The sequence below is a fragment of the Trifolium pratense genome, linkage group LG6 (genome assembly GCF_020283565.1).
Source record: "Trifolium pratense cultivar HEN17-A07 linkage group LG6, ARS_RC_1.1, whole genome shotgun sequence".
NCBI classification, from domain to species: Eukaryota; Viridiplantae; Streptophyta; class Magnoliopsida; order Fabales; family Fabaceae; genus Trifolium; species Trifolium pratense.
The window spans coordinates 23,198,726-23,270,814 of NC_060064.1; the positions used below are offsets into that span (position 1 = coordinate 23,198,726).

The window sequence follows — 72,089 nt, forward strand, 5'->3', positions numbered from 1 at the left end:
TTGTCATTAGTCAAAAAATTCGGAACGCGTTTTCCGAATTTTTTTTGCCTTTAAAAACAACTTTGGAATGTGTTTTCCAAATTTTTTTCAAATTTGAACTAAAAAAATTCGGAAAACGCGTTCCGAATTTTTTGACCAAGGGCAAAAATGGAAAAACAGGGGGTGGGTGAGAAAGTAGGTAGGTGGGATTAGAAATTTTCCTTAAACCCCTATATATAACTATCTATTACCTAAATATTTTTTTTTGAAGGCCCCAATTTTTTGAAGTTCTTCAACTGAAGATTCTTTAATTACTCCAAAGAGCATTAAGCACAGTGCATTAAACATAGTGAATGGGGATATTTTCCTGCTAACTTAAGAAATGCATATAAATAAAGTAAAATTGAAAAATAACTTGATCGATTCATTCATGGCTAATGTTACGGTGGACCACCTTTACAAGTGGTCCATCGTGGACAAGTAATCTATCGAATATGAATTTTACGAAATTCACTGTTGGATCGATTCATTATATATGACGTAAACTTGAGGACAACTTTGATATTTAAAGCAAATACTAACCCTATTGGCTATAAATTTGTGGCCTATAGAGTTTTGCCTCATTTGGCTATCTTATCTTTACAGTAAGTAAGTGCGTAAAATTTTCCCTTCATGGGTGATCATGACTCCTCACGTTCGGTTGAAATTCTTCCATTTTACGGTATGATCCGCGGTGCACAATTTTCCTACAAAGTGGTGTCCACAATTCTCACCCTCTAAGGACTAAGCCTAATGGTGTTATAACTTATAAACGATGGAGCCTGGACAAAACGTCTAATTGTTGAGTCCTATTGCCTTCCGACCAAGGCTAAGGTCTTTGCAACTATATGATTGACCTCGGTAAACTTGAGAAAGACCTATTGTACTTCAGTCCATGCTCATTTGGCTACCATCTTAATCGTATGTCTTGCCGATTTAATTTGATGTGTATTAATTTTTTTTTTTGAACAAGCCAATATGTATTAATTTTTTTTAAGTGTAAACAAATGTACCTTGTGATATGGGACTGCTAAGGATCGTCTTGAAAACAGGTAAAGGAACTTGACCCTAACCGCGATCTGCCGGTAGAATCAAAGTTATCAAGAAAAGTGTGACTCTAACCGTGACCTGCTGGTAGAACCAACACTATCAAGTTCTTATCTTAAAGAACAAAGAAAAAGTTCTCACAATAGAAAACTCTCAAATTGATAATATTCAAGTTATGTTTTGAGAAGTACATGAGACCCTTATTTATAGTCTATCCTTACATAGTAGGATTTATTGTCCACTACCATACATTCATCATAGACCTTAGAAAATGAACACTAACATGCTTATAAATTCCCACTAGCAACTATAATGACTTAGTGCACCACTAGGAAGCATCTAGAGAGGCTTGAAGGAAGCTAAAGGTCTGTTTGGTTCGGGGATTTTGGAGAGGAGGGGAGGGGGGGTGCGGGGATATTATAAATTAATTGTGTTTGGTTCAATTTTTAGGAGGGGAGAGGAGGTGAGAGGAGGTGAGCAAAATCCCTCCAAATCCCAATTTTTACTTCCCCCCAAATTTGGGGGATTTGGAGGAAAGGGGAGGGAAGGAGAAAGATATCATTAAAATTTTAATTATTTTGACATAATTATCCTCATAATTATTTTAAAATGTCAAAATTATTCATTTTAGTTCTAATTTATTTTAAAATGTCCTCATAATAATCCTCCTAATTCCAAAAATGAAAATTGCAATCAAAATAAAGAAAATTGGACTTAATTGTTTTCTAGTTAGCCCAATATTATTAGACTACAAATCAGCTCATGGATTCTTCTTATCATGTGAATTGAACTTCAAGTTGGGCTCAATACATCTTCATCCAAAATATGAATTTAGTTATTTTTAATTATATATAATCAACGCTAGAAGGAGTAAATATGATTTTTATTTTTTCGACATGGGACCCACTTATTCTCCCTTTAATATTAAAATTACTAAAAAATACTAATACTAAAAAATTGTTGAAGTAATAAATTTATTTGAAATGTGTATTATTGTTACTAAATTATTCTTTGTACGTATTAATTGTATTTAATGTTGATTTTTTATATTTTAATATAAATTAGTAGTCTTTGTAAGAGATATATTTGAAAAAGATGTAATAAATGTGTCTAGTAATTTATAGAGAGGATATTATATTTAGAGAAAAACAATTTCATAAAAGGGTCATATATGATTAGGAGTATAGTTTATGCACTCTTCTGTAACATGCATTCAAGGACTTGTAACATGCATTCAAGGACTTGTTTCGTTAATACAATGATATTATTTTTTTTGTTTGCGTAAATTGAGTATCATCTACGTGCAATTGTAGAAATTAATCTTTTAAATTTTGTGGGACTCAAACGGGTGATAAACTCTTCCTAAGAGTTTTACCAATTACCACTACTGCATGCCAGCATGCCAAAGCCAGAGGTCCAACCCAAAACTTTGGTTAAAAAAAACCTAACATAGTAACAATTTACCATTCAAAAATAAAAGAGTAACTAAACCCTTTTTGAAGAAACTGGTCAAAACCAAATATATTCCATTGATGAAAATGTTGATACAATAATAGGTATACTATACATTCAAAAACCAAATATATTCCATTTAAATAGTAATAATAATAAGTTTGTTTTTAAGCACCGGAGCATCATACAACTTGAAGCCATCAAGTTGCTAATACACGCTGCAACACAAGTAAAAATTAACAAGTGAATGTGAGATTAACAATCTTGGATTTCTAATTTAAATTTAAACATGTATGCATCTTCACATAGTAGGATATAATAAGAATAAAGGAAATAAGAAAAATATAAGTGAATAAATAATTGAAAATTTTATAATTATTAAAAATTAGTTCAGTAAGTGTAATTTTATTAACATATATAAGGTCATCATATAAATTTTAGCCATTAGCTAAACTAATAGAATAAATAATTGGATACCTAGTAGTACAGGGGAAACAGATTTACTGCTCTTACAGCAGGACGCTGTAATCAATCTCAGTTGTCCGATCTAAAATTAACCGTTGAGATTATTTTAATACACAAAAACACAATTTTCAATCTTACCCAACCAATTTGATATCAACGGTCCAGATCGAATATTGCGTATATCTTTGTTGATATTTTACTGTAGGCAATCTATATCCGGTAGTATAGGTTTAATTGAAATTGCAAAATAGACCCCGAAGATATTAAGCATTGTGAAAAGCTATTAGCAGAGCTTCCACAATTGCTACAAGACATGTATGAACCATTAAGAATGAAGGGCTATTCATCCCGCTGCTTGAACTTTGTGTTGTGTTGGAACTATCATCGAAACTTGATCTTCTTCTCTTTAGAATTCTCCTTTTCTTAAAGTTTTTCCCGTCGAACAAGAACGGTTCCAATCCTCCCGTTTTTCTCTGACCCGCTGTTTCAAATAGCGTTTTATTGTCCGTTGCCACCCTGAGCCACAAAGGAGGCTCACCGTTGCAATTTCAATCGCTTTTTATATTATTTTATATTTATTACCTATTATAACCGTTAAGTTTATCGAAAACTTTGAACAATATCAACTAGTTTATTTATTATCGAAACTAAATTTATCCTCTATCAGCTAACTTATTTGTCGTCAACTCATTTTTATCGTATCAAAACGCATGTTAAAGTTACGTTAATTTGATTATGTGATGCACTTTATTAATGTTTACTAATGAATTCGACAACTAATAACGTAATAATTAGTAAAGATATTGTACCTTTGGCAATTCATGCCGATATGGAAATTGAAGGGCAAGTGAATTCCGCAACCTTCAGGAATATGTGCAAAAGCGGTACCATTGATATTAGGGAGTTTACTGGCAGCATCGAGAATACAATGGCAAGCATCGACGGTATCTTTATGATTACTCATGATCATGTTTCTAACGTTCAAAGCTTCGAAACAACAATCTTTTGGTACACAAGTTCCACCATTTATTGAATACTCTCTGCATGCATCAAAAGCACGTTTCAAATCACAACAAGTAAGTGCCGTAGATAGCAATGGTGCACACATTAATGCTATGCATATTATGAGTGCAATGTTATTGTATTTCATAACCTTTGAGCTAGCCATCATTTACAATTAAAAAATTATTAAGATCTTGAAGGGATGATGATGGCTAGCAAATTTAATTGAAAATTGGTATGCAATGAATCAATTAATTAAAGATGTTTATGGATATTTTGATGTTATTTTGATGTCTTTTGTAGTTGTTGTTTTGGTTCATGAAAATCGGTAAACCATAGATATTGATGGTCAATATGATTCATTAGGTGTTTCTTTTGTCTATATTTTGAGGTGTGACAAATATGCTATAGAGATCATGCCTTCACATCTGGTATCCCAAATTAACCATGGTGCTGTCATACCATAATAAGACTATTTCAAAAATATATGTGTGTGTAATACTAAGTTTTGATGAAACTTTTTTATTTAATTTTCTTTTATTTAAACAATTATACTTTATAGAGGTGGGATGGGTAGTTCAATTGGTTTAAATTAAGGGTTAAAAGTGTTAAGGTATAAAAGGATACAAGTTCAAGTTCCGGTAAAGGACATAAATACTAACGATTAATTAATGATTTTGGCTGATTAAAAAACAATTTTATTTATAACTTTATTATTTTTTAACTATCTAATCATTGCATTTTATATTTTTTTTTCTGACAATGACGCTTAATTCATTTCATTAATAAAATAGTTTTCAATATAATGAAATCGACTCGAAAATACGCCAACTATTCATAGAGTTATTAGGATTCAACATATTCGCTCGTCGCTTTACAAATTTGACCTCAAAGGATTCAACAATAATAATGACTTAATGTGGAAAAATAGCATACTAAACTAAGATATTCTGTTTTGCACTAAGATATTCTCTCGGAAACCAGAGTTAATAAAAGAATGGCATGTTTTGCACTATTATAGGGATTCGACTCCTTAAACGGACTGGAAAACAATTTACAATATCATCCTCCAGCCATAGAACTCAGGTATCCTATCATAATATTCTGTTTTTTTGATGAAATCCTATCATAATATTCTTGATAAAATGCTACGAGAACTCAAATATAGCACTCACTTAATAAAATATAGAATAATCAATAAATAAAATATGAAGTATAAGTGACCAAGTTGCCACAAAAGGACAAGATAATAAGATAAGATTAGAAATTAAAAGTGGTGAATATAAAATTTGGAGTGTCACTATTTGCAACAACATAATAATAGTGAAATCTGAGAACAAAAGGTTAAATCTGACCTTAGGTATCAAGACCGCACTATTGTCCAAAAAAGATGCATATTTTGTCTTGATGTTTCTTTTCTTTTTGTCTTTGATGTTTCTTTTCAAAAGATAACGTGGATAATTAGAAGCCACGACTTTTACAACAAAAAAATAGAAGCCACAAAAATAGAAGCCAAATTTTGTTTGTCAATATTTCTTTTAATTGCTAAAGGAATATGCTAACATTCTATTAGCAATTGAGCATAACATTAACAATGGGACCAAGTTTACTCAATTGAAAAATTATGGAAACAAGAAACCGAAAGTCTGAAACTAACTATATAAAGATAAAAACCATCTAATACCCCGTGAGCATGACTCAGTTGGGAGAGACGTCGTAATATATAGGGACTGAGATTCGAATCCACCGAACGCAGCAGTAGCGCAAATATACGTTGCTGTCATTTTTTAACTAATGAAACCAATCAAGCATAAGCTAACCTTTCAATACCCTTTGCATACACCAACTTTACAACGAATTACTCGACACATTAAAAATAACATTTAATTCTCGACACATGAAATGCTAAACCAATGTGTTCCTTTACAACAAGTTCAATTAGATAGTGTAATGTAAACAATCCTTTTTGTTTTACCTTGCTTTTTCAAAAAGTCTATAAACAACATTCTATTCTTTTGTGGAAATTGTTACAACTTTCTGCTTAGAGGTTACTCAATGAATGTACTAAAATTTATATACTGTAGCAAAATGGAATGGTAAACGGTTTAGCACTTACTGTTAGTTTTTTATCCTTTTTGAAGTAAACAACTGGCGAAGAAAAGCAAACTTTCCTTTGTTCCGGGCAGAAAACTCGGTAATGGTCCCATTACTCGTTGTTGCCGCCTCAGGCTCATTGTCGGGTTCTGGCAAGGGAGGAGATACTGGTGAGAGTGTGAAGAGAAACGCGTTGAGCATTCGGATGATCTGACTAAAGCTTGGTCTCATGTTTGGATCTTCAACCCAGCATGATTGTATGATAAAAGCAAGATCAGGTGATATATCATCTGGAATTTTTGGCCTCTCTTGCTGCAATCTCAAATGCAAACCATTTCATGATTAACAAATAGAAACATTCTAATAACATCCAAAAAAACAGCTTTGAAAGTGTGCATACTAATGTATTAAATTTAATCCTTCAACATGTATAACATGTTTAAGGTAAGTGTTGGGTCCGATTCATGGTTAATCTTGTAAACTAAACAATAGTAGTATTTAAACGCAAGTTTCAAGCTAGACTTGGTAGGTAGGACCACGGTTCGATCCCCGCAACTGCAATCAGGAGGGGGCTGGAACCAATCGATGCCGGAACTGACCCCCGAACCAGATTGACCGGTCAAGTGGGCCGGATACTGGTGGTGAAAACCCAAAAAATAAACACAAGTTGCAAAGTATAACCCAATCTTGATTTGTAGAAAGGCACTGCAGCTACTCTGCAGTCAGAGACGTAGGCAAAATTGGTTGAACTATATGCTCTATTTGGTGTTTTTCGTATCTGTTTTCTTTTGAACCAGAGTTGCTGATCAAACATTAAGGTAATAAGGTCTATTACAACTACCTTAGATCATGGTAGAGAAATTTGTATCAACATTTCTAACTTAAAGCAAAAATATAACCAGCTGACTGATGACTGATGAATAAGCAATCGGTAATTTCGAATTGAATACCTTGAAGGCAGCAGCATAAGCAGCCTGTAAATTAGACATTCCTTCAAAAGGCATCCGATTTGTTAGTAGCTCCCACAAAACAATTCCGAAGCTATACACATCAACCTTGTTGTTATAGTGCTTTTTCTCTCCTTGACGCAATGTTACAGTACTGTACAACTGCAAAAACATGAACTGTCAATAGAAATTCTACAGATACAAAGTATTGTCAAGAAATCTAAAATTCATTTTTAATGCAAAGAAGTCAGTGGCCTAGAGTGTCCTAAATTTGTATTGCATAAATTACAGGATACAAGAATTTACTAATGATACATTATAAGGTGCGATCATCATTGAACCCTCCGGAGCACATTTTTGGATAGTTGTCAATGAAAAATTAAAATCGCGTTCCAAAAAGACGGCATACCTCTGGTGCCATCCATCGGTATGTTCCTGTTTCTGCAGTCATCATTTCGGTCACCGATTCTTCTCTTGCAAGACCAAAATCTGCAAGTTTTACAGACTTCTGATTTGCTGTAAGCAACAGATTGTCTGCATTGTGACAGTTTCAAAAACATATCACTTATTAAGTTTAGAACTCCTCGGTATATACCTTAAATTAATATTCTACCATTAATGCAAAAAGCTAATGCCATGAAATCAATAACAAAACATTTACATAAAATTTATCTCGTGTTCATAATAAATTTCTACTACATATCATAGGAATACCAGGTTTTAGATCTCTATGGATGATCCCGTTAGCATGAAGCCAATCCATCGCTCGAGCAATATCAAGGGCAAAGTTTATAGCCACGTGAATGTCTAATGGATTAGGACGGATACTCGTCAAGTATTTTCGCAGTGACATCCCAGGTAATAGCTCTGTAACTATCACCATTAGAGGATCCTTACATGCTCCGATAAACTGCAAAATAATAACCAGAAGAAAATAAAAATCAACTTAATGATATCATTATCTTCTATCAGAGGAAACCAACAATCACATGCTAGCACAAAGGACAATACAGTGAATACACTATAGCATACTTCACATATATACATATGCTTTGATGGCATTTACTACCTTTACAAGATTGTCATGGTGGACACGAGACATCATATTAACTTCCCGTGCAAAACGATTTTCAAGCGAAGCTCTTTCTTCTGAGGTGCTCCCACGCTGCAGAACTTTGATAGCAACAATTTGATCTACATATCTGGTAAATCATTAAGTCAGTTATAATCAATCAACAGCATATAAATGACCTTATTATTGTAGAACCAAGACATGTCAAATCAGTAGAAAACAGAAACCCCACACTCAAATAGTGAAACTTGTGACATCTTTTTTTTGTTTTTAACCCATTGGATCTCAGGGTAAAAAGGGCCCTAGTAAGGTAAGTAAAGTCTGGCCAAGGATAACCAAGACATTGGATTCAAGTGGTTAATGAGCTCCCCCTAAGACGAATCGTTCGGGAGAACCCGAGTTCGATTCGTGGTAAGAACAATTCTTGGTCAGGCTTTACTTACCTCGCGGCTGAACTCTGGATTACCGGAGCCCATTTCCCTTGGGAACCAAAGGGTTAACGCCAAAAAAAAGTCTGGCCAAGGATTGTTCCAGCCAAGACTCAAACTCGGGTTTTCTCGAACTATTCGTCCTTAGCTAGAGCTCATTAACCACTTAAGCTCATGCCCCTTGGTTGAAATTTGTGACATCTAGTTATTCACGTCTTGAACAAACAACCACTCACTCACACAGTCATTACACAACACAACAACAAAACAGAACCGATTTTTAACTGAAATATTAACCATAATAACAAACATTGACTTCTAATTTAGCATTCATCCAAAACACCAAAATAGAGAAATTTCTCTAACTAATGAGGCAAATATTAACATCATTATGAAAACTATATTATATAAAAATATTCCCATAAAAAAAAATCCAAAATATGATATCATACATCCAAGGCTTTACCACTAACCTTCCTTGATAAACTTTTCCATGAGCTCCTTCACCAATTTTGGAACCAATAAAGAGCAATTTAGGGTCAACTAGAAGATTCTCATCAATTGTAAACTGTGTAGTACTTGTTAATGACCCATTTGTCCCCAACACTGATTTTTCACATTCCCTCTCTTCCACTTCAATGTTCCTGTTTCTGAAACTCATTCTGCAACAACCTTAAACTATACCCCAATTCCTCATTTCAATTGTTACCCACAAAATTTTTGACAAAACAAAAACAAAACTTGTTTTCTACAAATGAAACCCCAAAAGCATCTTAGAGCTATAACTTGTTCAAAATTCAAACTTTACCAACCAAAGACAATAATAATAAATAAATAAAATAAAAACGCAAACTTTATTATTAATAAATATTATTACATCATCATAGATAAACATTAAAATAATCCATAATAAATTTCTTCTTTCTCCTACCCTGAAAAGTAGCTTGCATATGTCCCTTGTTTCAAACTCTTCAGTTACAAGCACAAAGACCTTTCGGTGCAGTTCATCTAAAGAAACAAAACAATAATATTATAAAAAATAAAAAAAGTATCTTACTAAAGAATATTAATTAATAAATATATAAATAAATAAATAAATTTCCTAGAAATTTGGCAGTTGAAAAATGAAAAGAAAAAAAAAATACAAACCATAGAGTTAGTTACATAAGTTTCTTGAAGGTGATGAATTTGTAACATAGAAGATATGAAATTTGAAGAATAAATTTGGATGGAGAAGATTGATTGAAGAAGAAAAAGAAGATATTCTATGGAGTATAATATAATGTTCTTTTATGTTATGGGTGCGTGCGTGTGGACTAATAATGGTAATGTGCGTGAGGGAAAAAAAGAAAAAGAAAAAGAAAAAAGAAAGTGAAAGCGAATGAAAAGGAGACACGTGGAGAACATTGAAAAAAGAAAAGAGATGGTTTTTGGCGGACGCGGCAGCCTCAGATATTGGGTTTGGGTTTTTGTTTGGTTGATGTTTTTGGATATGTATGATTTGATTTTGGGGCACTATGTACGGACATGTATCACCGTTTTCTCTCTCTCTTCTCTTTCTATTTTTCCTCGTGACAAATATGTAGTAAATTATTATATTTTTTTATATAATAAATTAATAATAAATAAATTAGAATTATATTCAAATAAAATTACTATATTTTTTTATATAATAAATTAATAATAAATAAATTTAGAATTATATTCAAATAACAAATATAATTTTTGCCCAAAATATGATTTTGGTATTTCGACATCAAGTCCACAATATTGCATTTTTGTAGATATTGTCTGAGCGGTTAAAAATCTATTGAGATTTGTATGATTCTTTTTTGAGTCTCTGAAGATTTTCAAATCTGCTGAGATTTGCAAGTTTCTTTGAATCTGGTATGTTGGAACAAAATTGGTTCTAAAGCCCCAAGTTTTAAATCTATAAGTTTTGATGATAACAATAAGTATTAAATGAACAATCGGAAGCACTAACATTTTAAACTAGTGTGCAGGATTATTATAAGCAAATTATGATAACCTTAAGTTCTGAAGAAAAAAAAATGCTCTAAGAAAGGATTCAGAAAGCAAGGATGATTTGAGAGACATTTGGCTCTGAAGCAATAGTACTTCAGAAGCTAGAAGTCTTCAGAATGTTTAGTTCTCTGTGCAATGATAAGTTGCTTTCATGACAGTCAAATTCAGAGAACGTTGGAGCCAAGTTAAAAGGATCTTACTCGGATATGGTATAAGGAATTCAAAATGGATAATCAAGCTTATCAACCTTATTCCAATGATGGTTGAGCGTGGAGTCAAACTGTGAAAGTTTCTCTGTTTAGTATAAACACTTCATGGAGTGACAAAGTAGAGGAAACTCACTACCACTTTGGTATGACATGTTTTCATCTTCAGACTGCTCAGTCAAACTTAGCTGGCTACCTGATCCTTGCACAACGATCATCTTCACATGAAGCGTACTACTTGACTATATAAACAACACTCCATTGAAAAGATCCCTTGACGAATACGTTATCTATCCTTTGAACACTCACTTCGATATTACAAGCACTTAACCTCTGAACCTTTGAATCTCATTCATATCAAAAATACTTTTAAGTCTGTATCTACTCATTGTATTTTAGCTCTAAGGTTTCATTAGTGCTTTGTATTATCACAACAAACTTTATTTATTCTTAAGTTTGAGAAGTCTCTTGCTGTGTGCTTGAGCATTGTGTAGAAGTCTCTTGCTGTGTGCTTGAGCATTTGTAATCTTGTCTAATTATAGTGGAAATCCCTTGGAAGTGCAAGGGGACTGGACTACTCTCGATTTGTGAGAGGAACTAGTGTAAAATTGCTTGTGTCTTTTCTCTCTCTCTGATCTCTTTAATATTGTGTTTATCTTGTGTTATCCGCTGCTATCTTGAACAAAGCTTAAACTTCGAAAAAAAATTAGTTTACCTCAAAACACAATTCAACCACCCTTCTTGTGTTTTCACACCTTCATGGTAGACCGCTTCCGCATTGGTGTTGACTGTTTGGAGACGAATTGCGAGCTGTGACTTATCGGCCTAGATTTTCACTCTACCATTGCTCCATCAATTTTTGGATTCTGATGGGCCGTTCACTTTTGATTCGAGACTATGGGTCTCTGAGTTGTACGGGCTGGGTAAAAAACCGAGGCCCGTCCGAACCCAACAAAAGAACGCCCAAAAATTAGAGATTTGGGCGGTTTATAATGGGTCGTGGGTTAGCGGGTTTAGACTGTGTTGTTACGGGTGAGTTCGGGTAGAGAAAATTGGACCGACGATGCCCGAAAATCCGCCCGCATGAGTAAATCAAAACGCCGAATCTCAGCTCTTATCACGTCTCCTCTTCACACTTTCTCACTTCACCTCAAACCCACGGAGACAAAATATTTTGAAACCCAAAACTTGATCATTTTTCATCTTGTTTGTTTAACTTCATTGAAATCAAAGGTTATATTTTAATTTTATTTGAGATTTTAATTTTTTTTTCTTACTTTTTACGTCGATTTAGGGTTTTTAAGACTTTCCTTTTGTGTTTGTTTCATAATTCTCTCATGTCTGGTTGCATATTTTCTGGATATAAACTCCAAATTTTAGGTTTGTTATTGTTTTTATTTTTTTTTATTTTTATTTTTTTATGTCTAACCACTTCAAACCGCCCGACAACCCCGCTTAAACCGCAAACTCAAACCCGTGAAAACCGTTCTTCGTTTTACGGGTGCATTTGGCCTTATTTTTCAACTTTGCAGTTTAAACCGGGTGACAACTTTGGGCCTGAACCCGTCCATATCCGCCCAATGTCCACCCCTACTGGCAACAATTTTCCTTTCAATATCAACTGACATGCTATCTGCTAGAAAATCAGCTTTCATCTTGTTTTTCAACTTACTCTTGATAAATTTCATTGCTAAAAAAGATCTATCAGTGGTTGCTAGAAAAATCGGAAGAGACATGATAAGACGGAGTAAATTTCAGACTTCTTAGTTATAACTAAGCCTGAGCATAGTTCTTGAATAGTTGTTAAATTCTTCAATTCTTAGAACGCTAACAAATATAGTAGAAGTTGTCATTTCTTCAACTTCAATTCTTGGAGTGTTACATGTTAAAATGTAGGAATTATCATTTCTTCATCTCTTTCATTCTAATAAACTTTTCCTCTTGAAACAATGTCAATTTTTCTAATCTTCATCTTCATTTTTTTTATGCGATGGTGACAAGTTCAATAAATCAATACTAACACAATCAAGAAATCAAGGAAATACACAGCAACACAATCAACAACAATAAGAAATAATATTGAGAATCTTGTCTAAGAAGATAGAAACTGGGAGACGATAGAGAGAGAGACTCTAACCAACCGGCAAAAGCAATGCGAGATCTTCCAGAGACGAGTGAGATGTGGTCATCAATTTACATAAATAACAATTTCTACAGTAATGATTTGTAGTGAATCACTTAGGCTGAGTTAAAATCCGCTCCATTTTCTATTATTTCCATTTTCTCCACACTTGGCCGCCAGTCCATAACCATCTCAAGACGAGCAAAATTCAATAATGAAATTAAGTTCAATGATAAAAGAGTTTAAACTTAATATGCTATGTTTTGATTTGTTTTTGTATAGCCTTTCAAGCATTTTAACCTAATACAATGTTACAAATCCAGCCTTCCATATGAATTGTAATATATTGAATATCAACATTTTCTGTTACTTACAACACATCCCTTGTCCTTGATAAAATCAACCCACTCCATTTCGCACCCACCTCCATCAAGAAAAGAAACGACTGGTTCTTAGTTGTGTATGCATAATGCAAGAACAACTTCCCACTTCCAACTGACCTTGTTAATGACATTAGGTAAGCATCATTCAACTTTTGCTATCTCTCCAACAGGGATGCTGCTTTCTACAACCGTTTCCCTTACGAATCTGGATATTCAAGACCAAGAAATTATGGTTGTTAATAGACCAACAAAAAAGTTGTTTTCTACAACCTTGAACAAAGAATAAAATACCTTTCCAATTTGTCACGCGAAGATTGCAATGTATAGATTGAGAGGATGAAAGACAGCAAGAGCCCTGGATACATCCAATGGACATTATTAATAAACAGTAGCAACAAAAATGTATTCTATAGGTAAAATGCAACTAGTTCATTTAGAATGTGATCAAGCCTCCTTGCTTTGAAATATAATGTATCAATATCTAAAATCACCTTAAAATCATATCAGTCAAATTAATAGTAAAAACAAAGTTGTGCTGCAGGTATATCTGTAATCACCAAACTGATGTGTCCGGGCCAGACGTTGAATATATTGAAATTTAAGCAGTTTATTTAAAAGAATAAGATATAGAATGGTGGTGACTGGTGAGTGATAATTTTTCATGGTTTGCTTTAGAAGCGCCCTTACAAAACATAAAACAAACGAATTACCAAAATACCCACTCGTCCATGAAAGCTAACACTAAAAGCTAACATATTGCAAGAACAAAATGAAAGCTAACAAGATACCCTATCTTTATAAATATATCAATAAAAGTAAGAATGATATTTATTTACCTGAACCAAACAGAACAAAAAATCCTGAAGTTACATCTATCTCGGAATGTTCCTTCCTGAAATATTTCAGAATGCATACTTAGCAATTTTTCTACAAGCTATAATATACAAAGTTTAAATGAGAATGCTGAATATCTATAGCGTATCATTCAAAGTTCAAATGCTAATAGTCAAAGAAAGTTCATACTTCCATCACTAACTGATCCAAAACATTTGAGTGTGTGATAATTCTGATGCTTAAAAAGCACTCCAATTTTAGGAACTGAGAATGTTATTAAGGTCTTCAGGAAAAGTGTTGTTGAAAATTTAGATGCATTTAGAGCCTACATGTAAATAAATGGAAGACAATTGACAGTATCATCAAGATTTGTACATTGCAACTGTGCCACAAGAACTACCCCTTACTTTCCAACATGTTTGCTAAGACATTAAGAAAAAAGGTTTTAAGATGTTATTTTGACTTGTGAAAATTGTTAACTGATTTTGCAAAAAAAATGTTGACCACTACTCTTTAAGATTTGACCAGAACTCATGTACTAGTGCATCATAACGCAAAAACAACAATGAAAACCTTTTCCAATGAGGTTTCCGCCTACTCAAACAATACCGGTGTTCTTATCATAAATCACGTCTAAGGACAAACAAATTATATCTAAATATTCTTAATGAGTTTCCTATTAGGTTTCTTTGGTCTCTCTTTATATTTAACTAGTGAAACATCTTTAATCTATTATACCCTCCTTAATGATAAGTCCTCTCCACATATGTCCAAACCATCTAAGGAGACTCTACCACTCTAATACTTTCACTCCTAAATTCCTAATCCTATCTTGCCTTGCATATTCGCATGTCGATCACAGCATTACGGTCATGTACTAGTGTAACACAACTCAAATAAAAATCCAGTTGAATAACACTACTGGCAAAACAAGATTGCAAATATAATCAAAAGTCTGGGCATTATAATCCCCACCAAATGGCAGATGCTTCATAGCAATAAATTGAGTTCAAAATAAATAAAATCAAATAACACCAACCATGTGTATCGGGCAAGTATATGTTTTGGCCAATGCTGAGCATCCCAAAAGTGTTTACGGATCTCAGGATGAACTTCAACATCTGTAAATCCAACACAAATGTTTTAGAACAATAAAAGCTTAAAAATAAAAGTATGTTATAATAGCATAGCTTAGGTAAATACTGCCTAAAGTTTCTCTTAAATGTATATGACTAATGGTATATTGGTATTTACCAAAGTGTAAGGTATATGACTAAATAAAAAAGCTTTAAGATCCACAAGCAGTATACAAGCACAGATTTTGACATTTCCAGCACATATCAAGAGAACATCGGCAGAATGTCATTGAAGATAGAATCTAAATTTCAACAGAAATTTACTTAAAGATAAAGTAGCTCAGTTCCACACACCAAAAATGTTCTACTGAATATTAACCTATGTTGACAATCGTGCAGCTTTCACGGAGTGGGGTGAATAGCTCAACAGGTTTGTGTTAAGGGTTTATGGAGTTGGAGATCCTGGGTTCAAATCCGGACAAAGGAGAAAAAAAACTCTAACCCAACAAATAAATACTAACATTGTCCGTTTAAAAAAAATCGCACAGTTTTCACACACGATCATGAAACGACGGCAAGGTGCCGGGATTTCCCCTGGTGGGGCATCCAGGAATCTAACTTCGGAGTTTCGGTTGAATTGAAAAACTCCACTATAATAAACAAAATGTCTCTTATTTGTTTTCATCGGCTAATGGGCTCTTGTTATTAACCAGAACAAGACTTGGCTTATACATTTTGCAAAGGAAAAACAAAGCTAGCAATTCTAGGGCCAAAAAGGGGAGCTCCACTGCAACACAATCAGCTGGATAACTGCGTTCAAGAGGTGCAGCTCACAGCCGGGAATTGCGTCTAAATCGCAGGTTAGAATCTGCCTTTAATCTTTGCTTGCAAAATCTCCCATATATACCATTTTAAACCGTTATGTTTATTTTTTTAAGGGTTTATTGGTCATTTTGTATTATTTTAAGTGACCTATTTAATTCTTCTTCATGAGCGTGAGCCTGTTCTGCTACTGTTTTTCTGCAAAGCACTGTTTCTCCTTTTTCTTCGGCGGGCCAACAGACATGCCCTACATTTCTACTTCTGTGTGTCAAGCCCACTGTTCTTCTCTGTTCTATTGGTTTCCATTACTGCTGTTCTTCTCTATTCATTTGTCATTTTGATAACTTTTAGAACTTTAATTAGTAGTTAAGTTATATCGGGTTTTGATTTTTAATGTAAATGAAAAATAGCAAAAGTTAATTATAATTACTAAGATTACCCCTTTTATTTTTTGTATTTTGCTATATTTGAGTATTTACATATCCTGTTCGAATTTATGTTTAGTTTGTATATTGAATTTAGTCTTTGCAATAGCGGCTATCCCGCTATCTGTTATACCTCTATAGCTGTTTCGGAGTCCGGCTGCTATCCGATATTAACAACATAGATATTAACTCCAATGGAGACTTCAAAGCCTGTATACCAACAAAACAAAGGAACAGAAGAAAACAGGGCTTTAAAACGCAAACACTGTCCTAACCCCTTTCCTCGCAAAAGGTCTCCTAGTCTTTCTCTGATCCAGCAATGTCCCTTTCCCTCTCAGCTCATACCATGTATCCTCTACTAATACTGTAACAGGCCTTCTCTACTGATAGGCACATCATTTTGATTAATTCCTCTCCTATAAACATAGGTCGGTGGCCCATCACTCACATGCAAAAGCTAATAATAATATTGTTGCAGCATGTCATTACCCAGTAAAGAGTACATAAAGAACTTAATTACATTTTTATAAATTGAGAAGAACAACGTACAGTGATGTGGCATATCAACAACTTTTGCAGTAACACCAAGCAAATCACTTCCTGAATATTTCTGCACGACATTAAAATTCCAGTTAATCCCTTTCCAAATGTCTATTTTACTGTTTAGCACTTGCTAACTCATATAATCCAGTGCAATAATTGGCTGAATTGCACTACTAGATGTAAATGACCTATCTTTAACATGTCATTACCAGTTCTATATCAATCATTGGAACCTCTGTACTTTTCCGATTTACCACTAGAAGCCATGGGATATAAAACTTCTCCCTTCCAACTTGAAATGATCTGCATATAAATTTATTTAAAATAAAAAATCATAACCAAAATTTCTTCTTCAATTTAAGAGAAGAGACAAGAAAGTCACAAAAAATCAGAAAATAACAAAATTCTCCCCCATATTGCATAATTTGGTACATAGCCGAAAATTTCATTTCATCGATTAGTTATTCCTTTAATTTCCTACTACGAGCATTCTATTTTTACCGACATGTCTCTCACCAATCCACACTACAAGGAAAACACCATCTCTTACTAGCAAATCACTCAACTAATTAATTAAGAAGCTCTACAGCCTCTGATTTGACACACATTTTCACCATACTTTATTTTATCTATTTTTCCATCCTAATTACAGTCCAATCGAAAACCCAAACAGTCAATCGACATTCATAAGTTAGAACTATAACAAAACATTCATTTATAGAGAACCACAGCAAACACAGTCTTAGACGACCTAGTACATATCCATATTATATAGATCCTTAATTAGAATCTCAAGTTGATGCATCTGAATCAAATACCTTTTTTCTCAAACTACTACTTTTTTTTTTTGTTGTAAACTGGGTATTCTCCGTGCGCAACTGCAGAGACTAACCCCTCGGGTCTTATGGGACCCAAATGGGTGGCAAACTCTCCCAAAGAGTTTTAACTACTACTTCTTGCGTAGTGCATTTTGAACCAAAACAATTTTCAGTTTAATTAAAATGAATATTAATATAAATCAAGCAAATTCAAACATTTTATTGAAACAAATTTCTCACAATTTATACGGATCAGCTCCAGTGTAACCAGTTGGCTTAGGTATAGGTATCAAAACCTGCAAAATCCAATTCAAATAGAAAATTAATTAAAATCACAATAATTATACAACAAAAAATAAATAAAATTAGATAAATTAAGAAATAAGAAATAACAAAAACAAAACCCTAATTTGACAAAACTAGAAGACGCGCACCTCACGATTCACTGCGAAGATGGGACAATGGCGACCAATGAGATCCTGCCACACGGTTCTCGACTGCAATTTGAAAGAAAAGATAGATGAAACGGTGTCGTGTGAGAATGAAGAGAACAAGAGAGTATTGTAGAATAGCGAAAAAAATGATTGAAGAGACGAACGGAGTGGTATTGACCCATGCGGCTCATAGGGACTATGTCACCGGGTTTGTAAGCGATAGAGATCGAAAGTAGTGACGAAAATAGAAGTAGTAGTAGTAGCGACGGTGGCGAAAGAAGCGGTTTGACGGTGGTTGTAGCCATAGCTGACTAATAGAAGCTACCAATTGAACTATGAACTCAGAAGCTTCGGTTCCGAAGTTGAGTTCTGTGTCGTATTATTGTTCATTTTGCGTCGTTTTGGAGTGTGATGTTTTCTATGTTTGTTGGGCCTTTGAATTGGGCCTAGCTATGACCAGCATATAGAATTTTTCGTTGTATAAAAACTTTGGAATAAGTTTTCCGAAGTTATTCTAGTTCAAATTCGGAAAACATATTCCGCAGTTTTTTCCAAGTAAAAAAATTTGGAAAACGCATTCCGAAATATTTATCCAAAAACAAAAATAAATAATTGGGGTAAAAAAGAAACAGGGATGGAATGAGAAAAATTTCAGCATATATATCTGGTTTTGACCAGGGTGATTGCTCTTCTGCTTCTGCAAAATATCTCTGAAATAAAATTTACACTACTGAAAAATATTACTTGAGTAAGAATGGGAGATTCATAACAATGTGGGGGAGAAAAATAATTACCTTTGATGAGAAATCTCGTTTCTTAAGTCTAGAAAAATGATGAATATCTTATTTCTCTATCGACCTTTTTTGGTTATTTTTGTGCTGCAATGTTGAATTAAAAAAATCTCCAATGAAGTACATAAGTGAGTTTTACAAAAATTATGAATTTGTTACTTAATTATTTTCTCTATGGACCTTTTTTGTTTATTTTTGTGTTGCAATATTCAATTACAAAATCTCCAATGAAATATATATAAGCGAGATGTACATAAAGATGTGAGTTCCTTACCTTTTTTTATTGAAGGAATCCAACGTGACAAAGTAACCGACATAAAAATTGTAATAATTTAAATAAGGTACCATGTTTTTGTCAACATAAGGCACTTATCTAGCTTATTTTTCTACAAATTAAAACAAAATGTGTATGAATTGCAGAAGTATGGCGTAATATCGTAAGGTAACCTAGCCATGTAATAAATATTTTGAGGCTCTCAAAAGTGGAGGCTCACATCATAGAGCTGGTTGCACTTCTCAAAGATCGGCCATGGTACGATGTATTTATCGACTTTGCTAATAATTACTCCCTCCGTCCCATTTTATAAGAGTCAGGTTGACTAAATGACATTATTCAGTATTCACTTATCATGTTTTGATCAATTTTTTTTAATAGTATATAGATTTAAATATCAGCATATAAGATCTTATTTGATTTGTTTTGATGAGTATTTTCAAAATATAAAGTTTTTATATTTTTACTAATAGAGAATTAAAGATATTAGTAATCAAAATTGTGCGTTGACATATGTGCAATAGTCAAAATAGTTCTTTTATTTTGGGACGGAGGAAGTAATCTCTATCGAAGATCCTGATTGATCAGCTTTAATCATCTTTACTCTTTAGTAGAGTCTTCCCTCTCAATCACTTTTTATTCATCCACAAGACTCCAACCCGATAACTTATTTAAAAGATCCAAATCCAAATTTAGTTCTATTGGACCATTGGTAAAAGATTATTTTTTCCAATTAAAACAACTAAAAAATTCTTACATTTTGAATTATTTTTCATGCTCTTTCTCGCATTTTCATTCAAAGTGTATATTGATGTGAAATTAAAAATTCTGAATAATTGGTTAGAGTTTTGACTGCTCTGTTTTTGTGTATCTCTACTCTACCTGCAGTGAGTAGTCTACTTTACGATTTACAGTACTTCTCCAATCTCTACCATAGAACAGCAACCGTTGTCTCCGCTTTTAGAAGAAATAGCCAAGAGCAATTCAAAGTTGGTGTTGATTACATTGACAGCTACAAAGCAAAGGCAAAGGTTATGCATGCATGGACAATTGGCCATTAATTGTTGTCGTTGCAATATGTCGACAAAAGCATCATCATTAACTTCATTATTGCCACAAAGTGAGCAAATCAGAAATTCATAGTACACCACTTGGGATCCAAAGTGGGAGATAGACAGAAGTCACACAATTCATTGACTATGACAATCATATATTCCCTTTCAAGTTCTCTTCATCTCTTAAAAGAGTTGCATGAGTCTATTTGAAGAGAAATATAATAGTACATGCAAATTATCAATTGGTCCGGTGGTAATTGGCGTTGGATTTGGTAGAGAGGATCACAATTCTATTCGCTGCAACTGCGATCGGAATGAGGCTGAAACCACTTGATGTCAGAACTGACCTCAAACCAGATTAGGCGATCCAGATTGCCAAATGCGAGTGGTGAAAAAAATAAATAATAATACATGAAAATTTAATATTTTTGTGGTGGTAAGATTAGATCTATAATAAAGAAATGTAATTTTAGGTATTTAACCAAGTCTCATCCGCATATATCACTTATTTATAATTTTTTTAATAAAAAATGTTAACTCATGTTTTCGGGGTAAATAAGTCTCAACCAAATATAGTAATATTATATTATTTTAGAATTTGTATAATCAAGTCAATATTTTTCAAATATTAAAAACAATGTTATTTTCAATTTAAATTTACCGCGTTTGTTTTCTTAATTAGTGTACAGGAATATTAGTTAGCATGATCCTATTTTAATAATAGTATCTAATAAACTCGGCATCTAAAAAAATAATACTAAAAAAATATAAGCAAAAGTAAGTCAACAAATGTAAATGTATTTGGTCCAAATTTTGAACCAAATACATCAAGTTTGTTTGACTCACTTTTATTTATATTTTGGGATGGATGATTCACTAAAGTATGAGAAGAAAGCATTTACTTATAATTAAAGTTGAAAAGAGAACTTGTACAAAAAAAATTGAAAAGACGACATTTCAATTTTTAAATATTAAAAAGTGTGGATCCAACAAATAGTGAGGGAACTTACTTGAGTCTGTAAGTTACATTTTCTTTCTCCTCATAGTACCCAATAAATGTCTCTTCGACTATATTGAAGTTTCGAAATATCCATTCAACTGGATCTGTATTATTGATGACATCAAAGTCATTGATTGGATTTCCACTAGATTGACTTAACTCTTCAACCTAAAACAAATGAACACCGCACCAAGACGAAAAAAATCACCTTACCAAGACGGAAAAGTAAAATACATTGCACTATGACATAAAATCAAAACAAACGACATCGAACTAAAACGACAAAAAATAAAATAAAAAAAAAAGAAGGAAAAGTCCAATATGATGATCATCCAAACTCCTTAATAACCCAACATCACTATCTTTCTTCAAGTCACCCACCAACTTTCTTACACAATCCACAATTCATACAAATTAAAGTCCTCATTATTTCCTTTCTTTTTTCCCTACCACCATGAAAAGTATATGTGCAATCCATTCTCTCTTATTTGCCCTACCATCATATTTCCCATACATCAAAACCTTGCCTAATATCCACAAATATTTTCATCAAACCATGTCCATCTTTTCTTCAAATTTATAAGCCATGTTACTTTCCTATAACTTTATGTAGTCTTTTCATTTTCTGAAGAGACTCTTCACTCTCTTCAAACACACTTTGTCTACAATCATCTTATATTACACCAAAGCACCACCTATATACATACACAATTAATTAAACCCTCTTACTCATAATTCAAATTATGTAGTGTGGTCACATTCTAGATCATAATAACTCATAAAACATTATTTGTTTTATAACTTTAATTACTCACATGTATGATTTATACAAAACGATTTCTTTGTCCTCCAATATATGTGTTATCTCTCTCTCTCTCTGTCTCTCTTTTCTCCCTTGTAGTTTCTTCTTGACACTCTTACACCAATGCTAACAACCCACATCTACAAATTTTCACGTGGAATTGTTGAAATGATGACAATGACAATGACAATGTTTAGTGTTAGTGTTGTTGTCTACTCAAGGCTATTATTACTTGGTGTCTTCTCCCTTGAGATTATATATAACTATATTATTTTGTTACTAAACCTCTTAGTTCTATTATCTACATTATTCTACAATCATAATTGTGTGATATAGTCACTAAAAGTCTAAAACTATGTACAAGGGGAGATTTTGCACTTCAGGTGAGATTAAGGCTCCCCTTGGATATGCTGAAACTGACCCAACTGGTCGATACGGTCGAGTAAGTTCTCTCATCATACTCATTTTTATATATGGAGCTATGATTATTTTTTTTTTTCTTTTTACTGTTTGATGTGATATGCAAAACGGTAACTAATTTGTTGAGTACAAAAAGTTTGTGAGTGTAACTTCGACAATTGTATTAGGGTTTTTCTATGTCTCCACAACTTTAAACCAATCGCAATTGAGATCGCATAACTATAACCGTATTTTAAAACATTGATTTCTACTATTAGCTAATTTAAGCAGTTAAATAGCATATGTTTGATTCTCATTTGAGTTTGGTCCATAGGCTTGGGAAGTTGGGACATAAGGACTTAACTCTTTTTATTTATTTACAATGAAGTCAATGAGAATCGAACATAGAACCTCATGTATACTACCCAAACCCATTACCACTAGACAAATCTACTAGCTGGGGACTTTACTATATACATGTAATTTGATACACTAGCTTTTTTTACACTGATAATTTTGATTAAAAGTGTATCCAGTATTCAATATTAGTATGTTTTTGGTGCTTGTAGTTCAAGGACATTCTTGGCAGGGGAGCTATGAAAACTGTATACAGAGCATTTGATGAGTTCCTTGGGATTGAAGTGGCTTGGAACCAAGTCAAACTTGGTGATGTTTCTCATTCACCGGATCAACTTCAACGCCTTTATTCCGAAGTTCATCTTCTTAAGAACCTCAACCATAAGTCCATGATGATCTTCTATGGTTCTTGGATCGATATCAATGGAAAAACCTTCAACTTCATCACTGAATTGTTCACCTCCGGCACTCTTAGAGAGTAATCAACTAACCAACCATTCAATATTTCTTAATCCATCTTATATGTTATTGTAGACTTAGTATATATAAGTTGTGTTTGCCAGAATTACGTTGAATCACCGTAATTCTGACAAGCCTATTGTAATACTAAACATGCACTTAATTTGTCATCTAGATTTTTCGATAACATTTTCGCCTATACAGATATAGGCAAAGGTATAACAAAGTAGATATTCGAGCATTGAAGAATTGGGCGCGCCAGATTCTAAGTGGTTTGGAGTATTTACATAACAATAATCCTCCCGTGATACATCGAGACCTCAAATGTGATAATATATTTGTCAATGGCCATAAAGGAGAGGTCAAGATTGGTGACTTAGGTCTTGCAGCTATACTTTCTAGATCCCAAGTTGCTCAAAGTGTCATAGGTAAAAGCCTCTTGCTCGTTTTTTTGTTTTGGTAATTATGCAATTAGTAAAGGGTAAAGCCTCTCGCCGCATCAACACATCTTGACCATTGGTCTGAGATCGAACAATTTGTATTGGAAAATTGATATGGTGAAAGCAAAGTATTGGCTGTTAGATCTATACCATACAGTCAAGATGTACCGATTATAGTGACCGGTGACCGTGAGATATTTATAAATTAAAAAATTATGTTTGATGTGACCAATAATCAGGTACTCCGGAGTTCATGGCACCAGAACTATACGAAGAGAAATACAATGAACTTGTAGATATATATTCTTTTGGGATGTGTATGATAGAGATGTTTACACTTGATTTTCCATACAGCGAGTGCTCAAATCCAGCTCAAATATACAAGAAAGTAACCGCGGTAAGATTAATTTAAAAAAAGCACACTTTGACTTAACTATATTTTCAAAAGCATTAATTTGATCCAAGTTCATTCACAAACTTTGTCTAATTTGATGTACTAGGGGAAGCTACCAAATGCATTTTTCAGAATCAAAGATTTAGAAGCACAAAGGTTTGTGGGAAGATGTTTATCACATGTCTCAAAGAGACCATCAGCAAAAGAACTATTGTTGGACCCATTTTTTGCCAAGGAACAACTTGAATTGTCATTGCCAAGCACAACATTATCTACAAATCAAACATTTAAGCATCTTTCTATAGGTGATCGAACAAGTAGAAATATGACAATCACTGGGTCCATAAATGAAGAGGATAACACAATTTTCCTTAAAGTGCGGATATGTGATGAAATAGGTGTGCAAAATTTCCTCCCAACACTTGAAATTAATTTGGATATATAGTCTTTAGGGAGAAAATATGACATTTCAAAATTAAAAAGACGGATTTAACCGCAATCGTTGTCACTCAGATATTAGAAACTTTGGTTCCTCACTTTCACAATTTTCACGCTTTAACGAAGTTAGTGCAACAGTGACCGTTGGATCGAGATTGAACAATCTAAATTTCAGGCTCAGTATTAATTTCATTGTTTTTAAGAACTCAATCTACATTGACTTTTAGACACCGTCTGATCTCGATCCAATAATAATCGATGTACTAACTACGTGAGTGGATGAAAATTGTGATAGTGCGATCCAAATTCGGATTTAAATGCCTTAATTTTTCTTATAGTAAAATCCTAAAATTTGAAGTGATTTTCAAATACAGGGCAAACAAGGCATATATTCTTTCCATTTGACACAAAAAATGACACTGCTATTAAGGTGGCAATGGAGATGGTAGAAGAACTTGAAATTAGTCACTTGGATCCATTAGAGATAGCTGCAATGATAGATAATGAGATATCAACATTATTTCCAACTTGGATGGATACTCATGGTAAGTGTGAGAATCAACTACAACATAGCTTTAACTATGAAGAAGATGATGATGATGATGATGTTAATAACCAAAATCCTTTTGTCTTGTCATCATCTTGTCCTTCTTCACCTCATGATTCTCTCACCAAGTCTATCTCTAAGACCCACTTTTGTGGGAAGCATGGCATGTTTCCTCAAGAATGGAATCAAGGTACATGTACACTAAATAGTAAATATTGCTTCATTTGTTGCACAAGAATTAGTAACTAATAACAAGATTTATTTTTTATTTTTTTCACTAAAGTAACGAGAATTAGTGATGAGTTAATTTTATTTTTATATTTTTTGATAAATAATGAGTTAATTTTTTAAATTAATATTTGTCATTGATTATAAAATAATTGATTAGGTCAGTTAAATAATTACCAGCTAAGATAATTGAGTTTGAAATAAGTATTTATATTTTCAGAGTAAGGAAGTCAATCGGGTCGGACGATGGTGGTGAGTACTCCACCACCACCACTCAAAGTGCCTCTGTTCATGTCTCTGTTCCTAATCTTAAGGATTTTTTTCCTTGTACCTACAGATCTTGGTCGAGAGGCAACTCATAAATATAAAAAATAATTAATTTTTTATTATTTTTAAGAGATATCTCCGCATCTATACTCTTCGAGTCGTATATTTGAGAATTTTTCTCAAAAAAAAAGTCTTATCTTTGAGAAAATCTTAAATAAAAAAAAAATAAACTAAGAATCAAAATACTAATTTTAATTTTTGAATTTTACAGCTCATAATTTTAGTACTATGATCTAAAATATATTTGCTCATACTATATTGTGTCACCTATGATCTATAATATTTGCAGATCTATTTATTAATGATGATGGAAGCTCTCCAAGCTCAATGAATTCCTACAAGTGTTCAAATATCCAATATCATGAAGATGAGCATTGTCCAACAATAGTTGAAGAAGCCATATTCAAGCATAACAATCAAAATTGCACAAGATCATGCCAAATAGAAGAGGGAAAAACAAGTAATTTCACTAAACAATTTTTGTACCCGAAAATGGACTCCTGTGGTGGTTGTAGATGTGGTGGTGGGCATGGGTCGAGCCACCACAAATTGTCGAGGATAACAAAGAATCGTTTAAACATCGACGAACATAGGAGCTTGCAACTTCAACGATCACAATTATTGGAGGTGTACAAGAGACGGATGATCAACACAATTGCCACCATGGAGGGAATTGGATTTCAATATCCGGATGGACGTCGTACACGTTGAAAATTTATACAATATTGAAATTTGGAAGGAAAAAAAAGTTGGTTTTTATGTGTTTGTTGTTGTCTTGAATTGCTTCGCTTTATGATGTGTGAAAGTATTTATTAGAAAAGTAATAAAATTAAGCATTTTTACCATTTGATGAGATGTATTGAACGCTGTGATTAAAATTTAAAATGCAATAGTGATTTCTACTTATATCTCATATGAAATATTTGGTACGTAAAATATGTATTATGTCAAAAATTAAGAAGATACAAGCTATTTACTTTCTTTAAAAAAAAAAAACTCTTATTTTTTAGTTTAAGCTCAACGAATTAAAATGTAAGCAAAATAAAAGAGTGATTATCTTCAATGTATTTATTCTTTTTTTTTTTTTTGACACAATGTATTTATTCTTTAAAAAGCTTATAAAGTGTTCTTCTTTTCTTTTTCTCATGTAATAACCAAAAAGACAAAAACATCACTACTTTATTTTTTTTCTTCTTTTTCTACACATTTTTGCCCTGAGTGGCCCATATGGGGAAATTAATTAGATTAAATTAAATGTATAAAAAAAATACTAACAATCAAGCTTTTTGTGTGAGTGAGGGTTTTTTTTTGGTGAGTGTTAGTGAGAGTTTCTGTGTGCACAATTTGTTTTAACAATTTGTGCACAATTTTATGTGAATAAAAAAGAGCATGCCTCATACGGTAATAAGAATAACTTTTTTACGGTCAACTAATAACAATAATAATTTTTGCTGTCACTCCATTTAACCCTGTTTTTCTGAAATGATATAGAAAATGAAGCATTCTTATTAGAATTTAATTTATATGCACCGTCGGTGTAAAGATATTTTGCACATGCGTTCAATAATATACAGACACATCATGTATGGTCATTAAAAACACATGATGTGTCACATTCATTAAATGATGTGGCAACGCGTCATTGGATGTATGTGTAAAAAAAAATTACACCGACGGTGCACAGCAATTAAACTCTTCTTATTAATTGTTTGTGAAAAATTAATTTACATTTACGGTGTATATCTTTTGAATTTATTGTATGTATATACTTTTTTTAATTCAAAATTGTATGTGTATCTAATCTTTCAACTCGAATATATATACAATGAACGATAAAATTTTCTCTAAATGGAATAGAACTAGATGAATCTGATGGTGAGGCTCGAAGTAGTTATGGTGGTGCTAGGCTTCTAATACGGCGGTTCACGGTGGGGAAAGAGCAAAACAAGTTAGCACTTCATCGCTTAAGTCAATATGTGATCAAGGAAGAGTTAAGTGAAAGGTGTTTGAATTGTGTACCTTGGCGCCAAAGTCTTATATATAGAGGAATACAATTATAACAGTCGGTGACAATTGGCAACAACCGGCATAGGGCGAGGGCCGGGCCCAAGGGTCAAGCGACCCAAGCAAAGCTTTTAGGCCAAAAAACAAAAACAAAATTTTTTGCAAGGAAAAAATAAAGTTTCATATTAGTGACAATAGTCCAAAGGTCAAAAAAGAAGTTTACGGTGAGAAAAAATGTATCCTATCAAGAGTCAACCATAAAAAAAAGAGTTAATAATTCATGATTTTTTGTTTTATCGGATTCTCTATATATAAGAACTCCATCACCCATCCCTTTTCTTTTAACTAAAATATAATTACTAGAATATGTAAATTTCTCTTTTTGAAGTTCGTTTTAGATCTCATATTATGTTTGGCCGACACTGAGCGAAGGGATCCGTTGAGATGAATTTGACGGTCCTAATGGCGTTGTAAAGAGGGTATTAACTACAGGGGGGACACATGAACATTGATGTTCGTGGCACATAGCTTACATAGGAAGCCACCAAAATGAAGTGGTTTTGGACTAGACTTAGAGTACATATATAGGCCGTTGGTATTGGGCCTTGACCTAGTCCCGAACAGTTCCCCCCACCCCACACTCGAAATTACATATAGAATATTATAATAATAGTGGAATCGCTGGTACAAAGTCAAAAAATATCCCCCAATTACTTTTTGTCTAAAGATTAGCCGACCAATGGCCCATCTAGATTGTCCACTCTAGACGTGCTTTGTTAGTGTAGTGTTGTCTCTTCCTATTTTTGAGAAATATGGCGCATTATATGCATTTCAAGATCGAGGAGGCGACATGGAGTATTGAAAGGATGCTTGAGGCTTGATAATGACCAACATGGAGTATTGAAAGGACGTTTGAGACATGATTTATATGAATTTGATAACCCTGAGAATGAGAAGAACACTAGGGTGAATAGGATCGTTCTCACCTGAGAGTCGGATTATACCAGGTGTGCAGGGGTTTCACTTATGGTGAAGTGTCAACCGAGCCTTCTACCGTCATGGTGCGTAATGTTTTCGATGATCCGCTTTTCCGTAGGAGGAAAACCTTTTTTGAAACTACCGATAAACATCCTTTTCTGATGAAGTGTTGCGTTTATCAGAAGAAATCACTAGGAGGAAATTTCATAATCCTTCTTGATTTCCTTCGTGCACAGAAAAAATTGCAATTTAAGTCAAGTTTAAGAAAAAAAAATAATATTTGATAGATATGCATCGACAATTTTAAATAATTTTACATTGTCATTCAATAAAAAGCTATCAATTTATAATATCATAAAATTAATATGCTTGATGATTTTTGATTTGCATCATGTGAACGTAAAATTATTTTATACTAGTATTTTCTAAAAAAAAATACTGTATACAATCTCAAGATTCTAAAAACAAATACTGTATACAACAATCTCATGAATTAACATTTTCTTTTTCTTCAAAAAAATAAAATAAATAATAATCGCAAAGGCAGGTGGCAAAAGAACAGTGAATGTCCATGAGACACAATAGTGTTCTCCACAGCAGAGAAGCACGTAACTCAAAAGTCGTGCGACCCACGTGAAATCATGTACAGGGTCCCTCTCCTTCCCATTTTTCAGCCTTCCAAAAAAGCTTCTTTCTAACTCCAACAACAACAATCATCATCATCACCATTGCAATTTTTTCTTTCTTCCAACGACGTCGTATACGATCATCCTTATCATCAACATTTCCTCTTTTAATAACCTCTTTTCATAATCATCATCGACGATCGATTCATCAAAACACACCATTAGTTTCACACCACCACAAAACGACGTCGTCGCTGATCAAATCGCTTTTGAAATTTCGAGTCGGTGATTCTCGTTACGGTAACATTTGCAACGAAAACAAAGACGTTATAACGACGTCGTTTTCGTCGCAATGCCGTTCACACGATGTAACAGCCAGATTCCGGTGCCACTTCCGTCGCCGATTCCTACCGCAAGAGGATCGCGCTCCGCCGCTAACGAGATCTTCAGCCAGTTTCTTGAAAAGCAGCTTCAGTTACCGGAACTTATACTGCCGGAATGTCAAATCCAGACTGCACCGGCGGAAATTGACCTCCGGTTTCTTCCATATGCATCCGCTGGTCTGCTTCTGCGCTCCGCTAAAGAGTTCGGCGCGTTCCGAATACGGTGCCATGGAATCTCCAACTACGAACTCGAAGCTATAACCGAAGAAGTTGAGTGTGTTTTCAAAGAATCTAAAAAGGTTTACGTTGAGCGTAACGGACGGTGCGGTGGGATGATTCCGTGTGTTCGATCCAGCAATGGAGCACTGGAATTCACCGCTCACAACCAAACGCATCGGAAATTTTGGTATTGAATTTTCACTTGTTTGAATTTTGAATCAATGTAGTAGCTATTGCATGTAAATCACTTTCCTTTCTTACTTTGAAATTTCCATAAGTGGAGTGTACGGGTTAGAACCGTCACGGGGAGTTTTTACTTTGAAATTTCTATGCTTAAGAAATGGTAGTACCACTTTACAATTTTTAGAGTATTTTGGTCCATGTGTCGGGCGCCGTCACACAAGTCCTTGAATTTGAATCAACGAAAATTATTAAAAACTCTTCGAGTGTTAATTCTGTTAGTTAAATTAGTACAAAATGTTAAATTGATGTTAACCATCATCATGTGTCATATACTTGTCCTCATGTTATGTTAAGCTGACTAGTATATACTTATTGATTTGTTGGATATTTTTTTTATGCCAACTTAGTTTTTATTTTAATTAAACAAACACAAGAAATCCAACCTTCATCCAAATCTTGGGAAACTAAGATTGCTAGTCTTTTTAAAGATTCATTAATCATTACTCACATAGTAAAACAAAATCATACTTTAATAATACTACTAGCCTATAATTAGGGACGGAGGTAGTAATAAAAAGATAAACGGGAACCCATATCTTGCTAGCCTTTTTACAGTCCAACATAGGAAATATTAATGAAAGCAACCCCATCTTTTTGTTGAGTTTATGTTTCAACAATATCCATGAATATTGCATCTTTCACCTTCCTTGACTCACTTCTCTGTGTTCACCCCAGGATTGCAACGAGTCAATGACCTTCTTTAACTCATCTTTCACCCTTTTACTCTTCTCCAATTCTCTTCCATCTCCAAAACACATTTCTAAATACTCCCAAAAACACTCATTTCTAAATCAAGATGTTAGAGAGAAATGTATTCTCAGAAAATACAAACAAAATAAGATCTACAAAATACCAGATGGGAAGAAGGAAGACATATTCCCATCTCTTTAATTTCTTTGATAGACTTTATCTCAACAAAATAAAAATGTAATAGGTGTCAAGGGGTTTCGTCCAAGGAGGGATAGCTTCCATCAATATCATTGCAGGGTGTTACATCCTCATTGATCTCGTCAAGGTTCAAATGCAGCTTCAAGAAGAAATTGTTAACTCCAAGTGTCTAGGGTTTTGAATTTAGGAGAAAGTAGAACATTGAAATTTGAAGTGTAATTTGCGGGAAAGAAGTTTTTTTAGGGAAAAGAAGTTGTTGTGTTTTGTTTGTCGTGTGTGTAATTTTATGATTTATTGCATTTTGATGATTTTGATTTTTTCGGTATTATTGATTTTTCTGAGTTTTGTTGATGCTGATGGATTGTTGGGTGGTTAAGTTGTAATGTTGTGAGAGAAGAAAATGAGTTTGTTACTATGACTAACGGAAGTTAAAATTCAGGGAGTTTAAAATCTTTTTTTGATGATTCAGGGACTTCTATGACAGCTAGTGACATTTTTAGGGATCAAAATGGTTGATTACTCACAATTTTTATACTATACTATATGATCAATTGATTAATCACTTAGTATAAGTTATGATACATTTGTATGTATCAATTTTAGCAATCAATAGTAATTTACACAAATCACAACTATGCACTTTTTTACTTGATGATGGTTGCTCTTTGCCTCCTGGATTGCTCACACCGGAAAAAACACTACCGAATATTTGCCGGAAGATAGAGGGACATGGGGGGATTCCGATCAATTTAGGGGGCAAAGAGCAACCATCTTACTTGATTGGCACCCATTATTTAATGCACAGCTGTTTAGTTAAATTTAAAAATAAATAAAAAATCAGACAGTATTCCAAAACAGAACTAATATTCTAAATCTTAAACTTATTATGTTGGAGAATTTTAGTAGAGGTAATGTTTTTCTTTGGTATACTGTTGATGAAAATTAATTATTTTTAATTTTTTTGCGTATTGCTCTACATGAAAGAATAAAAAAAATGATTTATAATAAATCATCAGAAAATATGTTACTTTATATTCTATAACTAAAAATAATGAATAACCGTTAATAAATGGTCAACTACATTGTCATTCATCTCCAATGGAGACAAAACAAGGTGCTAACTTGTTTTTATGTAACACAAGCAGGGTTCATATGGGAAAAGTAGCAAGTTGTTTGGATAGTATAGTGGAGCAAGTCATAGTAGCTCTACAACAGAACACATCTCAAGATTTTAAGGAGAGGATTCAAGAGACAGAGTCTGTGATTTGCCTTTGTAGGTATCCCCACAACAATACCCCCAAACGAAATGAACGCGTCTCGGATAACACAAAGGGCGTATTATGTGAACATGCTTTGCGCTTCTACCTTCCATTGGAGCATTGCATATTTTACGTTCAAACTGAAAGAGGTCCTCTGTCATTTGATGCAGGTCCAGAGCACATAGTTGTCACCGTTGGCAAGCAATTACAGGTAATTATTATCATCTTTTGTTAGCAAGTTTAGTATTGTATTGGGTATTTTTATATTTGGAACTTAAATTATAGTATATGCAGTAAGTTTTGTATGATTGGGTAAGATTCATGTGGTTCTCAGTTCTCACCACTTTTAAAATGAGTGCCTCTAGATGGAAAAGAGTATTAGAGTAGAGGGTTCTATCATTAACATTTACACATTCTTTACAGCTGGAACACCATGTATTATAGTTTTAGATTGATCAAAATTTTATATCAATTTAACGGTCATAACATATGGATGAATGGTGCATCCACTTTTAATTTGTAAACGAGCTATCCTATATTTTTTTGACAGAACGTGTTGTCCTATATAAATACTACCCCTGTTCCTTAATATAAGAGAAAATTTACTTTTTAGATGCATTAGTTACTCAATGTAGCTAAAAAGTAAATTTTCTCTTACATTAAAAATAAGAGGGAGTATGTGATAACAGAGAATAGAAGAGTCAGACTGGACTGGGCTGGGTATATGAATATGTGACAATCAAAACATATTCTTAAACCAGGATGATATTGTAATTTGAGATTTACTTTTGCCACCCTATTGGTTTCCTCGCGCGCCCTACCAATTACCAAAATACCCCTGTCCGCTACTTAAGTAGCGGACACCCCAAAAACACCCTACGTTTATAACGTCAGCTACTTAAGTAACGGATGACATTTTTCAAAAAATTTTCATTTTTATAACGTCCGCTACTTAAGTAGCGGAAGGGTAAAATAGGAAACACGTAGGGCGCGCGAGTAACCGGTAGGATGACAAAAGTAAAAACCTTGTAATTTTAGAATTAACCACTACATGAAGATTAAATCCTTATATTTAACTATAAGGTAGTGGGACACCAAAGGAGTATTTTGTACGAGGTTCAGGTTCAATATCTACTACTAACATATCCTCCTCCCCCAAACAAACTAACCACTAACATTTGTCTATTAAAAAAAAACTACTGAATAAAACCAGGCGAAAAGAACTTTCTGTCATAGCAACAAGTAGTTGATAAGTTTATTGGGGGTTTATTGTCCAACATAAGATAGATTGGTATTTTTTGAAGAGTTACTGAAATTTAAGATGATGTACTGGTTATGTACGACTTGGCAAAATTGGTTTCCTACTTATGCCTAAAAAATATGTACTAATAGATTGCAAAGGGAAAGAGATTGGAGGAAATAAATCAAAGTAATACATACAAACTCAAAGATCCAATTACTAGTGGAGTTTTGTTTTTTAGGTCTAGAATTAGAGGTTCTTTTATTTGATCGACGAGAAACTAACAAAGAATTTGAATTTATGAATGTATAGGAGTGGAGTCACGGTGTATTTAAATGTGTTCCTGGGGAAATGATCTTCATGCCGAGTTTACAGAGTAGCAATGCATCTTTCTCCATAGAGCTTACATGCTTGGTCTCTTCAAATCTAAATCAAATAACAAACAATTTTGACAAGATAATATCCTTAAACGATCAAATCCTTATTGTATTTTGTCTTGTATTTTTATACAAATTTATATACTACATCTTCTCCTGATCCTCAGAACATGGTTGCACCATTTTCTTTTCCTTGGATGCCTTTTGTGTGCAGTGTGGTCATGATGTTGCGCTACCTAGTTACGTATTTTTCTCCCTACTTTATTTACAAAGGCCATTTTTATGTACAGTTTGATTGAGTGTAAAGGTTGTGGGTTTTAGTTTAAAACATACCAGTTATGAGATATTGACATGATTTTCTATGGTGAAATTAGCAAAATTGATGTATAATGCCATACAATATTGAACTTCACAAAACCCAGAAAGCAGAGATTTGTATATTGGCAATTTAAACATGCGGCTCATAATTTGTTTGTATTATTATTATTGTAATTGCGGAATGAGATATAGGAAAGAGTTTGAGAAGGATGTTCAAATTTTCAATATATGCTCTACTAACATAACATGCTAACAATTAACACTTGTTTATTAAGAAAATTATTGGATTTCTTGCTTGTCAATGTTTTATTAGATATATGAAGGAGTTTCAGAAGGATGCTCAAAATTTTATTAAGATTGCATTTCTTGCTTACAAAGAAAGAAAGCCATATTATAATTATGCACCTATAAATGAATATTGGGTTAAGATTGAGAAAGTTTGTAAGCCATTAGAAGTATTTTAGCTTAGCTACTCATGTATTTTAGTTTTGCCACATTATTGGATTTCTGTTAATTTGTATCTTGCAGAAGTTTGGAGGGGTAAATTAAGTAAAAGATAATGTGACAGGATACAAATATCTATGAGATAAATGGAAGCGATAATGAATATATAGTTTGATAAATCTGGGTTGAAATGTAATATTTTAATGGCCATTAGTTGTAAATTTCATATTGTGCAAATATGTTTCCCTTAATATACAAGTCTGAAGAAGCTGCTAATGAGAATGTAGGGAGTTATCTTTGGAAGAACTTGAAGTGAGAGTGTTTATCATAAGAGAGAAAGTTTGAATTGTGATTTTTTTTTTTAGGGTCTGCTTGGTTCAACATAGGGGGAGGGGAGGGGAGGTATTTTAATGAAGGGGAAGGGAAGTGAGGGGAGGGGAGGTGAAATTTGTACTTACACATATGTTTGGTTCAAAAGAAGGAAGGGGAGGGGAGGTGAGGGATTTTAATTAGATATATGTTTGGTTCAAGAGGGGGAGGTGAGAGATTTTAAAACTAATTTACTTTTTTATCCTTATAATTTTCATGTAGTCTGACAATTTTATAGCTACTTGGTACGAATTAACCTAGATATCCACAATATTTTCTCAATTTTTATGATTGATCTAACCCAAAAATAATATTTATAAGTTTAAATTACCTATAAATATATTTAAAAGAATTTTTTGATAATTATTAACAAAAAAACCTTGTACTGATACTAATATTGTACAAAAAAAGTAATATTTATTTATAAGTATAAAGATCTTGTACTAATACTAATATTGTAAAAAAAAATAAAAATCTTGTATTATAAGTTATAACGTTACAAAGTTAATGATATTTTAAAAAATATAATAGTGCATATAAATACTAACTAATATGATGGAGGTACAAAGTAAGTAATAACATTGATTTTTTATAAAAAAATATAACAACGTTGATTCAAAAAATTATATGAACTTTACAAGATAACAATGTAATACAAAAAAAATTAGCACAACAGTTTATGAATATAAAAAGACATGCGTAACAATAAAAAAAAGTTTGAAAAAAAAATAGAACTAAAAAATGGATAATTTTGGCATTTTAAAATAATTATGAGGACAATTATGTCAAAATAATTAAAATGGTAATGATATCTTTCTCCTCCCCTCCCCTCCTCTCCAAATCCCCCCAATTTGGGGGAATCAAAAATTGGGATTTGGAGGTATTTTGCTCACCTCCTCTCACCTCCCCTCCCCTCCTAAAATTTGAACCAAACATAATTAATTTAAAATATCCCCTCACCTCCCCTCCCCTCCCCTCTAAAACCCCCGAACCAAACACACCCTTAAGATTTTAAAATATGCACATAACAAAATTAATCTCCGGTGTATACTTGGATAAAAAATTTGTTAGTGAATTTTCTCTTGATTAGAATGTTCTCAACTACAAAAACCACTTTGATTTTAAGCTCAATAAGATATGAGAGTTGTGTGATTTGCTTAAACATAAAAATGTAAAGAATGAAGGAATGAGAATCACACTATTTATTTTGGTTCACTTTCAACTTGGTCTACATTTAGTTCTCACTATCTTGTTGAGATGAAAACGTTCTCAGTTTTTACATTTTCAATCTTAGATCACCACCGGTTCTATCCAACATGTATTATACAAACTTATCTTAATAGGTCTAACACAAAACAAACACTCAATCTATCTATAAAAAAAGACTTAAGAAAAAGTTACAAGTAATGATGTTGTAATTGGGATCTAAATGGCGCTAAAAGCTAGTTTGAGGTAAAATGATAAAATCAACACACTCAAAATTTGTAATTGATAAAAAGAACCTCCGGTAGCGCTTACAGGGCCGTCTCGACACATTTTGAGGCCCCGGGGGATTTCTCTTATCAACTTTTATAATTTCGTAAAAAAATTTCTATTAATTCATCGATAATTAAAAAACGGACTCTTAATAAAAAAAAATGAAAACACATGGGGCACTTTATAAAATTAAATACAAAAAATGCAGATAGTAGGAATCAAACCCATAAACACACAAAATATTTAACACAAATGACACAACAACTAAACTACATTGTTTTATAATTTACGGTTAACTAATAACTAATTATTTCTAACAAATATTTTAAAAATATACAACAAATTAAAATTTTGAGACCGTCTATTTTGTGAGGCCCTGGGCAAAGGGCCGTGATGCTCTTTCTCAGGAAAATTTCTCATCCCACCTACCTACTTTCTCACCACACCCCTGGAAATTCCAAAAATTCGGAAAACGCGTTACGAATTTTTTGACCAAGAGCAAAAATGGAATTTCCAGGGGTGTGGTGAAAAAGTGAGTAGTGGAATGAGAAATTTTCCTTTCTCATAGCCACCCGTGAGTGCTTAGAAAGATAAGTGAGTTGATCATTCAAGTTTTTGGGCTTCTTCTATTTATAGATGAAGAAGACTTCTTCATGAGATTTGAAATGAAGATATAGTTGTTGGACACAATTTTTTAGAATTTGAATTTGCTCTATTTACTATTTTTTCATTTGTTTTCCATTTAGAAGAGAAATAAACAAAATGGAAACTAGTAGTAGTGAGACTCATTAAAAGTTGATCCCATTAATTAATGGGTCCCACAAATCTTTATGTTTAGTCAATCTTTTTCTTTTCTTAATTGGACAATAAATGGATTAATAATAAATGGAGTAAACTCAAACTCATTTCTTAAAACACCAAGTGATCACCGATAAACAAATTTTCTCAATAAGAGGTCCTTTTTTTATGGTAAGAGAGAGGTCCTTGTATGTTGTGAAAGAAGATATCCTAAGCACAAGACAACTCACCCTCACCCCAAGCTAAGGTGTATCCGCTATGGTACAATATCCATAGCCGATAAAAGACCTTTGTCAAGACAACTCACCCTCACCCCAAGCTAAGGTGTATCCACTATGGTACAATATCCACAGGGGATAACTATCAATAGGACGCTGAAGAAGATTCTTCCCACTATCTCCTATATATGTGCGATCATACTCATCCTCAAGGTACACACACTACTAAAAATAGTGGAATTAGTGGCGAAAAATCATATTTTGCTTATAATAATGATCGGAGGAAATATAAGACCAGAAGTAGGGGTGACAATTTGACTCATCCTAGTAAGCACCCGCAAAAAGTACCCACGACTGGTAGGGTAAAAACCCGCATTTTGGGTACGGGCACGAGTATGGATAGTTACCCATAAAAATGAGCGGGTATGAGTGCGGGTATGGTTCCTTAGTACCCTTCCCGCCACATATACCACATAATATATATTTATTTATTTTATTTATATTATTATATAGTAATATATGTATATCAATTTTTAAAAATAAAACTCTATTTAAACTCTTAATACATTCTTAATAAAAATCCTCATTTATAAGATAATGCAAACACAATGTGAATATGTCAACAAAGATATGAAATTTAGCATGAGGTCAGTAATGATTTTGTTTATAATTTTCATTAGTCAACATTAAAATATTTGATTTTTTTGAATTCTATTAAAATGATACGATGTTTCATAATTGATCAATTTATTTTTCGTAAAAATGCGGGTATGGATATGGGTACTTAAGTACTCATAGGGTATGGACACGAGTACAAAGGTTGTTATCCACGCGGGTATGAGGATGGGTATGAGTATTTTTTTTTTCAAATTGCGGGTATGGGGATGAGTACTATAGTATCCTACTCATACCTACCCATTGTCATCCCTAACCGGAAGGGGTAATTAAAAAGGATTCAAAAATGTTTGAAAAAAAAAAGGCCAAATTATATATTTAGGCTCTGTTTGGAAAGAAAAATAAGCTAATTTATAGCTTATAGCTTATAATTTAAAATCTCTAATTGGTAAAAATTTTTAATAAAGAAGTTATAGCCTATTTTTCAAATGTTGTTTCAAGTAGCTTATGAGCTTATAAGTTATTTCTTCCAATTTTACACCTATCATCTTACTTGAAAAAATTAAATATTAATTAAGCAAATTTTTTTATGTCATTTTTATACTTATAAGCCAGTTTAACTATTAATTTTACAAAACACTATAAATTCAATCATATAGCTTATTCATCCTAAGTTAAAATTCAGCTCATGAGCTATCGGTTACTTTATACTGAATAGAGGCGTGGTGTCTTACGTATTGTTTTGGTGCTAACCTGAGTACCAGTATTAATGTTTTACTCCATGCATGATCCTTTACAGCAATTTTGTTTTTGTGTGGCATGATCAAATGAAAGTTTTTAGAAAATGTTCGTTACGTAACGTACTAATCTCAATCTATTTTTATTGGGGGAAGGTGAAGTTTCGTTAATCGTGCGAATAAAAAAAAGGTTTATATGGCGGTTACGATGTCGTATTAGAAACAGAGAGAGAGACCCCGTGCATGAGAATCTAATTCTAATTTGAAGGTAACTCAAGTTTTCTTAATCCTTCCAAAATATCTTGTATTATGGGCTGGTCGGTCATATTAGAAAATCCCAACATAATCTTACAGAAAGATTACGATAGGAACATCTTGATTATTGCCTAATCAATGATAGCTCAGCAAAGGATCACATCAGACAAAATGCAAAGGTCATAATTTAGAATTAGAGGTAAATTAAGCGGTTATTATATATTTTTTTTACTATGATATTGATACGAAGTTTTTACTATCGTTAGCGATAACTAATCTTTATCGGGAAACTTGTGGGACAAGTAAGGTAGGTTCTCCTCTTCCAAACGAAATTTCTCCATATACAAGAGCCATAAATCAAACCCCCTAACTACATACTTAAGAGGACCAAAATCCTTATCACTTAAACTAATTACATTTTTTTTTTTCTATTTTTGACTAAATTACGCTTTTGATGCACTTGCCACCTGCATTTGTGAATATTAATATAATTAAATGAAGATTAAACTACTTGCATATCTTTTTTGTTAAAGTTCCGGTGAATTTGTTAAAGTTAAACTACTTGCATTGTATTATATATATTAATAATAATTTATAATGAAAATTTAATAATAGTAGTATTATTTAGTGATTGAGATTTAATTGATTAATGCTAAAAATACCAAAGTCATGTCCTTGAAAGAACTTTACAAAATTAGCTGGCTGGATAATTCTTGTTTATATGCACGGATGCCTTTGGATTTTTGTTAAAATTATTTAATGGGTGGCTAATGACAAATATTGATGTAATTTTTTTTCTTTTTAATTGTTGGCGTGAAAGAATGAGTATATATGTATATATGCGCAGAAACATGGACCATTCACATTGATTCATTCATAGATACATAAGTTGATAATGACATGCTAGGCTATACTATAGGGTAAGGTATGAGCTAGAAATATAGCTAGTGAGCTGGATTTGACATCGACACAAGGCAAAGATCTTGGCAGAGGTGGGTTTGGTTACCAATTTCAACAAAGTGTGAATGAATTAGATACTCATAGATAGTCATAGAAGTGTAGTACTACTTCTACTACACTACTACTAGTATTATGAACATGTTACATGCATGATGATTATAAAGTAAACAAGAACCGTTATCTATTACAAACAAAGCATGCACAAAGATTGTGCTTTTTACCGATACCTTAACCCAAATTTTCGGATTCGGACGGATGGTATGCGGTCAAAACTGCATACTGTTATATAGTTAGGGAAGATTTGACCGTCGGTTCAGACTCAGTTATAATTTGATTAAATGTTTCTTATATTTGAACCGTTTTATTTTAATCGGGCGGTCAAATCCTTCATAACTGCATGACTGCATGCAATTTTAACTGTATACAATTTGGGTCCCCATTTTCACTTTGACACAAGTAAAAAAGTACTCCCAAGGATACCTTAATCTCATTTTCACTTAGATACTAGTGAAAAACTACTTACTCTTTTATCCAAAAATAAATGACACAGCTGACCGATTCACATTTGTTAATGTACAATTTTGATCATTAATAACTTTAGTTTTTTTTTTACAAAAATAAATTCAACTTATTTCATTAATAATAACGTTTTGAATACAATGAGGAACATAAACATTGCAACTAGCCACGACATGACCGCCTTAGCTAAAGAGTGAGCTTTCATGTTTGCCTGTCGCTTAATAAGCTTGAACTCAAAGCTAGAATTGACTTCTAATAACAACCTAAGAGAAGAAACAATGGAGCTAAATTCTGATATACCACTGATAAAGCATCAACAACTATTTTAGAACCACTTTCAAACATCACATTGGTCCATCCTTGTGTAACCACTTCACGGTTATGCCATAGCTTCACGTACAACATATATGGAATAATATTTCTTGTAGAGTGGTAAAGATTTGCACACGCGATTCAATTATTCTCCAAAGGCCTACTTTAGCCCACACATTTTTACTCACCTCACATCCAAAAAATATATGTCAATCATCCTCCTCCTCCTCTTCCATACACATAGGACATTATCCAAATCTTTCATCACTAGATTAAATATAGTGACTTAAAGATAAATTTTTAATCATCAAGCTACGGGTACTTAACAAAAGAAATCTTCAGTTTTTTTTTTTTTTTTTTTACCAAAATAAAAAGAAAAAACTTTAATTTTGTCTTAATGCTGTGTGGCCAAACCCCCGCCAGCAATTTGAACCGTGCAACAAAAGTAAAAGGTTTTTGTGTCTTTAGCAATTAGCAATAATTGAATAACATTTAGTCAAAAAAAAGTAAAAAACCAATAATTGAAAAACATACTCCCTCTTGTCGTTTTTCAATCAACCATTTGAAAAAATCACATAGATTAAAAAGCTAATTTTTTTATTAACAATTATAAAATTTTATATTTTTTTATTTTTTTTTCACCATCAATATTTGATCTATTGGATCGTCTAATTTGGTTGGGGTCAGTTTTGGCACTAAGTAGTTACAACTTCCTCCCAATCGCAGTTAAGGAGGATCGAATCGTGGTTCTCCCTACCAAATTCAGAAAACTAACCCTGGACTAGCATGAGAAATATGTCTCACTAATTAATGCATTAGCATTGAAATTGATTAATTTATTTATTAAGGTTACAAATAAAATTGTATATTTAATAAAGAATAAGTTTAAAAAATGTTTCTTATAAAAATGATCAATTTTTTTTAAGTATTTCTTATAAAAAGAACAGGAAGAAGTATTTTGCAGCCTGTAGCAGGGAAGAATCTACAATCTTGCTATAAGCCAGATATGTCGGTTCCTTTTCTATTTTTGTTTGTTGTGATTGCTTTCTACGTATATTTTCATGCTATTTGGTGTGGTTCATTTTCACTGTTGAAGTAACAACAAAATTCTAAAACAGGACCTAAAGAGCGACGTGACACTATCCCTTTCCGAAATTTAAGCAAAACCTTATAATCTTGTCATCTTAGAATAGTGGTATTGCTTTGTCATTCGTTTTTTATTTGTCGTTTTAAAGTTATTTGTACACACCAGTTTTTTTTTTCCTCATTCAATTACCAGAGATTTGATTGAAGATATTGTTCTGGATACACCAAAATAATCTCATATCGTTTGGTAATCGAGACTAAAAGTAATTTATATAGTACAACATTCACACATTTCAAACCATCGAGACGCCTTTTATACAAAGGATAAAACCGTGACGGGTTAACCAAAGCGAACAATCTCTCGGTGTTGGTATTTCAAGCGTGAGTTGAGTCCCACATCGGATGTAACAATGAATGTTGAATGGTTTATAAGTGAGAGGACCCATAAATCTAATGTCTTAAGGTTTTTGGGTTAAAGTATGGTGTCCAACTCACTTGTGTAGTTGTTCAAAGCTCGATGTGATGATCCCCCAGACCCCCTCATGACCCAACAGTGGTATCAGAGCCGATGGTTGTTGATCCGACTCCTTGTGTCGAAAGTCTTCCTAACAAGGTGTCTAGGAGGCGTGTCCCGTTGAGAGACCAGGCACAAGTGGATGAAAAAACTTCCGTTCGAGGGGGAAACATTTACCCTTAAAATAATGGATTGACTCACACTTGAGGGGGGAGATGTTGGTATTTCAAGTGTGAGTTGAGTCTCACATCGGATGAAACAGTGAATGTTAAATGGTTTATAAGTGAGCCCGTAAACCTAATGCCTTAAAGCTTTTGAGTTAAAGTGTGGTGTCCAAATCACTTGTGTAGTTGTTCAAGGTCCGATGTGATGATCGCCCAGACCCCCTCATGACCCAACACTCAGAGATATGGACTTGAGGTTAGATCAGGACTTTGGCATCGTTTGCGGGGAACGAAGCCACGCATGCTCGTGGGTCGACACCCTTTAGCCCCTTAGCCTCGACTAGGGACTACTGTTATGGATACACCAAAATAGTCCCACATCGCTTTGTAGTCGAGACTAAGAGTAGTTTATATGCAACACTTACACCTTTCAAACCACCGAGGCGTCTTTTCTACAAAGGACAAAACCGTGACGGATTAACCCAAAACGAAAAATCTCTTAGGAATGTGAATTTGAGGTTAGATCGAAACATATAGAGATCAATTCATCATCAAAATATGAATACTCTACTCCACCTTTTATAAAATGTAATACACCCCTTATATCAATCAATTGTCTTAAGTTATTAATTCAAATTATTTAGAGTAAGGAATATAAATTGCATTTCTTATAAGAATATCATTTTTTAGATGCAGTTTTTCCTGTTCCTCTTATAAAAAGGTAGTTATTTATATTTTTTAATTAAAAAAAGAAAAAGGAAATTGTTTTTAAATAAAAATAACTTCCTCCATGTATCTAGCACAGTAAGAACTGTGTATATGGAACTGTACACAAGTTTGATATATATATATATATATATATATATATATATATATATATATATATTAATTGTTATATGTTAGTATTTGTAAGAGGTGAAAATTAAACTTGAAACCATTAATCATATCATTTACATTTTTTTTTATAAATTAAAAACATTTAGATGTTAAGATAGGGATAGACATTTCAACTAAGTTGGCAGCCCTATCTTTCTCCGTCCTCCACCTATATATAACTCATGTTATTATTAAAAAAGAAGCAAAAGAAGATAATTACAAAGGGGACTAGGCCTTACCCCTAGACATGACAATGGGGCGGGGTGAAAACGGATTTTTCCCTCCCCAAACTCAAACCCATAAAGTTCGGGTAAGTTACCCAAAGAAAAAAGATGAAAAAACAAAGTTCAAGTACTATGATATCTCTTTACCAGGCTTATGAGAAAAAACAATAATTCCTTAAAGTTGTTCTAGTGTCTGGATTACCAAATGTTCATAAAGACATGCACCCTTCGAGCTGTTCTTACCAACACTCCTCACTTTCTGTTTATCTTTTTTCTTCCGACTTCTCGAAACAAACGGCGTAAATAGCTTCTCTTACTCTGTCAAGTTCGCCAGAGTTATTTCACCACTTTTAACTCCTTTTGTACCTCCTCATCAAATTCCTCATCATTAACCACGTGTGTTTCAGGTACAATAATTATCTCATTGTCATCATCACTAATCTTTCTTCTCTCTGCCGTCACATAATTAATACCTTTCTTCTTCTTCTTCTTCTTCTTCTTCTTCTTCTTCTTCTTCTTCTTCTTCTTCTTCTTGTTTATCAATTAGAGAGAAGTGATTTATGATCAATTTTAATTCAAAATTATCCCTCTTGATTGTTTTTTTATTTTGTTATATTTAAATAAGTGTATTCACATATTTTTAGGTTTCATTCAAGTTTTCTTCTTCGTGATTTCTCGTTTTAGTGCGGTGTTTTGTTTTATTTTCTCATCTTGGTACGGTATTTGTTTTGATTTCCCGTCTTGGTACGGTGTTTGTTTTGTTAACTTGCAGATTTGCTTCGATCCGAATTCAGTGCAGATTCAATGACTTTAGTGTCGTAAATGTTGTAGATCTGGATGCATGACTATTTCGGGCATTTAAAATTTGTCATATCAATTGTAGGCTTTGTCATAGACATTAGACCGTTTTATTTTATTAACTCGGATGTTGTGAGTTTGTTCGCAAATTTATTCTTATTAATTTTTAGTGAAATTGAATATATAATAATTTCGATTGATGTACTCTTTATGAATTTGAATGAATGAATAATGTTGTTTTTTTAGTCAAAAAAAATAACTCACTCATTTCAACTACTAAACTAACCTTATATCATTTTTTTTTGTTCTTATCTTATTTTAACATTATTTTTCTCTAGCTTGTGCATATTTTTCTTAGGAGAATTTGTAAAACCACCTTTTTCTCCCGAGTTGTGTTGGGGACAATAATTACAACATAAAAAAATATTTTACTATACATATAAAATACATTTCTTATTATATGTTTTTTATATACTTCTTAAACATATACCTTATTTAGTTACCCTAAAAATTGTTGGGTTATGGTGAAGTATATTTCCGGTATCTCTTTGTTGTTATGAATTTTCTTTTATACTTTTTTCGTTTTTATATTAATATATAATATATTTGATATTAAAAAAAACCTTATTTAGTAAAAAAAAAATCACATACCTCTTATTGAGTGAAAAAATAAAAATATATACCTTTATGTATATATTAATAAAAAAATGGTTAAATATGGTTTTAGGCCTTATAAAATTATTCAAAAATGTAAAAGTTTAAGGATGATTAAAGAATATTTAAAATTTTAATAAATAATAGGGACTAAAACTGCATATGTACAAATTTTGCTGGGATCAAAACATGTTTTTTTTCTTATAGAGATCAAAAACAAAATTTGATAACTTTATGTCCCTATGAATATATTTAACTCTAAAAAAAATTTGGTCACATTGTAGCCGATGAAATTTAAACCCAAGACTTCATGTAGGGAGTATATTATTAATACTACTTAAATTCTTTACCAATAAATAAAACTTGGTGAGTTTAATAAATTTTAATTGTTCAACGAAAATAGTAAGAAAATAGAAACCATTTGCGAGATGAAAAACTCATTTAAAAACCGAAGAGAGAAAAGTAAAACTGGACCACCAGTAGGTTCAAAAACAAAGATACGAATTAATATTTTGTCATATCTGTTTGCTTAATTTGTTCCTTTATGGTGAATGTATTGAGACATATACCGAAATTCAACACAATTGTGGTTGATAAAATTCCAAAATTTATGTCAACTGGCCTCCCCTATAACCGCCTAGGACTAGTACGTAGTATATTACTATATATATATGGGTCCGCAATGAATTTCCGTCCATTTTTTTTGGTGAACTAAGAGCATAATGACGTCAAAGAATCTAGAAGAAATCCCAACTAGGTTGGCACCTCTCGTAGATCCTCATTCTACTCCAAGTGCTCATAATAATATATATATAAAAAAAAAAAAAAAAAGCGTACAAGCTGGGGGGCAAGACCAAACCCAGCTAGAACAAACAAAACAACAAAGCAAAAAACAAGAGGATAAAACCTAAGAAAATCGTAACCGAGTACAACCTAATCGATCCATGATGAAGTCATCATAAGCAAAGCGAGACAAAGATGCCCCCCAGTGAAAGTCTACATTGCAAAAAATTTAGCACTCAAACGTTCAAGTCAATTATGATTCAAGATAATTGTGTATATGAGTGAAATATGTGTACCTTAAAAAAGTGTGCAATAACACACACATATATAGAAAGTAGTGCGAATAAACGTCTTGAGAGCCCCATAGTCTGAGTTGAATGAAGAGTATATTTTTCCGTAAATGGATCATTATGATTTGTGAGCTGTACATAATGCACCATAAAGACTGCTATAGTGATCATTTATCCGCTAAAAGTTGTGCATTGTAAGATGCTGGTGCGCCTTAGCTTGAAACGAGGGTGAACTGTGTTGAACCTGGAGGACATTATTGGGTTGTCAACATTGTGAGCCTTCGTCTAATTCGGAACATAAACACTGTCCAAAAGAAGAAAAATAGGGGGAAAACAACGGGAACCAAAACCTAACTCTATCAGAGGTTGAATGGTCCAACGATGGAAAGCAAAAGAAAAATTTAGAAATTTGCTTTAATTCATGACCATGTAAATAACTAATCGATGTCAATGATAGGACATGTGATTCAATCTTGTTAACCGAAAACTAATGGAACTTTCATATTGACCAAATACAGATCATCATATCGTGAAAGGAAGGATTCACATAATGCTTTACCATGGACCACCAAACCGTTTGAAGTTAAATAACATGCATGTAACAAGTTATTATTAGCATACACTACTCATACCAAACCAGAGGACAATTACATTCTTAGAATTAACTATTGACTCTAACTCAACCTTATAAAACCGATTTGTATGGTGAGAATTATCCTCCCTTGTAAACACGTATGCAGGACATCTCGTATCCGATGTGAGACTTCTTATAAAGACACCCCCTAGCGCCTAATACTATTGAGCTTGATGCGTGGATATAAACGGTGGATGACCCGATAGCGGAAACATGATAACAGATGGCCCAACGGATCGTGGAGATGCTCTAATACCATCATAGAATTTAGTATTGTGTATAATAACCCAATCTTATAAAATTGGCTTGTATAGTGAGGATTGTCTTGCCCTTACTTATAAACATATATTCATATCATCTCGCATTCCATGTGAGACTTCATAACATATCAAAATTGGTTGTCGTTTTGTATGTTTTTGGACGATTCTATGTCCTATGTGTGGTTGGGATCTGGATGTTGTTTTTATGCTCGGTTTTGGTGGCCCTGTTCTGGTGGTGGCTTTGGTGGTGGCGTGACATCGGTGGTTTTTGGCAGCACAGTGGTTTTTGGTTTTGGTGGAGGTGATGGAGGTGTGGTTGTTCTGAGAACGGTTTTGATGGTGTGGTTTGTTGCTCCGGTGACGTTTTTGGTGATTATAGTTTATAGTCCTTGGTGTTTCGGTGGCCTACGCGTGTGGTTGGTTCTCTAGAATATTTAATTCTCTGATTGTTTCCCCAAAATATGTTGAGATTTGCAGGATTCTCTGTCTGGTTGAACTCTACTGCGCCGGTGGCAATTGATTTTCTCGGGTCATGTTTATGTTTTTTTGGTGCTTGGTTGTAGCGGATTTTGGTACTGTAGCTCTTGTGGTGGTGGTTTTTAGTCTTTGGTGTTTTCGTTGCTGCCGCGTGTATTTGGTTCTCTAGGTATTTGATTCTTTAATTATTTTCAAATCTATTGAAATTTGTAGGAATCTTTGTCTCTGGTTGACCTATACTACGTTGGTGGCGACTGATTTTACTCGGGTCGTGTCAATCTTTGTCTCATGGAGCTGTTTATTGGAGTCTGATGGGCCGAGAGTTTTTGCTTTGAGTTCGAGAGTTAGTGTTTGGTGGCAACTTTTTGGGTCGGGATTTTGTCGTCTCGGGTGGCTTGTTTTGGTGTTTGTTCGTCTCATGCAAAGACCTGATTAATAATATATTTTACTGTTAAAAAAACAAAAAAAAACCATCAAATATAATTATAATATAATAAAAAATAAAAATAAATAAATATTTCGATGTGTCAAGTTTCAACCATGCATCACAATTCCCTACACAAAAGGTAACAAAAAAATAATTAATATAGTTGGGATTTGGATCCTCTTCAATTTTCCCTCATATTTTTTCTTTTTTTTATTAATCTAAGTGTTGGTAAATTATAAAGAATAAAAAGAGAGAAAATCAACCCTTAGAAAAAATGTTTGGTTGGCTATGAGTTGCTGCTACTGTGCGTTCATATTGGTCAAACGTGGTTTGATCAACAAATTGGTTAAAATAAAAGTGAATCAATCTAACATCCAAACTAAACTTAACTAGAAACTAAAATTCCAAGCTTCCACACTGACTCAAGATCAATTGTGAAAATTTGTTGTTTCCTTTAGTAAATATAATTTCAACTCACTTTATGTAGATGTATTTAAACATAATCCTTAAAAAAAATGTATTTAAACATAAATTAATGTATTTTCAACTCACTTTAATTTAATTAAAACTAAATATGTTAAAATCAATTCTATTAAAATTAATTATTATCATTGTAGAATTAAATACACACTTAATACTCCTTCTTCAAACATGAATATCGGTCTGAGATATTCCAGCTTCAAACTAGTGTTTTCTTGTTGTAGATTTGATTTTGTTTGTTGTCAATTGGAACCGCCATGATTCTCTTGTCGCCGGATTCTGAGGTTTGCGGTGGTGGAAGGTGGAAGGCTTGTGATTTGTTTTTCTCTTATGTTTAGATGTTCATAGCTTGTTATCTTTCCTATGGACAAAAAAAAAGCTTGTTATCTTTTCTCAAATAGAAATGGGTACGTAGGGTAGTTTTGAACAGAGATGGATCCATAAATTTTTAGCAAAGATTATATACTATAAATTTTTATATAAACAATATATGTTAATATTTATAAAAATTTGGAGATTTAAATTTATTAGAAATAAAAAAAGGCATGTTTATTATTCAACCAATATTGAAGATTAAAAAAAAATTACCGTTGTATATCCCAAAAATTGAAGACGTCGATATATATCGCCAAATTATAATTGTTGTCAATGTATATTCATATTTTAAAGATGTTATAGGATTATCTCGTAAGTGAAATTTATATGATTATAAGAATTGCATAAATATTTGATATATTGGTATGTGGTTCGAGCTAGTAATTTCCTTCTTTTAAACTTAGTATTTATGTAAATTTTCCAAGTGGTAAGATTTTGTTTTTTTTTTTAATTACTATGATATTGGTATGAGATTTTCATTTTCATTTTACGGTGGCTAATATCCGTTGAGAAACCTATGAGACACATAGGTATATCCTCTCTTTCAAACTATTTTTTTTCAAACGCAACCATTTATTAAAAAGTCTAAATCTCTTATCACTTAAACTAATTTATATTTGTTGGTGCAAATGATTTTTTTTTATAGATAGACTAAATGACGTCAAAATCATTATAAACACACGTACAAGTGAATTGAAATAGAATTCAAACCCCAATCATAATGTTTGATATAACAATTTCAACATTTTTTATCGGTTGAAATTAAAAGTTATAACATGTGCAAACATTTTTTTACATTTACAATATAAAAGTCAAAAGTATCTCTAATTATGCTACCAAACAATTATTAAAAATATCATCTTTATTCACTTAGGTATTTAATTATCACGAAATTGATAGGACACACACTTCTTTCTTAGTCTTAATTAGTTTTCAATTAGTGGGGGCAACACTCCTTTATAAGTAGGATCATTATATAAAAGTCCTATAGTTTAACAAAAGAAAATAAAACAAAGTGGGGGCAGCTGCCCCAATTAACTGGCCATAGATCCGTACCTAGTTTTGAACCATCTCCTCCTCGGTGTTTGCTTGCCGGTGGCTTCTGTTGATTGGTGCGCTGCCTTGATCTCTAGATCTTTCAGTTCTGTTGAGATCGGAAATTTTCTTGTCTTTGGTATAGTGTCATAGTTCTCAAATCCGATTCGGTTTTGTTGCGATCCAATTTGGACTATTTTGCCATAAATAATTTTAAATTTGCCGTTAATTGACGCAATAAACGGTTGGTGCATGGATTTGTTATCGTTTTGGCGGTCAAATACATTTCCGCGATCAATAACTTATGATTAGGTTGAATTATTTATCATTGTTTGAGTTGACATGCACTTTTGTAAGGTTTTATTGGTCAGGGTTATGTCCCCAAATTTTATTTGTGGTTTTTTAATATATATTATTACGAGAATATGGTAGACGATAAGAGTCTTTGGATCCGCTATTCTCTTAACTTAACTAAAAAACAAACATTTAATATTGGTTTTTTCTAATTAACCATCACATAAATTGAGCGTAGATGCCCTATACTGACATGACACCAATTAAATTCAATCATATGTGTCAAAGTCAAACATAAATAATTTTGACTACTTTAATTTTCAAATAATTATATTTTAGATTACTACTTTTCATTAAATTATATTTTAGGTTACACAAATTCTTATCATCTACTAAAAAACACTTTTCACAAATCCTATTCATCTTTTCTTACAGATTCATCTTTTCTTTCTCCGTAAGATCAAATTTTTTTCACAAATCCCGTCGTTGTCGCTGCTTCTCTTTTGATCCTTCAAGATCGCCGCTTCCTTAGGCTCCGGAAACACTTCTCTATCATCGGCCTCTTCACTGTGACTATGGTGGACTACCTTCTTAAGTGTTCCAGCGTGGCACATAATATAAATATTAAAAAGTAAACAATTGTCGATAATACTTCTTAAAACAAAAAAAAAAAAATTGATTTTCATAATCTTACAACCAAAAAAGATGACATGATTTGTGTCAGCTCAATATAAGTTACTGTAGATAATCAAATTGATATCAATTAAATGATTATTTTAATTATAAAAATAAAAATAACCATTAATTTATACATCTAAATAACAACATATATAGTCGTTAAAATTTTAAATATTTTTTAAATTCTGATCTACAATTCACTACTTGTAGTTCTGATATCTATTAAATTTTCCATATAATTGTACTACCCAAGACTTTTTTACTGCAACGAGGGAGATCTTAAAGCTGAGTAGGCACTGCCCAGAATCACTAAATCGGAAACTTTGAGGAAAAAAATAGTAAAAAACTATGTAAGTTATTCTATAATTGGATCTCTTGATCATCTTTTGGTCGGGCTGTCAAGCTAGAACCTCTTCTTTGTCCTAGAAAGAGACAACAATTATCAATTGGGGCTTTCCTTTCAAGTGTCAAATTACACCTTTATCTGCTCAACAAAAATAAAAAATTACAACCTTTATGACCAAAATATAATTTTACTTTTGATAGGAGAGAAGCTAATATTGTTTATTTTTTTGGCTTTCAAGAAGAAGACAAACTTTAGAACTTTTTTTCAAAACTTCAAAACTATTTAACCATTAGGAAAAGGAATATATAATTTAGAGTAATATAAATATTTTTGTATTTATAGGTCAAACCTTGCATGACAATTCCATTAGGTGAGTGGGGCTGAGAATAGTATAGTTTTAATACTATGTTGAATTCTCATTGGCCGGGGTCATGTGCTATAGAGAACGTGATTGTCCTTCCCTTGAACAATTATTTCATGCTTGATAACATGTATTAGAGTTTTGCGCCTTTGAATTTTAAGTGTATTGAATTTTAGCTTAGTACGAAATATTTTTTATATGCTTTAAAAAGTTACATTCGAAAGACCAGCATATATTGATCTTTGATTAAGTGATTATAATTATACCAGTTAAAACTAAAAAGATATTTATATCACGTAAAAGACATATTACAGTAATTACACTATATAATATAATAAATAAACAAATACTACTAAAGTTGAATTTCTATATTATATGTGAACTATTGAACCCACTCTTCTTCGGAGGTCCATGTAATGTAAGCCTATATTGCACAATACAAAGTGAAAATAAGCCTGTGCCTCTGGATAAAGTTTGGAACCACCTTTTGTAATAAACGAAGTAGCTTTTTAGCTTTTGAAAATCAAACACAACTTTTAGACAAATTTTTATATTTTTCTCATCCATAGTATCATAGGGTCTAACACAATTTTGAAAATGTGTAGCAATTTGAATTCAAATTCTTTGTTAGGGGATTAATTTTCTGATGATCTGTGATGTTGTGGCTTAAATAATCTTTTCTCCTTGAAATATTAATTATTATTTTAGGCAGTAATGTTTAGATGCAATGTTTTGAAGGGGCGAATTTTATTATTTTTTTGTTCTTGAAAGGGAGAATTCTAGAGAGCAATATGTATATATTTTGATATATATTTTCATCATTTTTTTTTTGGTGTTGGAAGAATATATAATATAAATAAGATCAAAGAATATATAATATAATAGATGATTGTATAATATTTCAATCACATTTAATGTTTTAATTTTAAAAAATATTTCTTGATTTTCTTCATTTAGATGATTGTATAATATTTCAATCACATTTAATTTTTTAAATTTTAAAAAACATTTCTTGATTTTCTTCATTTAGAAAAGAAAAAATAGTCATCCCCTTCAAAATTCGCCATTCATATTAGCCTTATGATTTATATTTTTTGGTAAGGTCCTTGTGGTTTATTTGGTTTGATATAAAGTCTTTAATATTTTTATTTTTACTATTGTAATTTTGTACTAGATTTTTTTTTTCTTTTCTTAAGTAGATTAGTAGTTAGAATTTTATTTCTTAAAGTGAATGAGTGGAGAAATCCAAATTTAAATACTAACACTTATATATTGTAATATTTTTATTAATTGAGTTACGGTAGATTTTTTTTTTTTTGTGTACAAATATTACTAGAACTTTTACTTTAGCTCCTTTAATACACTTGCATATTATTTATTTATTTTTAATAAAACAGGGGATTGTACATTTTTTTTTTTTTAGGGATTGTACATTTAATTTTCCACTGAAAAAAGTGGTTTATAATAAAGACAAAAAAGTACTTGTAAGTAATAATAAATCTTCTAGTGAATATATAGCTTTCTCCTGTGTAATTATTTGTGAAGGTAGATATACAAGAACTTAAAAGCTGCATGCTCTGGCTAGGAAAGAATCCCTTTACATTATTGAATGAAAGACGCAAAATCAAGGGCTTGTGTACTTAAATCTTAAAAGGGATATTTCTTTTAGGGGTATAATCAAATAATAATGTATAAATTTACTTTGAATTCAGTCACACCAATAATTTGATGCGTGGAAAAAATTAACGGCAACCAATAACTATAAGATAATCGCAAACAAAATAAAGGAGTAGAAGAAAGAATACATTATATTTGTTTATCGAGTTCGGTCCAACAATTACTTACGTATGAGGAGAGAGCAACCCGCCGTTTTACTATATCAATGAATTTCATTACAACAAGATTCAAAAGCAATTACAAGAATTAGCTTTCAATCTTAATTCTACTATTTTCCTGAACTTCTACCTATCGCAAAGAGACTCAATGATTTAGTATTTTCAAGATGAATACAAAGATAATTGTCCCACCATTATTATTATACCAAGAGAAAACTCCTTTAGAAATGAGACAGATGAAAGTATGATTAAGTATAAATCCCTCAGATTATAGATCTATTATATCGTTGTGTAACGTTATCTTGAAAATTGTTACCAAAACCATTGCAAACAGACTTAAACACATTCTACCAAATATTATTAGTCAATACCAAAGTACTTTTATTCCCGGTAGATTGATTATTTGTAATGCCCTGCTCGCTTTTGAAGCTTTTCACTTTTTGGATCATTTACAACAAGGTAAACAGGGTTTTGTTAGTATTAAGTTAGATATGGCTAAAGCCTACGACATAATTGAATGAGAATTTTTAAAAAGCACTATATATGGATAGTATGGGTTTCCCTATTGTGTTGACTAATACTATTATGAGGTGTGCGCGCGCTCTGACCCATCTCTATTATGTGAAAGGAGTATCCAAAGTTCATGACCCAACTCTCATCTGGTTCCTAACTTGAAACCACTAGTGCCTCCACTTCTATTCTCCTATGAGAAAACCAACCGATTCACTATAGATTTTGACTCTATGATCCTGAATGGACAAACTTGTTTCATACGTAACATGAATATTCTTAGCACCGCATCTCCAGGATGATGTGGAGCATTATAACCACCGTCTCTTTAGGATGATGTTGAGTATTATTATCACCGCTCTCCAGGATGACCTTCTCCTTTGCGATCTTCATTATCTCTCTATCTCCGAGGCAAAAATAACAACACTACGTGTCTTATCTATTATCCTAAATTTCTTTGTCTGTAATAGGTTTACCAACATCAACGCCTCGCCTATCAAACTTTTTGCACACTTCTGTTGGATTAATATTGACTCCATCTTCACTTCCATAATTCAAAATTTTATTCGGAAATTATTTCGATTTCCCACCTTGAACTTATGGTGCTCATGGTCTGTTTTAAAATAAAATAAATCTTACTTTGTTTTTAAATATATCCAATTTAAAAACAAATAGAATCTCGTTTATTTTTAAACACATCCAATTTAAAACAAATAGAATATCCTGTACTTTTTAAATATAATTTTAAAAACAAAGAGAATATTGCGCAAAACATCCTCAAAATAATCTGACTTTAAGGCATATCTTCACAAATGATAATTTGATATATTAGATTTTGTTGACGTTGAATCTGATCTGTATATTATGTTTTTATCTCGAACATAATTCATGTTACTAAAATGAGAGATTTTTATATATAAAAAAATTGATATTTTATTGTTGTCCTATTTTAGACTTAAGGTATTTCCAATACCATAAGTGAGATTCGGATGTTAAAAATAAAAGATTGCAAAGATATTTGATTATTGAAGAGTGAATTCTAACCCTCAATATCATTTTTGTTTAAATATGATTAGTGTTTAAATGAACAGCTGATTGATCTCTGAATTAGATTAAGCGGTCTATTGAGTTTTACCAAGGGTCTCTCAACTTATTTTAGAGTATTTGAGTTTTGTAAAATAAAATAAAAAATTAAATGGAAGAAAATGTCAGTCATTGAGGGGATTGTGTCCCTTAAAATATAAACAAATAACAATATATACAATTTTGTGCCAGTTATGTCCTATTCTGGAACCACTTTGGGTCCATGAGAGACTGGAAAAGTGTACAGAAAATCAGAAGCAAGTTTTGTGCTCCAAGTATTTGTTATGGAAGAAGACAATAGAAAAAAAACAATGTTAGTGTGATAGTGGCAATCTTTTTTTAGACTTTATAAACACACATGAAATGATCCAAATTAAGCCTTACAATCCATTTACACGTTTATTTGTCAGTGACAATAGTGACATGCAATCTGAACTCTGAAACTCTTCAATGAATTGAATGATGTTCCCCACTCACTTCCTCAAAGCTATACTGCTATAGTACTAGAAGTAGTAGTAACAATTAAGAGCCAATTTTCATAAATTTTTGTCTTTTATTTTTAAGCATTAAAAAGCTCTACCATAAGAGACTTATAATTTCTTATCACTTATTATTATCAATAATTTTGAATTAATATTATCATAGAATTCTACAACTGTCACTATTATTTAAGTATTTGATTTTTTTTTTGTGTTTTAAGTATTTGATTATGTGGCGATTACAATTGATTTTGAACCGATTTTGTAAAAAATTAATTTTAGTTAAAAGTAGATTAAATGTTAAGTAGTTTGTGTTTAAGGCAAGTTCTACGATGAACCACTTTTATAAGCGTTAAAATGATCATAAATTCTAACGGTAAATCGCAATACTCTTAAAAGTAATAATTATAATTTTTTTTTTGTCTTTATAGCTAAGCTAAAATAATGATATAATTAACGTCAATTCAATATGTGTTATATCTTTATTTTTTATTATTTATCAATTAAATCATTGTTTCAATTGTGAAAATGAAGGTGAATTTAACTTATATTTTCAAACAACAATTTGGGACTATTAGTGTTAAAATTTTCCTTATGTACATTCACATAAAATTGAGTTTAATATTAAATTTCATAATTTTGTCAACAAAAAAAACATTAAATTTGATAATAAAAATTAGGTTCATAATTTGTGGGTATTTACTCATCAACCAATAAAAACAAGTCACATAAGTAGATTTACATGTGGTACTCACAAACAATTAATAACAAACTTTTATTTCACATGCATATGGTTTGTTCTCATTGGTTGATGTGTAAATACCCCAAATTAAGGGGTAGTTTTGAAGAAACTTAAAAATTAAATTATAAGTAAAAAATTGAAATCATATCTTCAAATTAAAATTAATTTCCCAAAACAAATTCAATTCTAAATTCTAATCAATGTCACTCAAACATATCAAAATAAAATTTATGCAACTAAAATGACTTTTAACTCCTTATAGTAAAACCAAAGACACACTATAATCTCAAGGTTCAAACCTCTGCCATGATTATTGACTTATTGTGACTGCATCAACCATATTTGTCTTACACTAACATATATGAACATAAATTTAAGCATTAAATTGTATTGAACTAAACCAAAATATTACTCACACTAACATATGAACATGAAATTTTTTGTGTGAAATAGTAACTTAATTAATAAACTTCTTCTACTGATTATCAGTCAAATCAAACCAAATTTGCTTGAACACTTTGATGATAAGTTCATGATACTCATCTGAATTCAAAGAAAGGTAACAAGCAAGAAGATCTTCCAAATCCTTTGATGTTCTAATATTGTTCTGAACAATCATCTCCACCATTGATTCTCTGAAATCTCTCTGTGGATTCATTGATGACTTCACAATTGCCAAACTATCCGAAAGACTTCTCCGGTTACCGGCCGAACTAGTAGTGGTGGACGACACGCTTTTCCGGCCATGTGATTGAATTTTCTTGCTAGAATTGATTCTAAGCTTCACACTTGGTGAACTCATAGAGAATCTTCTACTTGGTGTGTTTGTGTTGATGTTCCTCTGTTCTTCATCCTTCAAAATCTTGACTTTTAGTGACCCTTTAACGTTATGTTCATCATTTGATGAAATTTTGCTTCTGGGTTTTGTTTGTTTCTTCTTTGTATAGTTTAGCAAGTAATTGAAATTCTCTGGTTTTGTCACAATTGGTGGAAGTTTCATGAGTTCTGATAATGAATCATACCCATTTAGCTTATCATCTTTTCTTGTTGAAATTAAAGAATTGTTGTCAACATCTATTATGATGTCATTTGTGGGAAGAAGAACACGGTCTGTTCTGATTTCTGGGTCAGGGGATTCTGATTCTGAAAAGCTATCAAGTGGAGATGATGTTGATGATGATGTTTTTGGTGTTCTTATTTTTGGTCTTTGTTGTTTTGATGATGATTTTCTAGGTTGTTCAGGTGAAGTGTTGTAGATTATGTTGTTATTGCTTGTTTGGTTAAGTTCTCTTGTAAAGTAGTAAGATTTTCTTGGATTGGTTTGGTGGGGTTGCTTTGATTTTGATGTGTTTGTGGTTGTTGATTTCTTTTTCTTCCTTTGTTGTTGTGTTGTTTGTGTTTGTGTTTGATTTCTTGTTCTTCCCATGTCTCTAAGCTTGTAAAACCAAGCATTAGGCATCATATCTGACAATTTGAACCTGTAATTTCCCATCACACCTCTCTCTCACTAACTAGTGTTTATTATCTCTCTCTCTCTCTCTCTCTAAATAGTTGTGTGCTTTCTAATTCTCTATGTGATGAATGAAGGATGTGATCATGGTAACTCTATGAGTGTTTTTTTATTTGGCAAACTTGGTATTGTGAGATAAATAGAAAAAGGGAGACAGAGGAGACTTTTGGAATTGGAGGTAGGGATTAATATGGGGTCCACAAGAGAAGAAAAAGGTTGAGAGAAAATAAAGAAAATAAGTGAGGTTGAGGTGGTTAATGACTTTATTAGGTTTTGTTGTGCACAATATATTAATTACCTAATCCCAAAAAAATTTAAACAAAAGTTCATTTACTAATACTCATAGGCTAAATATTGTTATGAATCGGTCGAAAAATCATATCAATAAAATTTGATGTGTGAAGAAAATAGGATTAAGCAACCAATAAAGCAAGAACGGAAAAACAATCACACCAGTTGGCCTGCGCCTCGCGCAGCAAGCAGAAACTTCAGGAAACATCAGGCGCGATTTGCGCCTTGCGCAAGAGATGGGCAAGCACCGTGCCAACGCCACTACCAAAACTGGTTACAGGCCACGCAAATGCACCCCGCGTCGGGATGGGTGCGCACCACGCCCAGTGCATCACTTGCAGTGTTTATGTGATTTTCTAATCTTCGAGATTTTAGGGCAATTACAAAAGACATTGTGATAATTATGTTTTTCCGCTTCAATTTCATTATCGATGTAAGGACTTTTTTGGTGGATAATTTGAAGTTATTTATGTGGTAATCTTTGATATTTGAAGTATACCGTGACCTTGATCCACTCTCTCAAACTCACCTAAATATTTCCTTTAGTAAAAAAATATAAATGTGTCTTTTATTAATCATTTTGATTTTTATGTATGTCTTTAGTTAGTTAGTTTAATTTCAAATAGATTTTTCTCTAAAATATACAAACAAACAAAAAAGAAAATATTTGAAGAAATATTAAATTTAGAACTAACTATACTAAGATTAATAAATTTAAAAACCAAAAACAATGATTTACACCACAAAGTATCACAAAAGTGGTTTAAAGTTGAAATACCCCTTGATAAAATATTTTATTCCTAGCAAAATTTATAGTCCTTATGGGCTTATGAAACAAGGTTTATTATATAAAATTGTGACCTAAAAGTAGAGTAACAATTACCCCAAAATTGTGTATGTGCCCTCTGCAATATTTGGAGTGTTTTCCTTGCTAGTGGTTGTGACATGAACACAGACACTAACACTAACAAAGAAAAACTGACTCAGATTGACCAATTGGTTAAGTGCTCAGATGCAAAGTAAAAAGCAGTTTACTTTTATAAGTGGTAAAGATACTATTTTGTTGAAAGATCATTGGATTATTGTATTGAGCTAGCAATGTAATTTTAGTTAAAAAATTGTTCTTATGATAAAGGGAAAAGGAACACACATAGAAGCTTTTAGGATTGGAAGCTTGTTATGTGGGTCAGAAAAATTTAATACATGTATTCAATTTTTAGAAAATTTTCAGTGGCCCATCTAATAGTAAGATTGTATAAATTTGGATTACTATACTTTTTTTGTTATATTCTTTTCTTATCATTGTTTTTGTTTCATACTTATGGAAATTAGGAACATGGGTTTGTTGATATATTGTGAAGGAGTCTTGGTTTGGCACTATCACTCTATTTATCCATCATCATTTTCTTGGAAAACTCTTGACCTATCATGACTATTTAGTAAGAAAAGGAATCAATATTTCAACCAGATGAAATACAGTATAGATTCCTATATTGCAGAAGAAATAAGAAAAAATATGTTTGCATATGTGTTTTTATTGTGCATATATAATAGTACATTTGTCAGAAATTAATTTGTTGATAAAATAGAAGTATTTTTAAGGATTTTAACTTGTTGATAAAATAGAAGTATTTGTAACCCAAAAAACTATTTTTAAGGATTTTATTTTGTTTATGAGAAGTTACCTTTAGTAATTTTTTAGGAACATGTTGAAGTACAAAAGTAAATATTGTTTTTATCGTCTCTACAGGGACTAGTGTGATATTGATGCCGTTCAACAATTAATATAATTTTAAGTAAAGTGGTTGATAGAGTTTGTTTATAAGAAAGTATGAAAATATAGTGATTGTAAAGAAATGATTGAAATCACAGTGTGATAAGTTTGCTGAGATTTAGACATCGCTAACTCATTCATATATGTATTCTCCCGGCCATTTCTTACCTGTCTCTGGCTGGAGCCCAACGAGCATCTAAAAGTTCAAACATTAATTCTTCATCAAAAAATCAACTTTAATTACAAAAACTTGTCAAAATGATTGGGATTAAATATAAACTAACCAAAAATAGATCAACACGTATATGTACAAGTTCCGGGAGACTTATATACACAAATCTTGCAAAATAAGTTAATAAGTATATATATATATATATATATATATAAGATTACCACTTTTTGGCACTTATCAGAACAATATGATTGTAATGAGTCGGGTGAATAAAATAGAAAATTGTTTTTTAAAAACAAACTCTTTGTAATTGAACACAAATTCATTTATACATTATTTAAAATAAAAGATATATAGGTTAATTTATTTTAATTTTTTACAAGTATATAGGTTAATTTATCTTAAATTAACCAATGTGCCGTAAACAACATGTGTGTTTCAATTGATTGATGTGCGAATTTCTTAACTATTTAGTAGGAGTTCGACCACTAATCGCCTTGTATGAAAAAGAAGAAAAAAAATTGAAAAGAGGTTAGTCCCTTATATGGATCTCAATCATCTAAGAGATTAGTTTCAACAAATTATAGGTAGAGGATACATCGGTTTAAAAAGGAAGCAACGACGCTGAGTTTCCTTTTGATTTTTTTTTATTTGGTAAAAAAAGAGGGCTAAAGTCCATGACAAAAAAAAAATATTTTTCCTTCTCGTTATTTTTATTGGTCCCTGTAATATTAATTAATATTGGATTAGATTGTGAAAAATAATTTTTATGTAGCAAGGGGATATATGAATGGTTTAGTGCTTGGGGTAAATGATCTAAAAAGAATGATAAGAAGGTTGATGGTTTGATCCCTACTTCTAGCATAATACTAAAAATAATATTTATGTAAAAATAAGTCTCATTCGAAATGCTAACATTAATACATTAATATATACTAGTATAATACCACCACAAGGATCGTGAGTTGGGACATACCCCATCCATATTTTGATATATCAGAACCTGCACTAATGAATAATGATACATAGAAGTTTTAGAAAGCCAATATGGCGTTAACAAAATAAAATTTGAATAAGTCATTAGGTTTGATCTAGTGATGATGAGCTTAGGTAATATGCATGAAATTCTAGGTTTGATTTCCATTGTCAACATTATAACAAAAAAAAATTGAATTTTAACGGCCAATTTCTTTTGCAAAAGTCAATAATAATGCAAATTCAGAAATCTTTAATCCAATCCATATAATAATAATAATAATAATAATAATAATAATAATAATAATAATAATAATAATAATAATAATAATAATTGTAGGTGTTTGCTCAAATATATCGACTATTGAAGGTCTCTAAGAAGACCAATTGAATCGTATGTTGACATGTCATTGGTGAGATTGAGAGGATTTTGAATTTGTTGATAGCTGTCATAAGTCTTTTACTCAAAATACACTACCGATAAAATGAGTCATTCTTATGTATTTCAGTAAGTACACGAACTTGAAACAAACTAGAAATAAGTCATATGCAAAAACTCGACATATAATTTGGTTGACAACCACTTGGAGCTTATGACGAGTCCGTAATAATATAATGTTTAGAGGAGATGTTATTAACTTGCAAACCTTAATGGATCAAATTATTTATATCTCCTGATTTTGGTTTGTTGGTAGAATAGCTTATAAGTCTTCTCTTATTTTTAGATTGGTGTAAAAATTCATTATCTTGCATTTTTAGCATCTAATGGCTTCTTATAATCATAAGGGTTGGATATCCCTTGTACTCCTTATAATTCATTATTTGATTATAAAAAAAAACTAGAAATAAGAAAAACAAACAGATTTGAAGTACAAAAAAAACAATGAAACATAAAATCACCAAGAAATAGAATAGATTTCAAACAAGATAATGATGGAGTACAAAAAAAAAATGTTGGTGACTTTTGAAGAGGGTGCTAACAAGATGTTTATTGATAACAGAAATTTCATATGATGTTTTTAAGTATTATTTAGGATAGTTTTTATTAGTTTTAATATCTTTTGAAGATCAAATGCAAGCAAAAATCCAAAGTTATGAAGTTACTTGATCAAGAAGTAAGAGTAGAAGAAAATGCATAAAAAATGGCAAAAATTGAAGAAAAGAGCGGAATATATTGTGCCACAATGGAAGCCATCGTACCACGATGGGCTGGACATTTATTTGAAGAAAATTTGCGAAATTTTGGAAAGAAATCAATTTCATCATGCCACGATAGAGTGCATCGTGCCACGAAGCATCTCTGTGAGACATCGTGCCATGATGAGATGCATCGTGCCACGATGGTGCGTGAAACCCAAGTCCAAATTAACTATAAATAAAGCTCTCCTCCACCACAATTATTCATTTAGAAATTTAGAGAACTACAAATCTCTAAGGAGAAAATGAGGAGAATCAAATGAGGGCTAATGAGCTCTCTATGGAAGGGCCCTCTCCCCAACATTGGGAGGAGCAACTTCCTCCGCAAATCTCTTTTTGTTTTAATATGTTTATGAGTAGCTAAATCTCTTTAGGTTAAGCCGAGTAGATAAACTCATCTATGAATGTTTGATATTATGTAATTTGGTTTTAAAAAGTTTATATTAATTACTATTCAGTTTCTATCTATTATTATCTTTGCTGTAATATACTTTCATATATGAACGCGCACATATAATGAATACTAGTCCTTAGGATTAAGTGATATCGTGGCAACACTTCTAATCCCGAACTAAGAGATAATATAGCTAGCCAGTATTCGGAACGGTAATACAAGTACCCGAGGTTATGGGCAAAGGATTAATGGAACACATAGTTAATTTCTGCATGTTATACAACTGTTCAATCAAGGTAAGCTTACGTTGAGAACTTGTTAAAGGCTAACACGTGACAAACAAGGGTTCTCTTATCATTGATTTAGTATCAGCGTTCTCAATTGCAATAGGGTGATTTTAGTATGTGACAACACATTTCACTACTTAAAGATTAATGCACTAGATAATAAAAATGATAGTAAGCAATATAACGCCACTTAACAAGCAGGAGTAGGGGGGATTCGAAACCGCTTAACCTAGTTTCCTTATCTGATTTTTTTTATCTTTTATCTTTTATTTTCTTTTCTAAATCAAAACTCTTTCAAATAAACAAAGCGGATGCACTTTACTTTTACTGTCTAGTTCATAACCGAAACTGACCTCTTTGACACAATCCATGTAGACACGAACTCATTGAGAATTTATTTTCATTTGTCACTTCAATATATGTGGCAAGACATGTTGACGTAGCTTGTGAGTTTGCCACATGTCGGCTGACATAGTCAAAATTATTGGGAGTCATCCTTTTGTAAAAGGGGCTAAAGTTAGAGACCAAAATCATAAGTTTGTTAAAGTTAGAAGGTCAAAAGTGCTACCGTAACATTTAAAGGGACAAAATCACAAGTTTATGAAAATTAGGATGCAAAAATACAATTTAGCAAAAAGCAAAATAATGATAAACAAAATAGAAACTTGTTTAGAGATTGCATACAAGGTCTAATTTTTTTTTTTTACAATACAAGGTCTAAAATTAGACATCCAGATAGGCTTTTTCTAATGTGAACAAGTGGTTCATGTGGTGCACCATGCACAAGTCTCGAATAATATTATAACGAATACGAATTTTACAAAATCGACCGTTGGATTGAAAGATTATATTATATAGATCATCCATAGAAATTTTTAGAAAAATTGAAAATAATTTGATATGTATTGAGATCCATCAAAATTAACAGTTTATGAGTTTTATTAAATACCGTTAATTTTGATGGGTCTCAATAATATATCAAATGATTTTCATTTTTTCTAAAAATTTCTATGGATGATCTATATGATATAATCTTTCAATCTAATGATCGATTTTGTAAAATTCGTATTCGTTATAATATTATCTAAGACTTATGCTTGAACCACTTGTTCATGTCAGAATGGACCATCAAGATATTTGCTATTTGCTGCTTGACTAAAGACATTTAACTATTTAAGACATACTAGTAGATTGCTAGGCCTAGCTGAACTCGACCAAGTCTAGAATTTGAAATTGACAAATTCGCATCCATAATGCCTTAAATCATGAATGATATATTGGTACACATTGTACAACAATCATAGAGGGAAATTAATGTTGATTACCAATCTTGTAAATTTGCATTGGGAATATAATTGTAACAAAATTCTTTCTTTCTTCCTAAAATCATATGGTTAAAAAATGAGCCTTTGCTACTTTGCCTAATGGTTGAAGCTGGTCAATTGGTCCCCCTACTAAGTGACCGTAGAAAGGTACAAGACCATAAGCCACCCCTAACGGTCTGACTAATGTGAGGTGTCTTAAACTGGACTTAAATCAAATTGAGAAAGATGGGTTTTATTTTAAGGGAGGGGACCAAAGAGTGTTTCTCTCAAGGGATGAAAAATATTGATCAGATTGTTGTTATTTTTAGGGTGGACAACATGTACATTGTGAAATATTATCCATATTGTTTTATATCTTTTTCTAGTAACATGAAGTGAATGAATGAACCTAATTCAACGTTAAGGCTATTCATATAATAGTTTTCATGCGTGTGTTGTTTATTTTGATTGATGGGAATGTGATGTTACTTAATTTTGCTAGATAGTATGGTTAAAGTAGAAAAGCGGGCAGTTATTGCATCTATACAGTAATTTAATTCTTTGTAAGTTTTTTCATAAATTTTTTTTTGACAAACGAGCAGTTATTGCGTATATAGTTTATAAGCGGGGCAATTATTGCGTCTATTTAGTATTTACTGTTTTGCGAGTCAAATGTACCCTATAATTCAATTTATTTTCTATCACTATCTTTTATTATAAAATTTATATTTGAGACTTCTTTGCCCCTTAATAAGATTTCTCGATATTATACGAAAACCCTTTTAGAATAATAAAAAAGGAAATTAAAGTGTTCAATTAGAATATATGAATATTGGTCGAATTAGTTCTCGAACGAGGAAATGGATCCAAATTACTTCGGAAGAATTGAACGAGGAGTGTCCATGCTTGATTAAGTGATAAATAGGACCATAGAGTGTTGGATAATTCTTTACAATTGGTGCATTATCAATATGTCTGACTCCGGAGCTCGCTTAATTAGAGGAGTGTCCATGATTCATTAAGTGATGAATAGGAACATAGAATCTTGGATCATTGATCAGTGATGAATAAGTGGTACATTTTCAATCTCTGATCTTACCTGTAATAACTCTTGCTCAACATCTGAAAACCACCTTGAAAACATAATAAGCTTAGAAATTTGAACATTAGAAGACATAATGAATTGTCAAACTTTTGTCACATAACAAAGATCGATACTACACATGGCTTTGAAGCAACAACTTCATCTTCATTTCAGACACTGTTGTGACTTGTGGAATTGATGCATGAATTTATTGATTCTCCTTAGGCACAGGGGTGATAGAATTTTGAGATAATGATGATTTTTTTTTCGTAAATCGGTGTAAAGACCAATCCCTCGAATTTTGTCGGACTCAAATGGGCAGCAAACTCTCTCTAATAGTCTTAACGCTACTCAATGCCCAGAACAACAATCAGACGCAAGATCTTGATTAAGTTGGAAGAGACACAAGCGTTTCTAGGTATTTGTTGCCATCTTTTGATAACAGTTGTTATATTTGACTCACATTTGATGGGAATGTGATGTGATATTAGTACTTAATTAGAATGGTTAAAGTAGGATTAGTTATTGCAGTAATTGGTTATGACCATTCAATTAATAATGAATGAACGAGATTAAACTCTATAAAATGAACTAAATTAATTAAATAAATTAGAGTCATTTGATACTTTGTGTGGGGCTGAGATCGTCTACCTTGTGAAATAGCTATGAAATAGCTACATCAGGCGATCCACATCCGGGTAAAGTTCTTCGCATGTAAACTTTGGAATGATGCACCACTTGATGTGCTTGTTCATGTTAGAATTGGCCCTGTAAAAGATTAAAAAAAAAATGTAAAATTCTTACTTTTATATGAAGAATTTTTCTCTTCCTATCCCTATGTTTCTTTCCTACCTCCCATTTTTTCATTTTTGCTTTCCTACCTCCCGTTTTTTCATTTTTGCCTTGTATAAAAACTTCGGAACGCGTTTTCCGAATTTTTCTGAAGATTTTTAGTTCAAATTTGAAAAAAAATTGGAAAACATTTTTCGAAGATTTTTTCAACCCAAAAAAAAAAAACGGGTTACGAAATATTTATCCAAGAACAAAAATAGAAATGCGGGTGGTAGAAAAAAAATACGGAGGATGAGAAGTGAAAAATTCATATATAAAAATGGAGAAGACCAATTCCTTCTATCGGCCCGTTTATTTTGTTATGATCCTTAGATGGGGGTCCCGTCAATATCAAGCAACATGGAGAAAAATAATAATCACCTATTAATCGTATAAAACTAAAAAATTTATATTTAATTCATCATTTGTTTAAAAAAATTTAAACTTTTGCAAGAGAGATTCGTATAATATACTAAACATAATTGCAATTTTTTTTTTTTTGTGAAAATTTCGAATGATATGCATTAGTTGACTGAAAAGTATGGACCAAAAATCATGAGAGAAAATACTTTATGGACCAAAAGTTGCCGAAAAATTTTATAGGGCCTAAAAATGAAATTTGAGATATTTATAAGAAAAAAAAACATATTTAACCCAATTTTTTTACCACATGTCACATATTTATGCAATTTTTTTTACTACACATTTATGAAATTAAAAGGTGTAAATGGAGCACTGCTGCACTCATGTTTGATAACCTGCATAAAACTATCAAAAAGTTTTAAAGTTGAAGTATTTGTAGAGACTAAAAAGGATTTAAACTGAATAGGAAAAATGGATTTAAACTGTTTGTTGAATATATTTGTATGAACTACAAAGTTCCTTTTTCAGTTATTATTGAGTACTGAACCCTCAATTCAATATATCAAGAGAAAGTTGAAGACCCCGTAATTTTGTGGTTTCTCCTCTTCTCACCTTTGTTATCTAAGAATAATAGTTTTTTGGTTACTTAAAGACTCTCAATTTGTTCAAAATTATATAAAAGGGGTAAACACATACATATTGTTTAGCTTAATTGGGAGATAAGTTCTTTGAATTTGTACATTTGGAGGTCCGTTTGGATTGATTTTTTTTTTAGCTTTTTGTGAAACAACTTATACAAATAAATAAGCTTTTATGAGATATTTGGATTGACTTATTTTTGAGCTTATGCGAAACAACTTATGCAAATAAATATGTTTTATGTATTTTTAAAAGTATTTCAATGTAGTTTATGAGAATATATCTTATAAAATTACAATTTTTTATAATGGAAACTTATAAATTAACATTGAACCTTATTTATTTGCATAAGCTGTTTTGTATAAGTTCAAAAAAGAGCTATTCCAAACGGGTGGGATAGCTAATGAAAACTACTTATAGTTTATATATGAAAACAATATGACTTTATTTAATCTTTTGTTTAAAAAATAATGTATAATATATGATAAGTGTTTATGTCATAAGTGTTTAATTAAGTTGTTTATTGATTTATTCAAACATGGTCTATATTAGAAAGTGAAAGGTATTATTTTTTTATTAATATAAGTTCGAAATATTCACGGTCATTTATTTAAAAGAGTAAATCTCATAGTTTTCTTTTGTTTGAATCAAGTAAACCTCGTAACTTAGTTCCTGGAATTTTTTTCATATATACCTTAAGAGCTAAGTCGAAAAGAGTGATGCTTATAAGATTATATTGAATTTACTTTGAAAAAATTGAATACTAGTGTGGCATCTTCATCACAAACTTCAAAATAACATGGCAAAATCTTATAATGGAGGGGATCTGAACTCTAAAAAACATACAAAATAAAACAGAAGTACCATAACATAAATCAAGAGAAGAGAAATGACTTGTTCCAAAATATGTGTCTCTTCTCTAATTTGAAATTCAAGTTAATAGAGTATAATCTTACATGATTATATATGTTTAATGTGATGAGAAACTCCTTGATCAATTCATATCCTAGATTTTATAAAATGTTACTCTGTAAAAGGGGGTGGGGTGGTGCAAACAGCAGATAGATGAGCAATATGCTCTAGTATTAATGGGCCGGTGAGTCCAGAACAGGCCCAGTCTGCTTCTTTTAATAACATATTCGACCAAAAACATGATTGACCGGCAGAGAAACAGAGGGTGCTAACAGCAGACAGAGGAGCAATATGCTCTAGTGTTAATGGGCCGGTGAGTCCATAACTGGCCCAGTCTGCTTTTAATCACACATTGGACTAGAATCCGCAGGAGGGAGTGCATACAGCAATAGTGGAGTAGCCCCCCATCAGGAATTTGTTGAGGAATTGTTGTCACTCAATAGTAGCAGAAAATAATATGGAATAGCCCCCCATCATCGCTTGTTGTTCGGTGAATATCATACATTAATAGTTACAGCGGTTTATAATGCTTTGATGGAGTCATGGAGAGTGTATCTAATCCAAAGGGTGGTAAAAGTAAAGTGGGGAAAACCATTTCGAAGCCGAGAAAAATGGCGTAGACGCAGTGACGGGGCTAGATTAATTTTTTTGGGAGGGCCGTTGATGGATAATTTCGCAAGTGCACGAAAACCACGTAGTAATAAAAATATCGATCCACAGGGATTGTGTGATCAAACTAGTCGAATTGTGTTCATAGACATTATACAGAAAATTACACATAAATTGGGGGTTTAGTTTGAAAGATGTGCTTGTACGAAAATGTGGAGAAATCAATTGATTAAGAATGAGGTTGGATCGTCGACAATTCCCTAAACACTAGTATTCACATGCAATTCAATTGTATCGTAATGAATCACTCGAATGTTACAACTAGATCAACAATATGGTGAATCGCAATCTCTTGTCAAAATCCACCCTATCCTCTACCGATACTTCTCCAATCTCTTGGATGGAAGCTACCGGTAGCGGAGTATTTGAAAACGCGTTGATCGTATGCTACATTCTATGTTTCAATCTCTCGACCGGAAACACTCAAATGCACAATGAATTCAGTTCTGATTTCAACTCATACTCTCGTACATAATTAAAATCTAAGTTCATTGCAAGATTGATCAGAAATTGTAAAGCATTAAGGATAGAAATTCATTGAATAACATTCATAAAAGAGAGATTCAGTACAGATACAATTGATTACATGAAATACATTGGTTTAGTTCCTCATCATGATCCAACCTCAATGGAGGTCTAGCCTCTCATCGCGAAGTAGCTCGATTCTTCCTCCAACTTCAAGGATTCCACTCCCATGATGTTGAATGCTTCCAATCTAGCCACCTTTAGCCTCTGCAACGCAGGATCAGCCTTCAATCGTGCCTGGAAATCAATTCCCGAGATCAAGATCAGATTCCTCCAAAATTTTCCAACCCTGAAACAGAATTCTGATGAAAATATATATACAGAAGGCAACCACGCCGCGCGCCAGATCTATCACGCCGCGCGTGGTTGCAATTTCATCAACTACGCCGCGCGTGGTAACAGAATCACGCGGCGCGTGATCAAGTCAGAGAGCAATCTTCATCTTCAGCAAAGCTTCACGCCGCGCGTGGTAAGGCATCACGCGGCGCGTGATCAGAGTCAAAATCTGGGCTCTCTGTGAGCTCCATCACGCGGCGCGTGATGGCCTACGCCCCCAGCGTAGTGAAATGCCTCCATTTCCTGCAATTTTTCCTGTTTTCTTGCAATTCAAGTAATCAAGCTAATGGTTAGATTTCTCTTATATTTATTGCTAAAAACCTACTAAAATGTACCTAATGTTGCTAAAATAGGCATGGATTAGATAGTGTGACGATTTGTCATCACAACCCCAAACTTAAACCTTTCCTTGTCCTCAAGGAAACAACTTTTACCTCAATCTTTTGTGTCAAGACCTTGGCATTTTCCTTAAATTCACTCGAATCATACATACGTGAGACTCACCTGATGATCAATGCTTCACCTGCAAACAATGCTCAATTGCACAACCGTTCCCGCAAGACATTTTCAAGTAGTTCACACTTTTCGACCAAGGCTCTATGATTTCATCACACTACTCACATGCACTCTTCAGCTTTTGGTAATACACTCAAATCAACACATCAATGCAAGTCAACAATAATTTTGCAAGTAGTCTAAGAATTCATTCGGTTCACTTTGTGCACACACATTAGAGGTCTTTTAGGGTTATAACGTGGCTTGGCTAGGGTGGATGGTGACATTTTGGGATAAGTAGTAGAAAAACTTGGAGTTAGATCCCCCTAAGGTCAAAAAAATTCATAAACCAAACCCCTGTTGAACTATAGTGGACTAGAGAACTTTTTCCATACATCAAACAAAGTTTTGCCATTCTTTGAATTCAAGGCTATCACTTCTTTTTGTACTTCTTTTCTATTTTTTTCTTTCACATTTATTTTTTTGTTTTGTTTTTCTTGTTTTTTTTCATTTTTCTTGCCTTGCAATTTTGAAATTTTTCTCAATTTTTCAAATCAAAACTTTTTGTAAGTTCTCTGGTGCCCTCACCCCAAACTTTATTTGTTGCTAATTCCAAAGAGCAACCCCAAACTTAGTAGTGAGCAATGCGCATCAACCACTAATTAGGTGCCTAACCTCCAAGAAAGTCATTCCTTTTTTCATCAAAAATTTCTCAAGGTTTTGCAAAAATAACATTTTCTTTTTCAGCTCAAATTGGTTAAGCAAAGGATAATTATAAGTAAGGGTGGATAGAAAGGCTCAAAGGTACCAAGGAACATGCCTCGTGTGTGCTACAAAAGTACCAATCAAATAAAAAGACGACAAGCAAAATCGAGAGACAATACATGAGTGGATATCACACATAGAAGAAAAAGGAGTGTTTGGCTCAATACCTCTCGGTTGGGTCGAATCAAAGAACCGGTCAAAAAGTGTGCGTTCCCTTCCTTTGCCTTTTGATCACATGAGTGCAACAAGCTATTGCACTGCAAGTTTCACATATCACACACGGAGAAAATCAAGTAATTGATACTCAAGTAACTAGAAGGAACATGCCAAAATATTGAAACAAACTCTAGAAGTAAAAACCATTCCACAATGAAACGAAAGAAAGATTCAATTTCAGAGTACATAATTGAAACATCCAGCCAATATCCAAGCAACATCAGAATATTATTACAAACCAAGCAAATAAAAGACAATTAAGTAAAGATAGAGATAGAGTAGGAGAATAGTAGCAGCAGCAGCAGTAGAACAGCAGCACCAACAACGTCAAACCGCGTCATCCGGCTGGCCAGTGAAGTAGTTTGTGAACGGGCTATTCAAATTCAAATTCAGCCCATCCACATCCAGCATTTCCCTCTCCATCGCAGCAGCCTCATCCTGCTCAACCCGGCGTCGCCTTTCGATCTCCGCCAACTCAGAAGCTCTCAAACCAGAATTGTATGCTTGTCTGGCCTGAAATGAGTTCAGCTCCCTCGCCTGATGCGCCTCCCAATCAGTGTCAACGGGATACAAAGTCCCAAAAGTAGGAGGAGGGAAGGTAGACCGGTAAGTCATCGCCTCGGTGTACATGGAAGAGGCGGTATCAAAGTAAAGGTTCGGCAGCCCGGAATATTGAGAGATTTCCATTTGATGCAACATAGACGCAAGCTGATTAACATCATGAGAGTAAAGAGGAGGAGCATGTGCCGGTATTTCTTGAGACTCATATGCCGGATCCCCCTGCTGATCCGGATGGTTACCGTCCTCAAAACGATTAATTTCTTCCTCTTCCCTCATAGCTTCCTCTCGCACAGCATTCCCCTCACCACGGGGCACAATAGGTCCTCTCTCAAACTTTTTGATGAAGTATGATAAAGACAATGGACGGACGGGGTGAAGATCACCTTCTTGTACATTCATGGGAACATTATTCGCCCTACACA

The 72,089-nt window shown here is 32.5% G+C and overlaps 5 protein-coding genes across 9 annotated transcripts; 2 read left to right on the forward strand and 3 right to left on the reverse strand.

Annotated features, from left to right (window-relative positions):
- Nucleotides 1-5,849: 5,849 nt before the first annotated feature.
- LOC123890581 (serine/threonine-protein kinase STY13-like) lies at nt 5,850-10,079 on the reverse strand. 3 transcript variants are annotated; one of them, XM_045940220.1, is made up of 8 exons: nt 9,675-10,079; nt 9,457-9,533; nt 8,999-9,187; nt 8,095-8,227; nt 7,740-7,935; nt 7,435-7,559; nt 7,029-7,187; nt 5,850-6,390 (listed from the first exon to the last, which is right to left on the reverse strand). In XM_045940220.1, the coding sequence occupies exons 3-8, from the start codon at nt 9,184-9,186 to the stop codon at nt 6,103-6,105; spliced, it is 1,089 nt and encodes a 362-aa protein (XP_045796176.1). In that variant the 5' UTR covers nt 9,187; nt 9,457-9,533; nt 9,675-10,079; the 3' UTR covers nt 5,850-6,102. The 3 variants fall into 3 exon arrangements, with proteins under 3 accessions (XP_045796176.1, XP_045796174.1, XP_045796175.1); XM_045940218.1 differs by having other exon boundaries at nt 8,999-9,203; nt 9,675-9,833; XM_045940219.1 differs by having other exon boundaries at nt 9,690-9,828.
- Nucleotides 10,080-13,085: 3,006 nt separating this feature from the next.
- On the reverse strand, nt 13,086-18,626 carry LOC123893034. The gene is made up of 9 exons (XM_045942951.1): nt 18,378-18,626; nt 18,214-18,276; nt 18,020-18,075; nt 17,171-17,264; nt 16,968-17,028; nt 15,135-15,216; nt 14,098-14,153; nt 13,553-13,616; nt 13,086-13,466 (listed from the first exon to the last, which is right to left on the reverse strand). Exons 1-9 carry the CDS (start codon nt 18,516-18,518, stop codon nt 13,403-13,405), a joined length of 681 nt encoding a protein of 226 aa, XP_045798907.1. The 5' UTR covers nt 18,519-18,626; the 3' UTR covers nt 13,086-13,402.
- A 3,219-nt stretch (nt 18,627-21,845) lies between these two features.
- Nucleotides 21,846-26,644, forward strand: LOC123889830 (probable serine/threonine-protein kinase WNK5). Of its 2 annotated transcripts, none has more exons than XM_045939332.1 (7): nt 21,846-22,577; nt 23,104-23,369; nt 23,555-23,778; nt 24,030-24,187; nt 24,291-24,582; nt 24,997-25,359; nt 26,014-26,644. In XM_045939332.1, the coding sequence occupies exons 1-7, from the start codon at nt 22,491-22,493 to the stop codon at nt 26,433-26,435; spliced, it is 1,812 nt and encodes a 603-aa protein (XP_045795288.1). In that variant the 5' UTR covers nt 21,846-22,490; the 3' UTR covers nt 26,436-26,644. The 2 variants fall into 2 exon arrangements, with proteins under 2 accessions (XP_045795288.1, XP_045795289.1); XM_045939333.1 differs by lacking the exon at nt 26,014-26,644 and adding an exon at nt 25,618-25,641 and having other exon boundaries at nt 22,014-22,577.
- Nucleotides 26,645-29,294: 2,650 nt separating this feature from the next.
- Nucleotides 29,295-34,394, forward strand: LOC123889931. Of its 2 annotated transcripts, none has more exons than XM_045939453.1 (3): nt 29,295-30,121; nt 32,211-32,535; nt 33,877-34,394. In XM_045939453.1, exons 1-3 carry the CDS (start codon nt 29,685-29,687, stop codon nt 34,099-34,101), a joined length of 987 nt encoding a protein of 328 aa, XP_045795409.1. In that variant the 5' UTR covers nt 29,295-29,684; the 3' UTR covers nt 34,102-34,394. The 2 variants fall into 2 exon arrangements, with proteins under 2 accessions (XP_045795409.1, XP_045795408.1); XM_045939452.1 differs by having other exon boundaries at nt 29,437-30,121; nt 32,208-32,535.
- Nucleotides 34,395-56,502: 22,108 nt separating this feature from the next.
- Nucleotides 56,503-58,065, reverse strand: LOC123893201 (transcription repressor OFP1-like). Its single transcript, XM_045943133.1, has one exon. It carries the CDS (start codon nt 57,857-57,859, stop codon nt 56,843-56,845), a length of 1,017 nt encoding a protein of 338 aa, XP_045799089.1. The 5' UTR covers nt 57,860-58,065; the 3' UTR covers nt 56,503-56,842.
- Nucleotides 58,066-72,089: the final 14,024 nt, after the last annotated feature.

Excerpts from the sequence above, each read along its gene's own strand:
- LOC123890581 (XM_045940220.1), bottom strand. The coding sequence starts at position 9,186 with ATGAGTTTCAGAAACAGGAACATTGAAGTGGAAGAGAGGGAATGTGAA. Across the intron at positions 8,228-8,998 it reads GGAAAAGTTTATCAAGGAAG|ATATGTAGATCAAATTGTTG; the intron begins GTTAGTGGTAAA and ends ATGATTTACCAG. Across the intron at positions 7,560-7,739 it reads CCATAGAGATCTAAAACCTG|ACAATCTGTTGCTTACAGCA; the intron begins GTATTCCTATGA and ends GTCACAATGCAG.
- LOC123893034 (XM_045942951.1), bottom strand. The coding sequence starts at position 18,518 with ATGGCTACAACCACCGTCAAACCGCTTCTTTCGCCACCGTCGCTACTA. Across the intron at positions 18,277-18,377 it reads GCATGGGTCAATACCACTCC|TCGAGAACCGTGTGGCAGGA; the intron begins GTTCGTCTCTTC and ends TTCAAATTGCAG. Across the intron at positions 15,217-16,967 it reads TGTTGATATGCCACATCACT|ATGTTGAAGTTCATCCTGAG; the intron begins GTACGTTGTTCT and ends TTGGATTTACAG.
- LOC123889830 (XM_045939332.1), top strand. The coding sequence starts at position 22,491 with ATGTACAAGGGGAGATTTTGCACTTCAGGTGAGATTAAGGCTCCCCTT. Across the intron at positions 23,779-24,029 it reads AGTTGCTCAAAGTGTCATAG|GTACTCCGGAGTTCATGGCA; the intron begins GTAAAAGCCTCT and ends ACCAATAATCAG. Across the intron at positions 24,188-24,290 it reads TATACAAGAAAGTAACCGCG|GGGAAGCTACCAAATGCATT; the intron begins GTAAGATTAATT and ends TTGATGTACTAG.
- LOC123889931 (XM_045939452.1), top strand. The coding sequence starts at position 29,685 with ATGCCGTTCACACGATGTAACAGCCAGATTCCGGTGCCACTTCCGTCG. Across the intron at positions 30,122-32,207 it reads CAAACGCATCGGAAATTTTG|CAGGGTTCATATGGGAAAAG; the intron begins GTATTGAATTTT and ends ATGTAACACAAG. Across the intron at positions 32,536-33,876 it reads CCGTTGGCAAGCAATTACAG|GAGTGGAGTCACGGTGTATT; the intron begins GTAATTATTATC and ends ATGAATGTATAG.
- LOC123893201 (XM_045943133.1), bottom strand. The coding sequence starts at position 57,859 with ATGGGAAATTACAGGTTCAAATTGTCAGATATGATGCCTAATGCTTGG.